Genomic DNA, 72089 nt, shown 5'->3' with positions numbered 1-72089 from the left:
GAATGACTACAATGGCTAAGAAAAGATGCTCAGCTTTATTACTCATTGGAAACATGTCAAAATTACAGTAAGACTTCATTTCAAACCCACTTATAGCACCGCAGTGAAAATGATAGTTAATATAAAGAAAAGAAGAATTAGGAAAGATGTGGAAAATTGGAAAGTTCCTATTATGATGGTGGGAGAACCAAATGATGATACTTCGAAAACCCTGTACCATGCATGCTATTCATGTATGTTAAAGAGAGTTCTAACATATACTTTAATAAATACAAGAAATGTGAGCACACTAAAGCTTTCACACAAATGTCCATAACAGCATCTTTCATAATAGTCCAGTGGGGAAAGAACCTATATGTCCAATTACAAAAAGATAAACAAAATGTAGTATACATAGGGAATAAAATATTTTTCAGCCCTAAAATGGATTATGTCTCCAAGTACTGGTCGCTCATTCATGTAAACCTAGCTACTCGGGAAGCTGAGATTCAGATCATATTTCACAACCAGCTGTTCTCAAAATCCCTTTTCAAATGGGCCCAGTGGCCCATCCTTACTGTTCTACCTACAGTAGGGAGTATAATATAGACAGATGGAGCCTAGGAGCATGTGGAAGCTTGAATTGAAACCCTATCTAAAAATAATCAGCTAAAAATAAGGACTACATGTATGTCCTACTGGTAAGAATCTGCCTCACAAATGCTAGTCTTGAATTGAAATCTTAGTACTGCAAAAAAAAAAAAAAAAAAAGTAAAAAACAGACCAACCCAAAATTGATTTAGGGGCAGGGAATGTGGCTTAATGGTACAGTGCTTGCCTAGCATGCAAAAAGGTCTGGGTTCAATTCCTCAGCACCACATTAGTGGAAAAAGCTAGAATTCACGCTGTGGATCAAGTGGTAGAGTGTTAACCTTGAGCAAAAGAAGATCGGCCCAGTACCCAGACCCTGAGTTCAAGCCGCCAGAATGGCATTCAAAAATCGATTGTGTCACTTGTAGGAAAAATTGATGGAAGTAGAAAGCCTCAAGTTAAGCAAAATAAATCAAATTCAGAAAAACACATAATCCATATTGTGTTTCATGTGTGGATTCTAGATGCATAAACACATACAAACAAGCAAAAAAAAAGACAAATCTAAGAGGAATGATTCTTCAGGGAGGACTGACTAGGTAAGGGGATCAATGAGGCTAATCAGGGATGTGTGAAGAAGATTGAATACAGTTAAATGCATGTTTGGAAATGACACAATGAAACCTATCATTTTGTACAAGAAATTAATAAAAATGATCAAATAATGCCCCATTTTACAATATAGCTAAACCTTGAAAATACTGTGTTAAGTAAACAAGGGCACACAAACAAGGCCATTCATTGTATAATTCAATTTATACAAGGTATCACTAATAGGCAAATCCATAGGGAACAAAAGAGAATTACCCGTCACCAGGGTGAGATGAAAAGCAGGGAAAGTGAGAATGGCAATTGCATTGGCTGTCTGTTTTCAGCACTTCTTTTTAGGATACTGAAATGTTTACAAATTAGATTGTGACTATTGTCTCCTATCTCAGTATATGAGAAATTATTGAGCTCTGCACTTTAATTGTCTGAATTTAATGGTATGTAAATTATCTCTCAATAAAACTATAAAAACAAATTGTGAATCTCTTGAATCAGTACAGTATTAAATTACAAATTAAGGAAAAGAAAGAATAGGAAAGCCAAGCTGAGCTGTATATTCAAAACAATTAATTTTGTTACTGGATGTTTGGCTCAGCAGTAGAATGCTAGCCTTGCAAAATGTTTGACTTTGTAATTAAATACCTTCCTACTAGGAAAACTCCTTCCTCAGAAGACTTTATTTGTCAATTATATGAAACATTTAAAAAATTAATAATAATTTGTAAACTTACTCAGAAAGTAAAAGACTAAAATCTTTTTCAAGATTTTATGATTCGATTCCCCAACTAAGAAAATAATAATAACAACAACAAGAAAAATAAAATGATACAAATTAAGATAGAATAGTATGGAGATGCAGAGTATGTATGTAAATGTAAACATGAAAAAATAATTTAATCAAATATAGGAGCATATACTTGTAAAAGTACAATAGTATTGGAGGACTTTGCAATTTAAATTTGTCTAAGTCCAAATCTATAGTGAACAAAATAATGTGCAATAGCATAAATGGAACACATTACAATACAAAATTTTTGAACATGTCTACAAAAAATTATTTAAGCTAAGGCCAGTGAAACAAATTTGCCAGGAAAAAATATATTTAGTAAATGGCACTGAGATAACTTTCTATCTACATTAATAGAAATTTTGACTCTTATCAATCTGGGATTAGTAAAAGTTATTTCCAGATGATGCATATATTTAGTTATAAAAGCAAACATTATAAAATTCTTAATACAAAAAATAGAGAACTACCTCCATGAGAGTTTGACATAGAATTTAAAATGGGTTGAACAAATCTTTATACTTATGATACAAAAGTTCAAGTCTTTTCAGATACACAAATGCATTTTCATTGAAAAGGTCTGAAAGTATTCACAAATTGTATGTGACAATGATCTTGTGTTTAGTTCACATGGAAAAAACCTCCACAAGTCAATAGTAAACAAAAACAAATATCAAAGTATGTGCCAAATACATAGAGGGATAATTCACAAAGGATAATATGCAAATTTCTAAGAAGCTTATGAAAATTTTTAGCACAATTTACTATCATGGAAATTAAAATTGACATTACAAGGAGACACTACTACATCCCCAATACAATGATCTGAATTTGAAAGATGGCAACACCCCATGCTGACAAAATATATTGAAAGTTTAATATTTTCTTACAATGCTAGTGGGATGCAAAATTATAAAATCACTTAAGAAAAACTCTTGGAATTTTCTTATATAAAATTAAAATTCTGCCTGGCTTCAGTTAAGCCACTTAACAATTTCCAAGACAAATTAGAACATTTAAGAGCAATTTTGGAGGAAAAAAGCACTGTGTGTTTAATTAACAACAACTCAAAATTGGAAACAATTCAAGTGTCTATCAGCAAGGAATGGACATATAGCTTGTAATATTGTCTTACTATATGATAATACTAAGTAGTATTAAGATAATTCTAAGTAGAAGAGGCATGAACTATGGTTTCAATTAACGACATAAATAAATACACTATGTGTAACCCTGAATGTGAAACTCTAACCTCCAAATAATAAAATAAGTGAATTTATTCAAAACTCTAGGACAAGGTGAAAAATTTCAAAATATAGTTTCTCTTGAGTGCATTGGTATTGACTTGTAAGCTTCATGAGATAGAGTCCATCCACTTGAAACAAATTTTCAGTTGCATTTTGTATATTTCATTACAAGTAAATTTTTCATAGATAGCAACTGTAAAACATAAGAAAAGTAGGGTATAAAGGCTCCATGGTAATATATGCAAGATAACAGTACTAGTTATTATTGAGAGTAGGTAATGAAATTACTGGTTATAGACTTTACTAGGGCTTATTTTAAACACTCCATACCTTTTTCTGATTTACCATGCTTAACTCCTTATTGTACAAATATAGGAAAGAATATTACTTTAAATAGTCACATTTACAAAATTCCTAGTATTTTTACTCCTGCATTTTAGACACTAGACAGGAAATTTTAACTTTATTTCTTTATTTTTAAACTGTATTCGTTTACTAATTTTCTGCAGTGTTAGGAACAGGAGATAAATTTTCAAATGGAAATTAAGATTCAGTAGAAATAATATGGCACTCATATATAATGAAATAGACAGCTAAATGTGAAGAGATAATATTTTCACCCCATTATACTACAAGAGCTCACCATGCTGTTCCTATGTTTAGCTCTAAACATTACTGTAGCAACTACAGTAGCTCTAGTTCAGGGAGATATTCTGGAAGAGAACTGAAAATCTATCATGGAAAGAATTATTGAAAGAATTCTCCAAAAAGGGATAAATCTGTTATGACATGATATGAGTTGTATTCTACTAATCAAATGATAAATGACTTGTTAAGGGATTACATATACATTTTTCTAATTAGGGCCTGTGAGTGGAGGGGATAGGCATGAAAATAAAGATGGAAAATTTATAATGAACAGGTTAATAAAATGAATGCTAGGAAGCTGAAACAAGATTGGTCAGGGGGAGTAAGGTGAGGGGCTGCAGATGAATAGGCAGAGGAAGGGTGTGCAAATGTATTCATTACCCATTATATATACACATATTTGGAAATGGAACCAAGTAACGAGGAACCTTGTAAGTTTCTTTTTTTTCTTTTTTTTCAAATTTTTATTATCAAACTGATGTACAGAGAGGTTACAGTTTCATACATTAGGCATTGGATACATTTCTTGTACTGTTTGTTACCTTCTTTTAAGGAGAAAATGATGAAAATATATGTGAAGATTGGTTAGACAAGACCCAGGAAATGGAAAGAATATATATCAATTACTATAAAATAGAAGATACACACACACACACACACACACACACACACACACACACACATCATTAGGACCCTGGGAAAATATAAATATGATGGGAAGAAAGCTCTATAAGAAATATAGTTAAGGCATAGCCCAAGAGAAATGTACCACCTTCTTTCCTTCTTTTCATTCACTGGGTTACTGTGCATGCAGGCTGATCTGACACAGGATTTTATATCATGGATCTTTTAAAAATTACATGTTATGGCTCTAATTTTCTTACAAGACTGCTGTATTAAGTGGTTCTGTTTTTTGTTTCAACACTATGGTCACTGATAAAAATGTTATATTGCCGTAGAGCAAATGCAAGGCCTTAGAACTGAAGAACAGACTTATTCTGTTTATTATGTAGATCAGTAAGTAGTCACGTGAATTTGTTCACGATACTTACTAAGGAGGTTAATTCATCATCAATCCTGTAATCTTATTATTACAAAAAAGTTTCTAATTTTGGCATTGGAAAAAAGAAATATATCCCCTTTCCCCCAAATAGAGAGACAAAGGATAAAAAGACAAACGACTCCAAAAGCAATACTTGCAAAACCATTTGGTGTAAACCAACTGAACAACTCTTGGGGGGAGAGGGAGAGGGGGAGGGGGGAGGGGGGAATGAAGGAGGAGGTAACAAACAGTACAAGAAATGTACCCACTGCCTTATGTATGAAACTGTAACCCCTCTGTACATCACTTTGACAATAAATAATTATTCAAAAAAATCAGCCCCCCGAAAAGAATTATAACTGTTGTATTTTGTCTTATCAATGAAGACCTATGTGTTATATATGCATGTGTACATACATGAATAAATCAAAATCCAAAATTTTATATCCATTTTCTGGCTAAATCTCTGCTGCATATTCAACTTGCTGTTCTAAGGGAAAAGAAATGTTGATATACATTTTTGACCTGGCAATAACTAGCACTGGAAACCCTTAGAGAAAAATCATGAGAACAGGTGAGGTTGGCTCCTTTCCTTCATTTATCAACCACTTTGATCCTTTGCTACTTAGAGAACACTAATCACCATAGTCCCTCTTGGCAACAAAACTTCTCTTGATGTAATTGAAGGTCCATTCTTGCATGGAGCTTTCCTCATATTCTCCAACTGTTTTCATGAACCTTGTAAGTGGTTTTCACTATCCTTCCTCTGCAGGTATGACTGCATAAGGTGACTTTTGCAGGACAGCAGCCAGGTTTCAAAGCAAGGCTGATATTGTGAGCATATTGTTTTGCTAGTCTAAATTAAAGTGTACTTTTCCACTCTGAATATTATAAAAGTTTACCATTTTTCTTTTATACAACATCTTTTATACAACACTTACTATCTTGATACATTTTATTCAATATCCTATGTGATACATTTCTCTCTTCCACAGTCTCTAGAAGTGCACTGTGCTCTGGTTGTAAGGGATTATAAAAACCAATACTCAAAACTGAATCCTCAACAGGATTCTACATTGCCTTGGGAATTAGAAAAAATGTTATGATTTATCAAATGCTATGTATCTTTAGGAATGAATGTAGGAAATTGAGAAAGAATACCAGAAAGGTTAAGAAGAAAATCTGGTGAAAAAAGTCACAGATGTCAAGGAAGGAATATGTGTTGGAAAGAAGATAAATAATAGTGTCAGGAACTCAGGAAGCTACTTGTCAGAAGATCGCCTTTGAAATTCAAATTTGGATCATGGGCAACGGCATAACTAGAAATCTGGGCTTGTGTGTATTAGGAGGGGAGAATGGGGATCTATTCTAGTTTATCTAATACAATGGTGTTGTGAGATAGGTCATAAGAATTTAATGCTTAGATATAATACCTAGCTTTCTTACATATTTAAAGATATTTAAAGGGAAATGAAATGTTTAAATCATTTAATACTTCTCAGAAAGCTTTGATGAACTTCTCTAACTCTTTACTTTTAGAAATGATACCAAGTGAAAGTGCAAACACTTAAAAATATTCATTCCTCTCAGAATGCAAATATTCTCTCCATCACCATTTTCCTCATTAAGGGAAGATTACACCAGTGGGGTCAACTAATTTTTAATAGGTTTAATACATAAATTCTGAAGAAATTTAGCTACATAGATATGGCCACGAGAAGCCCAATTTCTTTCTGTAGCTTGCGAATGAATGAGGTCAGAGTAACTTAAGAATTTTTTAAGATTCAGTAGCAAACATGAATTTTCTATAGTCATGGGTGCATCCTATTGTCCATATAAGAAAAAGAAACTGATGGAAAAGCTGTGACTAAACTATATTAGTGCAGTCCTTGAAAAGAGAATGAAAAAATACCTTGGAAAGTGTATATTTTTCAAAGTTTCTGTAATGATTATATATTCATTTATCATCAGGAAGAGTCAAGCAATAATAAAAGTGAATCTACTGAGAGTACTATCTGCAGAAATGAAGGGGACCAGAGTCTAGGAGCACAAGTGTGAGTAAAGTGGGTACAGATGATCCAAGTATATTTATATAAATGTATAAAATATTAACATGGAATTCATTGTTTTGTGCAATTTATCTATCCTGAAATGGCATTTGATAATATAACGAATATTGAAGAGCAACACCTTTGGTACTTAGTAATTAAGTGTTTAGAGGGCTCTTAAATTAAAAAAGCTTGAAAATATTGGATCTTTACTGTATTATGCTCTTCATGACTGTTGAAAAATATGGAGTGTGGAGAGTTTCTTACTGCTGGCTCTTTATACAACTTTTTACAACTTTCTCAATAAGTAAGGAACAATGTGATTTTTGTGAAGAAGTTGAAGAAATCTACCTTCAACTCCATTTTAAAAGACTAAGAATCTTTAAAATATCCACAACAGGTTTTGAATTAAAATATACATAACAGGATTTGAATACAGATGTCTGATTCCCAAATCTAAAAGTTTCTGTCCATTGTGCATTTATCCTGATTCTCCAGTACAGAATATATTTCCTTCACTTTGTTGGGGATTACATTGTTATAATAAAGACAACTTCACAAATTTCATTTTCTTGCTACATTTTTCTTTTCCTGGTGTCATAGAGGAAAGAAGAGCAGTTTACCTCTGAGGCAAGCACAAAATCACCAAAGAAAATTAGATGGAATGTTGACAATTTTCTGGACTGGTTCACCATGAGATAAATGCAAATCCACCTATGTTTTCTCACAATATGCAAATGCAATGGCAATACCTAGTACATATGGAATTACCAAGGGGTAATTGTGTTAGTTTCCTATTGTTTCTCTCACAAATTGCCAAAAGTCTAATAGTTATTCTAGATATCAGATATAAACAACAGCTGTCAGTGGAAGAAAATAAATTGCTGGTGGACTTTGTTCTTTCTGGAAACTAGAAGAGTATCCATTATTTTGTCATTCCTAGTTTCTAGGCAAGGCTGGCGACTATCCCACTAGATATGGTCTAGAAATGATGAAGATATTCAAATGGACCTAGGTAGATAAAATGTTCCCTTTTAGAATCCGATGCTGCCCACATTCCTTGGTTCAATCCCCTTGATATTTTCAAAACTACAAATCACATATTTTTAAACCTCCTATTATCATTTATTTTCAGACTCTCCTATCTCCATGTTTCAGTTATAAGAACATATCTTATGATTACATGTAGTCTGCATTTGTATAACTTCCCCACTAGTAGTCTTAATTAGATCTACAGCCTTAAATTATTTCTTAACATATGTCACATAATATTCTAGATCTGGATATTAGAATGTGGCATAATGAAGGGCAAAATATGAAAAAGATCAGACTTTGGGGATTAAAATGGATGAAGTGAACTTGTGTAAGGCACAGTGTATAGAGTATATGGGAATGTCACAAAAAATGACCTTGTACAATTAATTTAAACTAATTAAAAACATGGACATTCTTGGGGCTGGTATTCTGTTGATTACAGAATGTTTCTTCCTGGCATACTCAAGTTAGTGAAATAAATCATCAATAGATCATTTCCCTAATTTTATATGTGACATATGTACAATTCTAAAGTTTTAGTGTTTCACTTTTCAATGCTATGTAGATGTCACTCCAAATTTATGTGTTCTTTCCCCTCTCATTGACCTACTTCTATGTAGAAAAGTATATTTAGATGATAAGAAATTGACTATCTTAAATCTTTTTGTGAGTGAGTTATTGGGAACTGGTTCTTGGGACAGACAGAATAAGGAGAGTTTCAGTTTGCAATCCAGCAGGATAAATTTTGTGAGAAAATACCATAAAATTGTTTGTAGTGCTGGCTCAATTCAGTATATGGTTACTTCATTAGGTTAGCAAGGGAGAAGGTAGACCAGAGAATGGCTCTTAGAAATGTAGCTTGGAAGGTTCTTTGATCTTATCTGTAAATGAAACAAATTATTTCTGAGCAAATCTAAAATATAAGAGCAGTTCTGGTTCAGACTCCATATTTATTCATATTCAATCTATATTTACTCCTTATTAATTGCTAGATATTATCCACTTTCTTTGCATTTAGAATTTTTGAAACATTAAACACCTTGGAATTTTAAATATGTACATAATAGTCCCTGGAGTACACAAATACATGTTTACATCATCGGTCTCAAACCACTAGATACCAATGGCAACCTTCACAGTTCTGACAAGCAAAATTATTTTCAGATATTGCCAAATATCTCCTGGGGGCAATATTGCCTTTAGCTGAGTATCACTGCCTTAGAATAGATTCTTTCTTTGAGCTAGATTATGTCTTGGTGACAGATTTCCACTAGCAGAATTTATGGGCCAAATACAAGTTTTGTATGGTTCTAAATGTATTGCCAAGTTACTTTCCAAATGGGGTACCGACTTTCCCTGTCCACCAGTAAAATCTGAAAGACCCAATTCATCAGTAATTGCAAGAGATTCATTCCGTTAATAGCATTCTATTCTTAATTACAGATACACCCCATTATGTCATGATTACTATTTTATTTAAATGTGCCTTTTTTGAATACAATCAAGAATGAAATACTGTATATACTGGTTTACTATTTTTATTTTATTTTGTGAAATGTCATTTCGAGTCTTAGCCCATTCATATTATAGGGTTTCCAGAAGTAATAAAAGTAGTAAAAATGTAGCAGAAGAATGCTTTATAGAGGCAGAGTAGACTTTTTTGAATGAGGGTTAATTCCTAGTTTAACAAAACATATTTATGTGTTATATTTCTAAAGATTTTATTTTTCACAAAATGCAATATCTATGATTATTAAGTTTTATTTTATGATATCCCGTTATTCTTGGGCATGATTTGTGCATCACTTTCTCAGAATTACCAAAGTGGCATTTTTAGAATGTGCTCCACAAAATATTGGATGAAAGAAAGATAGCCTCCTCAACAAATGGTGCTGGCATAATTGGCTACACTTGTGTAGAAAACTAAAGTTCGATCCTTATATATCACACTGCACCAGAATCAGTTCCAAATGGATCAAAAACCTCAAGATAAAATTATATACCCTGAAAATATTATAGGAAGGAACAGGCAAAACACTAGGACTACTTGGTACAGGTCAAAACTTTCTCAATAAAGACTTAGAAACACAGCCAATCAAAGAAAGTCTGGACAAATAGGATTGCATCAAACTTAAGAGTTTCTGCATGGCAAAGAACACAGCTTGCAAGATACAAAAAAAACCCATGGACCCATGGAGAGGACCTTCAATAGCCTTAAAACAGACAAGGGCCTCATATCTAAAATATACCTAGTTCAAGAAATCAAATAAACCCAAAGCAAAACTCCATTAACAATTGGGCTAAAGACTTAAACAGAGACTTCTCTGAAGAGGAAATACAAATAGCCAAGAGATACATGAAGAAATGCTCAACATCTCTGGTCATAAAAGAAATGCAAATCAAAACATCATTGAGATTCCACCTCACTCTAGTGAGAATGGCCAGTATCAAGAAATCTAACAACAGATGCTGGTGGGATTTGGCCAAAAAAAAGAATGCTACTCCATTGCTGTTGGGAATGCAAACCGATGCAACCACTCTGGAAAGCAGTATGGAGGTTTATCAGAAGACTAAACATAGAGCTACCCTATGATCCACAATCCCACTTCTGGGCATTTACCCAAATGTCCACAAACAATGCTATACTAAAGTTACCAGCACAACCATGTTCATTGCAGCACTATTTACCATAGTGAAGATGTGGAACCAACCCAGATGCCGCTCAGTAGATGAATGGATCAAGAAGTGGTATATACACACAATGAAGTTCTAGGCCTGTATCAGAGAGAATGGCTTTGTCCCATTCACAAGGAAATGGAAAGACTTGGAAAAAATATATTAAGTGAAGTAGGCCAAACCCAAGGAAAAGTAGGTTGCCTGATTTCCCTCATATGTAAGAACTAGAATATGTTTATGATATTCTTAACAGGGGATTTCAACAACACAGTTGCTTAATACATAGGATCATATGTAATGAAATTTACCAACATGAACTGCAAGATATGGAAAAAAGAGTTTCTTATTATGTACTCTATATAGTAATTTATTTTTTATTTTTAGTCTTTTTTCTTTCATCTCTCTTAAATTTCTGTACCTTGTGTCTTGTATATAAGATTTTTTGACCAGGAAAAGAGAAAGGGAATCAAAGAAACAGCAGGTCAAAGGACAATCTAATACAACAATGATACTCACTTTACAATAGGTTGGACATCAACCTTAGAACTTGGTGGGGGAGGGGAATAGAGATGGTTAAGTGGGAGAAAATGAAAGATGGGATACCATTGTCTAAAAACAAATGTGATCATGAGCTTATGTACATAACTCCTCACTTATCACCTTTTAAATAAGACAAAAATTAAAAATTGTGCTCCAATATTTGATTCAGATGTTTAAATGCATGTTATTATAGATTAAGATCTTTTTAAAGTATTGAATATTTTTCATTCATTGAGTTTGTAGGTCACTCAACTGTAAAATTTAAAATAATGTCTCTTATTACTGTATTTTTTTATTTTTTTATTTTTACCAGTCCTGGAGCTTGGACTCAGGGCCTGAGCACTGTCCCAGGCTTCCTTTTTGCTCAAGGATAGCACTCTACCACTTAATCCATAGCACCACATCTGGCCATTTTCTATATATGTGGTGATGGGGAATTGAACCCAGGGCTTCATGTATGCCACTAGGCCATATTCCCAGCCCTATTACTGTGTATTTGATTTTTTAATTTGTTTTGTTTTTGTTGCCAGTCCTGGTGTGTGGACTCAGGTCCTGAGCACTGTCCCTGGCTTCTTTTTGCTCAAGGCTAGCACTCTGCCTCTTGAGCCACAGTGCCACTTCCGGCTTTTTTTCTATGTATGTGGTGCTGAGGAATCGAACCCAGGGCTTCATGTATATGAGGCGAGCACTTTATCACTAGACCATGTATTCCCAGCCCCCAGTAACTGTGTATTTGATAAAAAGATTTGTCATATATACATCCATATGTGTGTGTATAATTACCAGTAATGACTTTAAGATAAAGGATATCCTATCTTGCCTGCTTACTTTCTTAGAACATCCCTCTTCTCCTCCTTTAATGTGTCATAGCAGTACCTGCTTTTCTTCACTTCACTTCCTATAAAAAAACAATAATATTCATCTACTAATAGGGTACGTGAGCTCAGTCTTCAGTCTATATAGTGTTGAGATTAGGGATAAAAAACGGCATTGGCTCTATCCTACTCTGAGACTCACTTTCTTTATCTCTATTTTGAGAGATATTGAAATTAGGTTTATCTTCATAATGGACTTGATGTGAACAATGGCATAGGAATACATAGCTCGTGGAGTTTTTCACAGATGTGGACTGTTTCTACTGAAAAACCATAAGGCTGCTCTGTAGAAGCCAAGATTAACTTTAATAATAATATAAATACCCATTTCTTCATAATCTGAAAAGAAGGAATCATTTAGACATTCATCCCCTTATATAATAGCCACTGGACCAGACAACATTTATTAGGTTATGTGAAATTCTTTCTTAGTACCCATAACAACGACAATCCATCTATCGATTGTTTACATATTTCATCTGTTCTGTAAATTTCCTTTATGGTAAACTTTTTCACTAGGGAAGAATTAATGCTGTTCTATATGAAATTTTATGATTGTTTACTTAATATTCAGTTCCCAAAGACTAATTTATTTCAGGTATGGAATGCTTCTTTAACACAACTCTAAATTACAGCTAAATCGATTTTTGAACCGTACTATTTCATTTTAGAAGAAAAATACACAATGTAATAACTAGGCAATCATGTTGAATCTTCTGATGTGATGTTATTTCTGCTCTGAAATGATTACTTGTCTTGATTTTGCTAAGTTTATTACTCCAAAGGATACCAAAATGCCAAAATTGGTACCTGCAACAAATGTTCTAGTAGACTTAATATCTCCACTAAGCTTCAACACTGGCTTAGGGTTGTTACTCTAAGGAAAAACACTTCAATTTCATTTGCCTTTCATTTTTCTAATGCTAAGTCAAGCAGATAATCAAACAACCTATAGTCTTTTACTAACAAATCAGAAGCTGATACCTGAGACCAATGATCCATACAACTAACCATTACCAACCTATGAAATGCTTGTGGCTAGGTCTTGCATCACACCATTGCACAGTAAAGCAGAAAGTAATTACAAGCTACAGGCATTTATGCAAGTGAAAATGTACATAGGAGGTAAAGGACAGTATTCCCAGGAAATTCTCTGCCAGTGGATGATGTTAGAAGATTGTTTCCTCGGATGGTCTGAATTCTGGCCTGCAGGTGCAGAGAAGCATGAGGGTTATTTAAGAGCCTCCCAATTATATGGAACACCAGACTCTGGTAAGAGAGATTAGCAGCAATTTCCCTTATCTTCTAGAAGCTGAAAACATATGGTAAAAACTAAAAATATCTGCAGTATATTTCAAATGATTATACTGGACAAATGCTTGGGCAACTAGAAATGTTAAGTCTCTGTTTATTGTTGATAAACAAAGATCAACTTGGTTGATTCTCTCTCTTTCTCTCTCTCTCTCTCAGTTTTGTAACAAGGTTTATAGACAGGCAAACTTCTTCCTTGAAAATAATCTTTTCTTTGGAATTTGTTTTAAATGTTTGCTGTTTTCATGCTTCAAAAGACTTTTTTTCATAATTGTTAATACTCTAACAGTGCAACCCTCACATTAGGTGGTAGGCATCTAGGGTTATGTCATTTTATGCATTCTGAGCTTCCAAATTAACATTTTTGTAAGATTGTATTTGTAAAAAATGTATTATTTCTATAAAATTCAGCAAGAAATTAAGAAAAATTTAAAAATACTGGAAAGCCAGAGGCTTTTGCGCATGCAATTTAAGGATGCCTTTTTCTATTCAATTTATTTGAAGCATTTTCAAGGGAAGATATCAGCTATTATTTTCTGTAAAAATTGAATGATGTTATTTCTTATGGGGATTTCCAGTTGTAGCAATTTAGTTACTTAGCACATATTTATTTTTCCCTGGATTAAGTCTACTACCCATCTGGATACAATTTATCCAGGTAGCTCTAGTTTTGAAGCAAACGGACCTAGATTTATTTTTTGTGTCTGTTCAGCTGAAATGTAATGATAAACTTTAAAACTTTGAGCACAGAATGGGAATAATATTCTCCATTAACCTTCTAGGAGACTTATGAAGGTTATTATCATACAAAAATCTAATGCATCAGCAAAATTTCTAACATTTAACAGGAAATCCAGTAATATCACTTGGATATATAAATGCGAGAATGATTAAAAGACAACTGTTTGATACTTCACAATTTATAGACTAGAGAACAAAGTCAGAAATGCTGTGTTTGTCCTATATCATATAGTTGCCCTGGACATTCACTAAAGTTATTATTGAATTCTTGTTTCCTTTTAATTTTGCCTGCTTTAAATATACTATCCTTAAATTTCCGCCCAAATTCTGCAATTTATCATTGTATCTGCAACCACTCACTATACAGGACTAAGACATACAATTTATCTCTCTCTTAGTCTATTTTAATAGCATCTTCATGGTACTTCTACCTCGATTTTAACTCTCACTTGACAAAGCAGATATTGTGGTATTTTAAAACCTCAAACTAAATCATTTCCCAGAATGATACAGGCAATGAAAATGATCAAAATAAATTATATGCATATATGGAAATTCCACAGTGAAAGCATTATTTGTACAATTAAAAATAAATCTGTATAAAATATAATTGTTAAACCCATTCACTATTAAACTATCAATTACTTTCCTAGTTAAAGAAAGGGCATATTTGCAAAGCATTGAAACCCTCCAGGTACAATTAAATAAAGCAACAATTATCCCACTTTCAAGACTCAAGAGTAAGAATATCATGGGTGATTTCTTTCCAGTGCAGCCATTAATTTTAAACTTTCCACCAAGTATTTTTCCAAATTATTCATATGGAGCTAAGTTGATTAATTTGATCATCATCTTTTCTTTACATGAGTGAACTATACATACCAGAGGAGTTAATGAAAACAAAGTCGGTTAATGGACAATCACAAAAAGGCAAGGGAGGAGCAGAGCAGAAACTCCTGGACCTCTTTTTTTTTTTTTTTTTTTTTTTTTTTTTTTTTTTTTTTTTTTTTTTGGCCAGTCCCGGGCCTTGGACTCAGGGCCTGAGCACTGTCCCTGGCTTCTTCCCGCTCAAGGCTAGCACTCTGCCACTTGAGCCACAGCGCCGCTTCTGGCCGTTTTCTGTATATGTGGTGCTGGGGAATCGAACCTAGGGCCTCGTGTATACGAGGCAGGCACTCTTGCCACTAGGCTATATCCCCAGCCCTCCTGGACTTCTTAGGCAATATGATTTATACATTTAATTCAAATTGTTGGCTCAGAATGTAAGGCCAATATTTGAATATCTGAAAATACAGGGGAGTGGCTCAGAGCCAGCCCAGCATCCTTTACAATAAAATAAAGTAGATTGTCCAAGTTTAAGGTCAACACTTCACACATAAGTAGCTCAGGGCTTCACCTATACCTTGATCATAGAACACTGAATTTCTTATTAATCCTCTAGTGAAAAAAGGTGTCTATTATTGGATTATATACACATATATGTGCATATATATACATATACTTCTTAGTAAATGCTATAATTTCTTTTAGAGTAATGTGTTTGCTTAACTCTGAACGTGAATATGATGGATCTAAATACTGAAGCCATTCTTTGAAGTAGGTATGTTACTGGCACAACAATGACAAGAAGGTCTGTGGATGCATTGGTTTTCACTTACTCCTGTATGTGTTTTACTTAATGGTCACTGTATCTGGGAAAAGATGAATTTAGGTGACTTCAGCTTATATGATAGGAATTACATCATGGAAAATTCATATCATGGAACATTTTTTTTGAAGAATCCATATGGTAATCTAGCCAGATGTTACAAAGGCCTGCAGCCTGCAAATACCCTTAACACTGTCAGGAAACAGGCCAGAGAAGAAAGAAAGAAGAAAAACAATACCAACAAACCAATTCAGCTCCAATGGAGAGCTGAATAGGGACAACAGGGTGACTGGAGACAGGACACAGGAAGAGAACATGGAGCGATGTGGCATGGCATCATGGAAAAAAAATTTGAGATACAATTGGCTATATATCTGCAAACATGTTCAAAACAATTTCTACAATTTTCTTATCAATAGTATTGTCCCAGATCAAAGAGAAAATTGACCTAGCTTATTTATTTATGAATTCTATACTGTTTGACTTAATGTACCTATCAATTATAATAAATGAAATAAAACATTGATGACCATGTAACTTATTTGGAGCTCTGAGTTCTCCAATTTGATCACATAAAATGAGCAAGAATTCTAATAATAGGTCACAGCACTGTTGGCAAGAGAGCTGAGTCCTAGCTTTCACTCCCATTCTAAGATTTATAGTGCTCAGCAGCCATAGAAAAGTACCTCTTCTTGGATTTCTATTTAACCAAATGCTTGGATAAATGATCTGATGTCACTTCTCAGAATAAAGACTGCTGCACAAACCAACTGCAAAGATATGTTTAATATTCTGTGCACGTACCACTGCAAACCCAGCACATTTCTGAAGTCACTTTAGAACATAAACTTTCATTGCAATCAGCTGTCTTTGGAGTATTTCCTTTCTGAATACTTATTTGCATGTGATAGAGATAGCGCACTATGTCTTCCTTCTCATGTCATTTTACTAATCTCTTCGATGATGTTTGTTTCTCTAGTAAGCAGTACTTTTATTCTGTAGTGAGAGAACAGTCATCTTCCAGTGAAACCATAATTGACTAAAAATATCTTGTAACATTTTATTAATCTAGGATATATATACATATATGTATATATAATATTGGGGTGCTCCTCTCCTATGCTGCTGGATAAACTTATCTGCAAAATTCATGATACCCAGTGTGAAATGAAAACATGGAATCTATTAAAATTAAGAATGTCAAGCTGGGCACTGGTAGCTCTTGCCTGTAACCCTAGCTACTTAGGAGGCTATGATCTGAGGATCGCAGTTCAAAGCCAACCCAGCAGGAAAGTCCATGAGGCTCTTATTTCCAATTAACCACCGGAAAACTAGAAGTGGAGCTATGGCTCAAAGTGGTAGAAAACTAGCCTTGAGCAAAACAACTCAGGGACAGTTTCCAGGCCACAAGTTCAAGCCTCACAGCAGACAAAAGAAAAGAAAAAAGTATTTTAAGGTGGTAATACTGGCTTGTCCTTCTAATAGAGAGCTGTGTGTGATTGCACAAGTCATATGATCAAAAGGCAGCCCTGCTAAGAACTAGTTTATTTGTGCTGTTGGTCCTTGGAGAAGCAATAATTGCTTTATTTCTGAAAGGCAAAAACAAAAGCTTAGTGAATAGAGTAAAAGAATACATAAACAATCACAGGTAGAGAGTCATAGAACTGAGTATATTAGACTAAAAATAATACCTTGTTTCACTTACTGTAGAAGTTGAAAAACCATAATCAACAGGCCAATCTGAAATGTCAGTTGAACATGTTTGATACAGGGCTGGAAACCTGCCTCACAGGGAGAATATTTGCCTAGAATATGATGTTCTATGTTCAGTTCCTAGACCATAACAATAAATAAAAAGTAAAATGTATAGAGTGAATAAATATAGCTTTTACATCTTTAATTGGTTGAAAAAACTTAAAATAGTATAATACAAATTTTAAATTGAAAGTACAGTGGTTTGAATTCAGGGCCTTGTGCTTATTAGACCAGAGTCAAGAAATATGTCCTATTACTTGAGAAATGTCTCTAGCCTACTTGAAAATTACATAAAATTCAAAGCATAGTGTCCATAAGTAAAGCTTTATTGGAAGACAGACATGTCCATTCATTTTTTAATTATTTGTAACTAGTTTTGTATTATAGGAGCAGAGTTAAATAGTTATGACTGAATGTTGTGGACTATAACATCTAAAAGACTTATTAATTTCAGAAAATATCCTAAAACAGGAAAACAGTGACAGTGCCCTGATTTTTAACAAAAATACATACATACGTATATTTAATGCAGTATTTCCTATCCTTAGCATGTAACTTCCAGCAAGTCTCATAGCAGATGTGTTAAGTCAATAAATGTTTTTGATTACTAAGTTTTGGAGGGGTGACATTGATCAGGAAGCATTGTAGTCATATACTGTTTTGTAAATTGTCAGTAAAAAATTTAAAGTACAAATACAATTTGGAGGCTAGAAATATGAAATCGAGGTGTTGCTATGGTTAGATACTTCTAAGAATGACGTGAAAATCTATTATATGTCTCTAGGTTTGGATGTTTGCCTGTCAGTATTCAGCATCCTGGGACTTGGAGAAGCATCACACTCATATTTGCCTTCTCAATCACATGATGCCTTCCCTATGTGTGCTTCCATCTCAATGTATGAGTGACATTTTGGTAAGACTATTGGCCATGGCCATCAGTCTTAACATGATTATTTGTAAAGATACTATTTCCTCGTAAAGTAGGAAAGGTTAGACCTTTTGCATGTTGCCACATATTTTGAGGAGTGAGCACAAGTCAGCCCATAACCCTTACTAAAATAAATCATTAATAAACAAATATATGAATGAGCAATCTATAAATTTGTATCCTTCAGCGTGCTTTGCTACTTCCTTTCCAGACAATAAGTCATTCAGGAAATATTTATAATACTGCAAATCAATATTCCCATCCTTCAAACTTAATTCCTCAGATCCTGGAAGTATCTTTGATATACAGTAGATTCTGCCTCCAAATTACTTTGAGTATTTATAACTCAAGACCAAGTAACTTAGTGGGTGATTATGAACTTGCTAACATTTTGAATATTCAGATATGCGCCAAGATGGAGTTTCTTTTATCATCTTAAATCTTATTTCTATTTCAAATGTACTTTTATATTTCTGTTAGATGCTATGCACTTCATGATAGGGTAATATTGTATTCAAAATTCAAGGCTATCAAGCTATTCATTGCTTCACTTGAATGTTCTGCAAAGATCTTTTCTAGTTGGAAAGCACTGTGAGCATTATGGTGTACCTTCCATTTCTGGCACAGTATTGCATACTGTATCACCATTACAACTTCTGAGATACTTATCTAGCACTTTAGCATTTAGCAAAACTTTTCATCTTCAAAGCACCACTTCTTTATTTAATTAATCTTTCTAATTTTCTGTGGATTTAAAAGTGCTATTCTTCTTGATTTGTATTAAGGAAGAGTGAACTAAAATGAGGAAATTATTTGTAGAGCTTTCCTTCTTATTTTTTTTTTTTGGCCAGTCCTGGGCCTTGGACTCAGGGCCTGAGCACTGTCCCTGGCTTCTTCCCGCTCAAGGCTAGCACTCTGCCACTTGAGCCACAGTGCCCCTTCTGGCCGTTTTCTGTATATGTGGTGCTGGGGAATCGAACCTAGGGCCTCGTGTATCCGAGGCAGGCACTCTTGCCACTAGGCTATATCCCCAGCCCCTCCTTCTTATTTTTTAAACTTACATTCTTAATGATTCAAGAGCTAGGGAAGGCAATCTAAGTTTTAGGAGAGCAAATAGAGTCTTGATCTCAAGGAGTCAATTTCTAACTACTTAGTGCTAGACCAGTTACTTGTTATACACCAGTCCCCCATAAAGGAGACTGCTTCATAAATGAACAAAACATAATTTACCATCTAAGTTATATCAGCCAGTAGGATCACAGGGCCACTTTTTGGTCCAAATCCCAGGTAAAAAAAATTCAAGAGAATAAATATTTAGTAAGTAGGAAATACCTGAGCTGGAGACATGGCTCCAGTAGTAGAGTGCCAGCTGAATATGTAAGCCAAGAAAGCAACTGAAGGAGCAAGCTGAGTGAGCAAGAAAAGTAAGTGTAATGCTCTGTGTTCAAACCACAGTACCAATAAAAATGTATAGTTCGTAGATACACATGTATACATGTATGTTATTTTACATATATCCAGTGTTTCACTTATTCACATGGCAGTATACTTATGCTGGGGATTTGTACAATGACTCACCCATACTATAGCACTTCTTCTCTGCTGTTACACTACCTCAATCACTGTTAGCCATTTATGCACAAATTTAATCATGCTACATGAGTAAAGTGCTTTCAAAGTCTTAGCATGTAAGGGAAACCATATATTCCTTTTCTCTGAGATTGATTACAATGAGAAGTTATATTCTCTTTATTCTTTCTCTGTCATTCCTTATTAAGCCCCTAGTAAAATTTATTAAATCAAAAAATGCAATACTACCAAAATGTAATATGGCCTGCCACACAGGGAAAAAATGCCTACCAAAGCAGATCGACTCTGCTCCTTGTTCTTAAGAGTTTATACTGAAAAATTGTAGAAATAAGGCCATTCTCAAGAACTAAATCTGAATGTCTTTACAGGGAATCCACAAACAGATGAAATTTATGAAGGTTATTAGAAAGAAAAATTTAGAGAAGGATCACAAAACAGAAACTACATGGATTGAAATCTTTTCCATTTCATTTATTCAGTGATTTCCATTTTAGCACTTGAAACCCTATGTTACCTTCAAGCCACATGCTTGTCTTTAGTTTGGCAACTTGATATCTTTATAGATGGTCTTTCTACATCCTTCACATGTAATTCTGTGAAAATTCATGACTAGAATTTTAGTGGCCTTGGACTCCACCCCACTATGAAACTCAGTTTGTGATAATGCCATTTATTTTGTCAGCTCTATGACTGCTTGACTGTAAGGACTGCACTGACACTGACAAAGTGGCCAGCTTGGAATATTATAAGAGTTAAGGTTCAATATGATGATTACTATTAGTAAGCCACAAGTATAACTCATTTTAGGAGTGATGAATTTTAATAAATTTTAAAACTTCAGTTATGTTCTATGATTTTGAATACATTTTTTATGTTAGACCCAATGGGAATAGCTGATACATGGGGTGGAGATAGAGGTGAGAAGAGTAATAAAGGATGGAAATATATTTTTCTTGATTATCTGCTTAAAGCAGTTCTAGGGGAAAAGTCAGAATTCGCTTCTGCACAAGAAGAAATGTCAGTGAGGCAATAATGCTTAAAGTATGAAGTTCAAAAAGAGTGGTCAACTTGGAAGGCATATAAAAGCTAGTTAAATTTATGAACCTAAAATCACTGAGCGTGTGAGTGTAGAGAGCAAAGACGAAAGAATGAGACATCATTATCTAGGGAACTTGAACTTTCAGTATTTCAGAAGAGGAAAAAAAAAACAGCAGAGGATACTAATAAAGGTCTTACGATTTGGGAGAATCTTAAGGCATAAATCACAGGACATAGAAAGTATAAGCCTGTCCACAAAAAAATGCATTCCAATGTACACACTTCAGACGCGATCACCACAAATGTATTCTTGCCATCTTGGGGAGAGCTCAGTTAGACCCCAGCTATGCCACTGCATGTTCCTATCTTTCGTGGGTTTGGTTTGTTAAAATGAATGTTTAATAGCAAACTAAAAAATAGCTATACCCTTATGAACACATAAGATGATGCTAAGTGAAAGGAACTCCATGTTATGGAAATGATGGTTATATCACTGTTGTAACTACTTTCAACATGCCATGTGAAACCGTAGCTTCTATTGTTGATGATCTTCTTGTATCCCCTTCCTGTGGTTGTACCTGCACGATATCTGTATCTTATCTGAGTACATTGGAAACCGTGTATACTGGTATTAGAACTAGGAAACTGAAAGGGAATACCAAAATTGAGAGACACAGGGTAAAAAGACAAACGACTACAAAAGCAATACTTGCAAAACTGTTTGGTGTAAGTGAACTGAACACCTCATGGGGGGAAAGGGAAAGGGGGAGGAGGGAATGAGGGAGGAGGTATCAAACAGTACAAGAAATGTATTCAATATCTTATGTATGAAACTGTAACCTCTCTGTGCATCTGTTTGACAATAAATTTTTTTAAAAAATAAATGCAACAATAATATAATTGATGGCATCAGTTTTGCTGATAATGTCTCCTTTCAAATACTTTCAAATGGGAGAATATTTATAACTACTTTGAAAGAAAATATCAAATTTCTAATACACTTTATTTTCTCTAGACCCCAGCTCCTGTTCAATCTAGTTCATATTAACATTGTTTCTTCTGTTTGTCTTTATGGACACTTTAGATTCTATTTTGATGAAGAGCTTGCTTCTCCCTCCAGTTTATAAGGTTAACATCTCAAAAATAGGTTATGCGTATCTGCATACTTACAGTTTTTAGCTTACTGCCTGGATTAATGCATCATTTATTATGCAAACATGTGAAATACTATCCCTGTCTTTAGGAAATTCTTTTGTCTTCAGATTTTCCTTCAGAAAAAGCTTAGGGGAATACCTCAAATTATTTCTCAAATGGAATACTATGTTAGTCCATCTGGCTATGAAGAAAGCAAAGTAGGGAACAACTTTATGAGAAAATGGAGAGGGGTTGAGGAATCCTGTCATCAATTTCACCATAACTTAAAATGATGGAATGATGTAGAGCGAAATACATCTCCAAATTGAAGAAAATAGATTAAAATGGTATGGTTACTTTTAGTAATCCAACTTTGCCTGCATACGAACTGTGACTTCTAATCCTTTATGGCTCTAGTAGAATAAAATAAGGAGGATTTTCATTATATGCAATTACCAGAACTGTAGAAAATCTTTCTGGAACAGCAGGCATCCAAGTATATTCAGGAACTGCACTTCCCTTTGGCCGACTGTAGGAGGCAAAGTGTCTAGCAACAGTCCTTCTGACGTTATAAGTCCTCATTTATAGGTTAGTTTTTCAGAGAGACAGACTCTTTCATCTTAACTTTTCTAGCTGCAATTTATTCTATCAATACAGTAAGATAAAAAGCAGAAACAGCAAGCCTTTAATATTATGGAAACGTCCTTCATATTTCCTGCTTTTACCTGCTTTTATGTTCAAAAGGAAATTTTGTATATCAGCTCTCTTCTATAGAGTGTGCCTCATTTCATACAGCTAATTAGATTAAAATGCTGGATTGTAATACATACCCAAAATTTTCAGAGTCCTCATTTTTACATTTCACATACACATATATGAAATTAAACAATGGCTAACTAAAATGTGCATACTTGATTTTAGTCAGTCAACTAATTATTTAAAATCCTTTTTTTCACCCATACTAATGCAACTAATGCAATGACTGCTTTGGAGTTTCTCCCTTTCTTATATAAGTGCCATTGTGAATTAAAAAAAACAACAACAAGGAAGGGATTTTCTTAGGCAATTTTGAAAGCACAAAGAAAAATTGAAGTAAAAGTAGATACCATGTCTTATTTATCATTGGGAAAAAAGCAACAAAAATGTTCACATTTTTCTTCTTTCACCCATAAAATGCTTCATTGATGTTAAGAGAGAAACTAAGGAGGAACTGTCTTTCTCAGTGCACAGATAGTCATTAGCAAACTAACTACTATTTCGACATGTCATATGTCATTTCTCAGGGCCATGTTGATTTCTTCTATTGTACCTATGCATCGGTGCTCAGTGAAGTTATTGGAAATATTCTTTTATTTGAAAACCTTCACAGCCTAATAAGTATCACAAAAGGCGACTAGGGCTATATTCTTCACATAAATAGTTATAATTACTTTCTGCTTTGATTGGTCAGCTACTTGAACTGCTAAGAAGTATTCAATATTGAATCTTCTGAAATTATACACTGGTAGTCATTGTTACGTTACTTACGTTCCTAGTAAGTACATGAATTACATGTAAAGTAGCTTCTGAGTTTGTTCTTAATTGAGTTCTTGTAAAAGTCATTTTAAATTTGTAATGATGACCGGCCTCCAGAGAATGCAACTGTCAAGACACAATGAAGTTTGTTCAGGCACTGAGAGGAAAACAAGCCTTCATTATGCAAATATTGTGTTTTTTAGTAGAGATATTCAGCTTTTTCCTTTTTTCTGAAAAAATACACAAATATTCTAATACAGCATTTATGCAGGAGATACCCAAGTTTTTATCTTTTGTTGGGTAAGAGATTCCTGGGGCATACTAAGTAGAGAGATGCATATGAAGAAATTACACATATACATATATAACATGTATTCATATCTATATCTATATCTATATCTATCTATCTATTTATCTATCTATCTATCTATCTAATTAGACAAGGATTTTTCAGACTGTGAGTCTCAAGGTAGTACTTATGACCAAGAAAGCTGACAATAGTACCTGTGAACCTAAGGAAACTCATAACCAGAACCTAGTTTCCTGTTTTATTAAGATATTTATGTATCTGGTAACCTATTCTGAATGTTATGAATGGACAGATATTTTGTTCCTGTTTATATATGTTTGGGATTAAAAAAATTTCTTGGGAATGACTCTGCACTTACCCAGAGGCTTGAGATAATGCTAGAATGGAATCTGCACTGAATTGTAGTATTCAAGCATAAAGAAATGTACAGGAAAGTGAAATAGCAATTAGTACTGACAAAAGAGTAAGGAGTATTCATTTGCGTCCAAATACCTCACTTCCAACTGGTTACTATAGGATCAAATTTTGGACTCAGAGTGTGTTGGACTCCAATCCTCAACATTTATTAATTTGAGCAAATTACTTATACTTAAGCTCCTGTTTTATATCTATAAAATTTTGTAAACTATGCAACACAACAACATCTGTATGTCCGTGTCCTAATTTCAAAAGCATGTGAATATAGCATTCCACAAACTAGCAATGACATTGCATATAGGATTAATCTAAAGAAACTAAGAAATGGGGAGACTAGTTTGGATTCTTTGGGTGGGCCCTGTGAAATTCACAATTCTTTAAAATTAGAGCTGACGGTGGTCAGAGAGAGAACCAGAGAGGACATCATGAGAAAGACTCAGTCTAACATTGCTGGCTATGAAGACAGAGGTGGGTCTTTAGGAGAGATAAATGCAAAGAATCATTGTCCCCTAAAGCCTCCATGAAAAGGAATGTCTTCCTGCTGGTACCTTCATTTAACCCAAAAGAGATCTGTTTCAGCATTCTGACTTTCAGAAATGTAAAGTAATAAATGCGTATTCTTTTCAGTTGTGGTAATTTTGTTAGTGATAATTTCCTACAAAGACAGTAGTAGACAGTACTACTTCATGCGGGCCCTTATGAGAATTACGTTAAGTTATATGTAACATTCCAGGACTGGTATGCGATACCTTGTGTGTATAATACAGTGCTAACAATCACTGTTATGACTCTTTTAAGCAGATTATGGCTTGAACTTTTAGGGAAGGGCAATGGATATGACTACACTAATGACAACATATCAAATAAGATTAGATGTGGCATTAAAGTGCTGTGAAGGATGAAATGTAGGAATGGTAAACTTATAGGGACCACATTTAAAGGAAGCCTTAGATGCTGTGTTGAATTTGCTCACATTTAAAGGAAGCCTTAGATGCAGTGTTGAATTTGCTCAGATTATGGGAAGATAGCTCAAGCAGAGCAGGCAATACATGTGAAATTACAACAGCCAGGATATGAGTGCGGTTTCCCTTTTATGCCCTATGCCTTTCACCATGACTTTAACCTTCTTTATATAGAGATATATGGGAATGCCAGCATAGGTAATATCACACAATGAAAATTAGTACAGTTCCAGAGGACAACTGAAATTTATCCAGGTTCCTCCAATACTATCATGGGTACATTTTCTCTTGTCTTTTTGATTTGTGTTCTTCTATTGTAATTAACTATGAATGTGAATATACTGGCTTCAGAGTTCTATGAGTTCTATGATATCATCATACCTGAAGGTGGTTTGGCGTACCTCAACCGTTTTCCTCAATCCTTAAAGTTATAAACAAGTAATGAAAAGCAATGTCCTGATTATTAATGTGTCAGAGGACCCTTACATGCTGAAATAATGGGTTCTTTCAAGAAAATGTAAGACCATGTTATGAAATCCATTTCCCATTGACCAAATTCCTGAGTTTATTTGTATCCTTTTCCTCTCTGGCTACTTCATGTATGCTTCTTTATCTTCTCCAGAAAGCAGAAAGTTATTCTTTAGTCTTAGAAATTCAAATAGCTGCTATAGTTCCTGTTGCTTTAAATGATAATGGCATTGGAAGTTGGAACAGTGAAGCATGTGGTAGTATTAACTTGACCTTGATTATATTTGTTAACCTAAATGTCGTTCAATGTTGGTAACTCTAAAGTTGGCTTGTCAAGCATAGTAACTGATAGATTTCCATAGTAAGTAGTATTACAGACTTTAAACCATTATATTAATTTTGATGTTCTTCCCATCACATTTTCTATGCTTTATTGAAATGAATACATATTATGGCGGCCTCATGGTTTATAAGCTATAACATTGAAAATGCTACCTAAAAGCTTAACTTTAAAAAATGGAAGAATATAGTAAATATGCATTCATCAATGTGGATTGTGGGGCGCACCGACTGGCCCCGCCTGTCTGCGCCCTGGAGGTGTGTGGCTGTTGCACCTCAGGAGTGAGGCCCTGAAGAGCCCCGCCTGCCTCAGTCCCTGGGCGCGTGCTTGTTTGCACCACCTCTCTCCCGGAAGAGGGATCCCGGTTAGCCCCGCCTGTCTTCCTGTCCGGAACTGGAAAGGCGGCTCTAACTGGCCACGCCTCCCAGCCTTAAGACCATGTGCAGCAAGATGGCTGCCGGCAGTAACCTGGGGGTGGTCCTGCTAGTACTTAGGCCGCCCCTTAGGAAGGTCCCATGGCCTTCCGCCCTTGACTGACAGCTCGGACCGCCAATCACAACCCCTGGCTAGGTATGTTACACCCTCCTCTTCCTGCCATTGCCCATACTTAAGATCCGGTCCACACCACTAAACTGAGCCGTCTTGAACTTCTCCGAGTCGTCTGATTGTCCAACTGCTGGCGAAAGGTTGGGTTGGGCTGAGTGTGGGCGACTTGCGGCTCGTTACCTATTCTGGGTTCACCTTCGGCGGGGTGCGCTTCCTTGCCTCTCCCGCTGGTTGGGAGAGCACCCGGGGTGCAGAGACCCCTGCAGTGTATTGAATCAATAGAAACAGCTTCATAAAAACTGAGAATTTTCTTCAGGATACATTTAGATAGCAGGTCAGTGATCAATACAAAATATGCACCTACCTGAGGCTCTTCATTCTGTAATCTAAGCAGTTTCCTTCATATTGCCCTTCTTTAATGTCTGTTTTTCCTAGAATTTCAGTCCACGGATAATCTTTGGCTTCTTTCCAGTCCAAAGAAAAAGTGAGCAAAAATACCTACAAGGAATATAATTGCCTTTATTCCATCTGGAAGACAAAAGAGGAATTTGGAGAGTAAACTACATTGTATATCTCCCATTACATGTTGTACTTATTTATCTTATCCTACCTCCTCTAGGGAACTCTTCTTAGATATTTAAAGCTAGACTTCAGCTTTCCTCTCCGGAGGCTCTGTTGTATGTCTTGCATAGCACCAAATCTATTTTTTCTTACACTGGCATTGATGTCAGTGTCTTTGTTTCCCTCTATTAATTATGATCTTGAGGATAGAGCCACATATCTTACCTATATCTCTGTTCAGTCAAGTGCAGAAATGTTTCTGAAGTGATGTATTGAGTCTTTGTAAAATCAAGCACAATTTAAATGACTCATAATGGAATATCAACATTTCACAACTCGGTTCTGTTTGATATACCTCCATGTATGCATATGTATTTTTTCTCACTTATATATGTATATATTCTCAGTTATGGAATATATTCAAATAGGCAACCATTCACTCATTCAATTAGCAAGTATCTTTTAAGCAGCTACTACAAATCAGGCACTATTCCAGACATATAAAACACATCAATAAACAAAAAAACTTTTCTCTACTTGTTTTAATGACTAGTGGCATCATACAGACAATCAACGAGAGACATAGTAAATAAATCAATTATATGATAGCTTGAAGAGTTATGATTGCTATAGAATAAATATAAGGGGTAGGGTAAGGAAAAATGTGTGTGCCTTGAAAATAGAGGCAGCTTTCAGTTTACAAAGGGTGGCCAGGGCAAATTTGCATGAAAAAGTAGCATGGAAATGAAGAAGCACAAGGGATTGGCAATGAGGATGCAGAGGGAGAAAACAAGCATTTAGAATGAAGAAACAGCCAGTACAAATATTATAGTTACGGAATGTGACTTCATGGCCAAAGAAAAGAGGACACTAATGTGGCGGAAGCAGACATGAGTAACTGTAACTGGACCCACTTGTCCAGGCACGCAACATGTATAGCAACACAACACACTGTTCCCCTCCCTGTATTTCTCCAAGTGTACCTCAGCTATGTTTTCCCTTGACATACTGTTGCTTCTCACTCAGGAGACTTGGAAAACTAATCTCCCAGCTTCAAGGAGACACTTTCTGCCTCACCTCATCTACCAATTCTTCTAAGCTTGTGTCTCCAAATGATGACCAACTCAAATCATGTACTCCCGTGTGTAAGACTCTACAGTCACCTGACTGGCTATGATATAGGCAGAAGGATTTCAGTCTGGCCATAGGAAGCAAACTAGGGAATAACTAGGTCCTAGATATTAGGAGGTCAGGAAAGGTGCACAGACTCAGGGGCTTTGGGTTATAGTCTTTAATTAAGACACGGAGGAGACAAAGGTTTATGTCACCAGTCACCCAGTTCCTCAGCTGGTTGTATCAGGGAGATAAATCTATGGACTTACCAGACAAGTCAAGGTTACGGACCTTCAGGGGAGCTCCCATGCTCATACACTTGTGAGGCTTAGAGCTGGCATTTGCACATGGCTCCCATTCCCATGCTCATAACTTGAAGGCAGCACTGGCTTCAGCCCATGTCTTCCATGGGTAAAATAAGACTGGAGGACTAGACATTTCTTATAGCTCTGCCTAACTCTTAAAGGCTGTGAATCTGGACAAAAGAATCTATAAAAGAACTCTTCTGCCACTCTTTTCCAGTTTGTTTTTTTTAGTAGCTCAGATTGCTTGCAGGTGAGATGCTTGTATTCCATCATAAAGGTGACCTTTCTTGGCATGTAAGGTTCCAAGCCTGTCATGTGAAATGTAGAAAGACATCAGGTATGTTTATTTGTGAATCTAGCAATTCAATACTTTCACCACCTTCTATACAGAGACCTCCTAGCAATGTATTGAATGCTCTTTCCAATATAAAAACTGCCATTTCCCCTAGACTTTGTATTGACACTGTGAGTCATCCTTCCCAGGCGTATATGTCTCTACTCAGCAACTCTAAGTTCAACTTCCAAAATGAATTCTGAAATTGGTGTTTTGCAATTTATATCCTTAGATAATAGTATTAGTTCTCCCAGGTTAATAGAGCTGCCTGCTATCCAAAGAAGAGTGTATCTTAGCTAGAAGAAGAAACACCCATTTCTCAGGAATCATCTCTAAGCCTCACATATTACTAAAGGTTTCAAATGCAAGACTCTGAACCAGGTAGAAGCTTGAGGTTGGATATTATATTTTTGCTTTATTCTTCAACTAGCACAGACAACAGAAAGCATACACTAAGTGCATATTTAAAATAACTCCATGCAATGGCTCCACACATTCCTCAAGGGATACTTTAATACATAATCTCTCATGAACTGCTGTTCCATCAGATCAGTGTTCATGCTTTTCTGCCACAATTCTGTTCAATTACCCTGGAAATGGTAGTTATTTCCTCTTCTCCTATGCTTTGAACATATGAATTCATTCCTCTAAGGATGTGTTTGTTCACTTTCTCTTGGCCCTGACTTATTCCTTAATCTCAGTTAATAGGCAGATAAAAACCACTTTCCAGAGGAGTGAATGACTTTCTGCTGTGTATTATGATAATGACTTTTCCTGCATTCATAGCAGTATCAACTGAAATGAAATATCCAGGAAAAAAAGGGTTTGGCAGCCCTTAGTTTCCTCCCAGTTTCTAAACTTGGACTACAGTTGCTCCAATCAATTCCTACCACTGAAACTGAGGCTACTTTGTATTCTTTCGTGTTACCTGAAATTATCTCACTTTGTATACGCATCCTGGACTGATAGCACTCAGAATGTGTATTTCTTAAGAAAGATGTTCACTCCATTTAACCATACAACCCCAAAAGAATTTATCTCTGCCTTCTTCCACCATTTTCTCACATGGCACATAAGCCAATGATCTGCAGATATTAGGAAAGCATACACCTCAAGGATCACTGGTGACTCATATTTTAAGCTATTTGTTGGCTTAATAAAGTGTATTAAGTAAGTGGGTATATGTTATGGTTTGAATAAGTGTACCCAAAATATGAAAGGACTCTACTGGGAAACAGTGGGATCTTTGGTAAGTTCAGCCTAGAGAGAGGTCCATGGGACAATGCCACTAAAGGGCTAATGAGATTTCAGCTATTTTCTCTTTCTCTTTACCTTCCTGATGAGAAGGTAAGAAGTTGGCTCTGCCATGTATTCTCCATCACTTTTACTCAGCACATTCAAACAGAAGCCCAAAGCAATAAGTCCTTATGATCTTGGATTTGAACCAGTAGGAGTGCGGGCAAATATTTTCTCATCACAAGTAATTATTTTATATAAATTTTATAGTGACAGCTGATTAACATAAAAAGTGAAAAATAGTAAAGGTTATAGAAGCTAAGTAAATGTCATGGGCATTCCAGCTACACATTCCATCTAAGATTTGAATGTAAATCTGAGTGACCATTAAAGTGGTATCCTCTGCTACTATGCTATACTTTCTCTCTGTAAGTATTGGAATACAAATGGTCAGCTTGTAATCTGAGCTATGATGACATATTTGTGTTACATGACTAACAGATTAAAATACTAGTGCTAGTTCTATATATCATGTGGATTTAAATCCACTCCTTTTATATTGAAACATTGAATATCTCCATAAACATCCCAGAAAGACATCAGTGTACTTGAGTCACAAGTCTGAAAAAAAGAGAAACTAGTACATTAAATAACTGTCATAATTATATGGTGAAACTAGGCATTGCCTTGCTTAGTTTTACAAAGTCCACCATTTTAAAATGAAGGGAAATATGGTAATTGCTTCTGAATGAACTCTTCTATGTCATGGGGACTCATATTATTGGAAGAAAATCTTCAGAAAATAATGAGAACTAATATTTCTTGAATTTATACCATTTATGAGATAATGTAAAGTTGAGTTTGAATGTAGAAAAACATTAACAAACATTTTATGCTTATTAATTTAAAACAGGAATTACTCAATGTCATGTGATCTCCTGTTAGACTTTATGGACATTTTACTTCATTTTCTCGTTACGTCTCTAATAACTATTTTCTCGTGTACCTGTTATATAATGAGTACTCACTAAAAAAAACAATCCTGAAATGAGAAATTTAAGAAGCATATAGAATTAAATCTTCTTTTGTAGACATAATGGAATGTATTTAAACTTAAGAACTGATAAAATAAAGGAAAATGAACGAATGCCTAGGTAGAAATGATTCAGTATTGATAAACATATTGCTAGATTAATAGAAATGAGAATGACTCTTCTGAACAAAAGATCTAGCACAAGGAATTTTCTCTATACTCAGTAAATAATCATTTTTTTTTCTTTATTGTCAAAGTGAAGTACAGCGGGGTTACAGTTTCATATGTAAGGTAGTGAGTACATTTCTTACCCAACTTGTTACCTCCTCCCTCATTTTCCCCCGCCTTCCCTCCTCATTTCCCTCTCCCCGCCAGGAGTTGTATGGTTGGGTTACACCAAATGGTTGTAAGTATTGCTGTTGCAATGGTTTGTCTTTTTATCCTTTGTCTCTCAATTTTAGTATTCCCTTTCGCTTCCCTAGTTCCAATACACCTATATAAAGTATCCAGGATACTATGATCAGTTATAGTAGGGGGGAATATGAGAGAGAAAAAAAGGTACAGTTTCACATGGCATGTTGAAAATAACAGCAATGATATACCGCTTGTTTCCATAACTTGGAGTTCCTTTGGCTTAGCACCATCTTATGTGTTCATACAGGCATAGCTATTGGGGTATTGTATCTTCTGCTAGGACTATCCTAGCCATGTACTAATTATTCCCTGTGAAGGAAACCATAGAGTCCATGTATTTTTGGGTCTGGCTCACTTCACTTAGTATGATTTTTTCCAAGTCCTTCTATTTCCTTATGAATTGGGCAGTGTCATTATTTCTGATAGAATAATAGAATTCCAATATGAATAATCGTTTTATAAACTAAACATATGGGTTAAATTGTGTTGAAGTATTTTCCTACATTCATACATAGGCATATTCCCCATACAAGATATGGGATCCTATAGTTAGTAAACAGCAACTCCTGGATAAAGTTTTACAGAGGTGATTCAAAAGCCTATTTTCTTTCCATTATGGTCTTCAAGAAAAGCTGGCATACATTGAGTAAATATGAGAGGCAGAGTTATTTTGCCTGAAAAGGTTAGCTTAATCTCTAAATACAAAGTATCATTTGAGTTACCTTGCAAAGATTAAAGTGACATTTGCTAAGAAAGTAGGGAAGGGAAGTATATTTAAAATATTTGTGCTTGAAATGTAAGTTTCGAATACACATACATGTGTAAAGGCAATAGGACATAAAATCGATTGTGTTCATATATATTATAAAATATCATAGATAATGAGATTCATTGACAGGCTTTATCAGGGAAGTGAAGATTTATAACTTGGAGATATTTAATATCTGAGCAGAATACTAAAAGAAGCCGGGTGTGGGTGGCTCATGCCTGTAATCCTAACTACTCAGGAGGCTGAGATCTGAGGATTGCAGTTCAAAGCCAGCCCAGGTCAGAAAGTGTATGAGACTCTTATCTCCAGTTAACCACCAGAAAACCAGAAGTGGAGTTGTGACTCAAGTATAGAGGGCTAGCTTAGAGCAGAAGAACTCAGGGACAGTGCCCAGGCCCAGAGTTCAAGCCCCATGAATGACAATAATAAAAGAAAGAAAATTAAAAATGAGAATGAGCCAGGCGCCAGTGGTTCACATATGTAATCCTAGCTACTTAGGAGGCTGAGGTCTGAGGATAGTGGTTCAAAGCCAGCCCATCCAGGAAAGCCTGTGAGACTCTTATCTACAGGTAAAGAAGTGCCACAACTTGCTCTGTGGGTCAAGTGGTACAGTGCTAGCCTATTTCACTAGTCTAGACAAGAGAACAGTAAAAAATGAACACAGAAGCAGAGGTCAGGAAAATAATGGTAGCAAGACAACAGAGGAGAGATTTTTAAAAATTTGAACAGAATTGAGATCTGGTGACTAATTAGATAGGGGTGATATAAAGGAGAGAAGGAACTGAGGGTGAATAAATTTTAGGCTTAGTTGTCAGGCTTACTATTGGCATAATTAGTTAAGAGAGAAAATACATAAAGAAAAATCACCCTAGAGATAATATAATGGCAATTCTGAGGGCAGAATTGAATCATATCGACGATCTGATGTTTTTTTCATTCCCACTTTTACTATATACTATTTACTCAACTTATTTAATCACATTCAGCTTCTGCTTGGCTTTTGTTCAGTTTGTGATTTTTCATCATACCCTGTGTATAGAGCAATAGCTGTATACTACTGATAGAAAGTTTAGGGGAGAATGCCTATTGTATGCTTTGCCTAACAATTGACTTCTTTAGTGGAAGGTATGAAAAAAAAATACATTGGGCATCTTGAGAGTTTGGAATTTGGTGATATTTAGACCAGAACTTCTGTTTAAAAAAAATCAGGATTCCTTGAAAAGATGTCCAAGATGGCAAAATAGAACAACTCAATAGTTATCTTCATAAAGAAGAGTCAAATCAACAACTAAATAACAGCATATTGAGGTGAATAAATGAGAGAGAACACTGGTAGTCAGCAAACGAGAAACTCTCTTAAATATAAAGCCATGGATCTGAGTTATAGTGGCTTACACCTGTAATCTTAGCTACTCAGGAGGTTAAGAGCTGAGGACTGTGATTTGAAGCAAGAGAAAGCAAGAAAGTCCATGAGACTCTACCTCCAATTAATACCAACAACAGCAACAACCAAAACCCTGAAAGTGGAGCTGTGGTTCAGGTGGTAGAGTTTTAGCCTTCAGCATACAACCTCAGAGGCAATTCCAGACTCTGATTTCATGCTCCAGTACCAGCACAAATATATACTTACAGATATAGATATAGATATAGATATAGATAAAGAGAGATATAAAGAGACAGACAGACATTGAGATGTCATCCTCCAGAGAAACAGAGCAGGGAGGGAGAATAATGGGGTGAATGATGGAGGGGTAAGGTGCACTGAACTCATAACCTGACTTATAGAATTGTTAAGCTCTTTGGAAACTTCTAAGTAATAATACTTTTAAAAATCAAAACATATGTGTAGGCAGGAGGGGAGGCTGGAGCTTGAACTCAGGGTCTAGGTGCTACTTTTGCTCAAGGTTGGCACTCTACCACTTGATCACACCCCTACTTTCAGCTTTTTAGTAGGTTATGGTACATAAAGAGTCTCAGAGTCTTTCCTGCATGGGTTGGCTCTGAATGGTGATCCCCAGATCTCAGCCTTCTAATTAGCTAGTATTACATGAGTAAACCACTGGTGCCTGGCAAGAAAAAAATTTCTGGTAAGCTGAGTGAAATGAACTCTATGTTATGGAAATGAGCGTATATCACTGTTGTAATTACTTTCAACATGTGATGTGAAACCTTAGCTTCTATTATTGATGATCCTCTTGTATCCCTTTCCTGTGGTTGTAACTGCACTATCTCTGTATCTTATCTGAGCACATTGGAAACCATGTATACTGGTATTAGAACTAGGAAACTGAAAGGGAATACCAAAATCGAGAGACACAGGGTAAAAAGACAAATGACTACAAAAGCAATACTTGCAAAACTGTTTGGTTTAAATGAACTGAACAACTCATGGGGGGGGGGGAAAGGAAAAGGGGGAATGGGGAGGGGGGAATAAGGGAGGAGGTAATAAACAGTACAAGAAATGTATCCAATGCTGAACATATGAAAATGTATCTTCTCTGTACATCAGTTTGACAAAAAAATTTAAATAAATAATTAAACGTTCCCACATTAAAAAATTTGGGGGTGATGTAACTAGAACTCAGGGTCACATCCTTTCTAGGCAAGGTTTCTACAACTAGGCTACAACTAAAGCCCTTAAAATTTGATCATTTGTGGCCTATGCGTAAATGAGAGGAGTCATGTGATTAGAAATTAGCCTTATGAACACAATTTTCTGTGGAGCACTTAAAGGTCTAAATATCTTGTTAGCTAGTATTGTGAATCAAATCCTTTTGACCTCCAGTATATACCAGTTGTGATTTCTAAGACAACATAAAAGGGCTGCAAGCTAGAAAGGTTATTTATTTACATAATATAGTATGCTTATAAAAATCTTGTTGAAGAATTATATGTAATGATAAATGGCTATCAAACTTCAAACACTAATAGAAGTCTATGTTAATACTCCAGTCTATACTTGGAAAAAATTTCAACATTTTTCTTAAAATTTAAGAGTTTCTGATGGAAGAAGTATTAAGGATTTTACTACAAAATTAAAGAAACTGAGAAGGGTTGGGTTGAGAAGAAAGTGGAAAGTGATTTCACAGTAGATGTTGATCATGATGCATTATATTCACAAACTGGCTTGTTGAACGGTAAGCTCGTTGAACAACTGTTTAAAAATTATAAAAATAGAATGAAAAAGGAATTTAAAAGAGTTACAAGTCATAACATAAAACAAATATATCAGCTTTCCTCACAAATATCCAAATGCAGCTTTGGGTCAGTAGCTTATACCTCTCACTCTACCTACTCAGGAAGGTGAGATACAGAGGATTATGGTTTGAAGGAAACCCAGGCAAACTAGCTTAATAATTATGAGACTATGAGTTCAAGACCTACAGCAGAAATAGAGACAAAATGAGAGAGAGAGAGACAGAGAGAGAGAGAGAGAGAGAGAGAGAGAGAGAGAGAGAGAGAGAGAGAGAGAGACTAATGGCAGGATAGATAGGAAACAAATCCAGCCATTCCTATCTCTATTCATGAATCTCTTCAGTTTCATTGGACATATGATGATGATGTCCAGAAGGAAGACATATATATGTAGATTCAGACTGAAATATTACCAGAATGGGGCACAATTCACTCATAAAAAGAACCAAAAATGAAGAAATTAATTCAGTAATTTACAGAGCAAAGATTATGTAAGGAAGATTGTAATCCAGTTAACATACAAGCTTGCAATAACAACATAGATAGTAAGTTGGTAAAAATTTACAGTAAACAGTACAACACAAAATATCAAAACTTTTTATAATATCAATATAATTTCAATGTAGTTTCATGCAAGTCTAGGAACTTATTAAGGAATAATAACTAGAAGCCATTGTTGGTGACTCATTCCTATAATCATAATTATTCAATCCAGAAGATGATAGCTGGAAATTACTCTGGGCAGAAACGTCTGAAAGACTCCATTTCCAAAATACTAATCTAAAAAATAGGACTGGAAAGTTGTCTCAAGTCATAGACACCAATGGAGCAAGAAAGACAAGGAAATTTGACACCTGACGTTTAAAAAGAAAAGAAAAATTTAAGAAGAAATAATTATATGGAAACAAAAGCTTACAAAAGTCGGTTATTATAGTATTGGTTATGAAACAAAACCAGGAAGCAATGAAATGCTAAACATAAGCAAATTATCATATATATTAAACTCAGGATTAACATGAGATTTTCATAAAGATGTTGAGACCATGGAAAATCCGTGTGTAATTATATTACGTAAAATATAGAAGACACCAAATTATGAAGAGTCTGACCTTGCGTGTGACATAAAATATAGCAGCACAACTATTTTTATTAAATAAGTTATTAAAATTAGACACTGCTATATAATGGATTGTTTGATTATTGTTTTAATATTTGTAAATTTCAGCAACTAAAATAATCTAAACTTTGCTAAGATGACAGAATAATTACACATGAAAAAACTTAAAAGCCATCATAACATCAAAAGAGATTATCTTCAAAGAGACATCATTCAGACAGATAGCAGACTTCTCATCAACAACAATAAATGTCAGAAAATAGTCACATAATTTCTTCAGACTCTTGAAGAGTAGCAATTTATACAATAGAATTGTGTATTCAGCTAAACTGTCATTCAAAAATGCAGGATTAATAAAAAAGTTTTCAGCAGATATACATGACCAAGAAACATTCACCAGGAAAAACACATAAAAGCAAAAAAAAAGTAATGGTCTTACTCCAATATGAATAAAAAACTTGGAAAGAATAATTGAGCTATAAGAAACAAAGATAAATAATCATAAGAAAAACAAAACAAGATACAAAAATACCTTTTTAAATTGACAATAAAAGTACACTACTAAATATAACATAGTTTCCTTACTTATTCAACTACTTGATTTAATATTTCTTATCCTTATTGTAAAATCTAATATTTTTTCCTAAAGCAAACACAGAATGGTTATTTGAAATAAAAAAATAGTACAGACTTCGTAGATAGAGGACACAGAACTGGTAGTACATTATAGTGTTCATTAATATTCAGAGAGAATACACACTTGTGCATCTCCAATGCTAGTATCTACTTTGTGTGTTTTAGTTTGCTGCTATCCAAAGTCAAATGTGATATTTTGAGTTTTTTTTAAATTATAATTGTGAACATTGATTCCTTGGTTTTGTCAAAGGGGTTGTTTCTGTGGAAAAAAATCAATAGAATCCTTTGGAAAATCTTGATCAAAATGAGTTATTTTAAGGAAAAGGTACAAAATTTGTCTGCATTTGATTCAGGACTAAATGTTAGGGAAAATAATGTAGATTTCACATTGATATTGCTTCGTTTGTATTCTTAGTCTGCTTAGTAGTGCACAATGAAAGTTGAAGAGGAATAAGACAATATGAGGGTGATTTACATCTTAATCTTTTGTAATTCAGAATATTCCAGAATTCATTTCCTTGCTCTTCTGACAGCAAGAGGAGTACTTTGGGTACAGGTGCTGTTTTTGCAGGGATGAAATAGCAAAATACTGTTGTGCATTGTTGAACAGCTGAACTAAATTATCTCCAGATAGTCATTTTAGGAAATGCTTGTGATCTGAAAGAGGTAGGAAGGAGTCCCTATGATGTCCTCCCATTAGCACCTGTGCCAGACAGATTGTTGCCAGTTTTTTCCATACTGTGTTACAAGAAGGTGTCCCTGTACAAAGTGCCCAACGACTATGAGAGGGATGACAGAGTGGAGTCAGGAAACTATGTGTCTCTCTCCTGCTTCAGCCAGAGAAAGACTTCTTTTAAACTTTTTATATACTCATTTACAGCAAAAGGTGTTTACCTGTTTTCTGTCTGTTACAGAATGGTTGGAAGAGTAAATATGTCTGAAATCCATAGCCTTTACCCCATAGACTATGAAACACAGAACACTAATATTTCTTAAGGCAATATGAACTTAACCCAAGTACAGTAAGAAAAATCCTCAGAAGATTGGGCACATGCTAGCAGAAAGAGGGTTGAAGTAGTGATCTAGGGCGTGTTTGTTTGTGAATGCTGGGATAGTGTTGGGTGGTTTAGAGTGACATAGGAAAAGCTTCTGGATTTTAAAAGAAATAGGTTAGTAGGAGAGTAAACTATTACTTAGCATCTTGCTATCACCCCTTTCCTTTTTAAGGCTATCCTTGTCACTATTGCCCCCATTTTCCCTTCATTCATGGAGAGGAAATATGCTACCCCCCACTCTGGAAAACTGAAAAAGGATTATGAAAGAAATTACCATCATAACACCATAAAAATCTCATTCTAAATAAGATTAAGTGATATTCTTCTGTTCTCAGCATTATGAATTTATTCCATCATTTTGATTCAGGAAAACATTAAGAGAAACTAGGTGATTGAAGGATTTTTATGATACTTTTAATCCAGAAACATTGAAATGTATCCAGAATGGGGCTGAGCCTGTTGCTCAGTGGTAGAGCATTTGCATAGCATGTATGAAACTATAAGTTCCATAATTATCACTGCAGAATAAAAGAGTACTTTGTTCCATTTCATTTCTTTTTAGACATTCTTGGTAATTCCTTACATTTCACATATGGCCTATGCCAAAAAGTTTAACATTAAGACAGATGGATCATCTCAAGATGAGATGAATTAGGAATCCCTTTCCTTATAATAAATAAATTCCCTATTCTTCCTAGTCTCTCTACAAGACTTTGGCTGAAAAGTATTAGTTCACTGGGGGTAATTTGACTTCCAATTTTATACTTTATGTATTTTGTAACATCTACTTTAAAGGAAGAGCTGAAAAACTGAGCAAAGAGATCTTGGATGTACTTCACCCAGCATCTTGTAAAGTTACTATCATGAGCAATTATAGTAAATTTAGTTATAAATGGCAGGAAATTAATCTTCACAGCAGAGCATTAATTACAATATAAACCTTTCTCAGGTTTCATCAGTTGCCCTTCAACGGCCTTGTTTGTTTTGATCCAATATCACACAGTAAATTTACTTTGTATATCCACAGTGTTCTCTTCTACTTCATGTCAAATTTCCTTGATGTTTATTTCTTTGCAGCAGTGCCAGTTTTTTCAATGGTATTGGACAGTCATCATTTTACAATTGTATGTTTTCTTTTAAGTTGCCTGAAATAATTCAATTTTAACAAAAATGCTACCGAATGAGGTGTTCATATTAGTAGGTAAAAGATATCAATCCTTGTATCAATAGTTATTTTAACCTCGATCACTTAAGTTAGTGTCTTTTGTGTTCCTCTGTTGTAGAGTTTCTATCGTTCTACAATTTTATCTTTTATTTTGAAAGGAATACTCTGAATTCTACCTGGAGAACAGATTGTTAAAGAGCAAGATAGAAGTTAGAGACATTAGAGACTAGTAAGTTAGACTATATCAGAGACATAACTCAGACTTGATATACAATGTTACAAAACTGAAAATGAACATTTTCTATACATTTTGCAGGAAAAAATATAAGATTTGGTGATGCATACAATACATGTGGTAAGGAAGTATAAGTATAAATTCACATTCTGAGTATTCTACCATGTACAACTAAATTTATAATCTTTACAGACATCGAGATGAGGGATAGTTGCTATTTTTAGAAGACATATGGGTAGAGTTAAAGAGTTACCAGCTTGAAAGGAAAAACTAGTTGGGAAACTATTGCATTAGTGCTAATGGACAACTATGATTTCTGAAATTAGAAGAGATGCTCTGAATGGAGAGAAGTATTTTATTTGGGAGATAGTTTGTGAATTATAATCATTTGTTATTACCTCTCAGTAGATTAAGGAGAATTGGTGAAGAAGAGAGAATTGACAAGCTTATCTCCTAGATTTCATTCTTGAACAACTGAATAAATTGTGGTTCTTTACCGAGACAGATAGCAGTGAGAGGGATATAAGTTTAGGATAATGCATCACTTTCTCCTTTCCTAATAATACCAGAGTAAGCAGCTGTAGAAGCTAGAGGAAGGAGATTTCTGATTTCTCCTGACAGAGCTTTAGGCATGTCCTCTTACAATAGAGATTTCCAGCAGTATATTGTCAAATCTGGCACAACAACACTTTCTATCTGGCTTTTAAAAGCAACAGTCAAAGAAATTTGCCAAGAGATATTGTTCCTGTTCAACTATGTCATTGATTCTTTCATCTTGCAGTAAGATTTGTGATGTTGCTTTGGCTAGCACTACTGAATTGCTGCTGCCTCTCTTCTTCAGCATGAGAAAATCTCAAAAAAAAAGTCACAAACTCATATGTCAAAATTAAAAAAAAATCAATCAACATAATAGGTGTTATACCATCTGTACTTAATCCAGGTGCAAAATCAAGCAGACAGAACTCCCCTTTGAACAGAAAACACTATGCAACCACCTGACAGCTTCAACAGTGTGAGGGAAAGAATGCAAAAGCCAATAACAAGAGGAAAGACTGGAATGGACTTGAATATACTTACGACTACAAATGGAACTATGCCAACCCTGATCTACATAATCAGTGATCAACAAAATATGTATCGATTTAAGGAGAAATGGCCAATAATCATTTCCTGAGGAGAAACAAAAGAGACACATCAGAGCTCAGGGAAATATAAGTTAATGAAGACATCAAACCATATTAAGTATATGCTAATGTTTCCTTTTTCTTTGGTAACAATGAATAGTACTTATGTCATTTACTTCTCTTGCTTTATTTCAATAATAGTAATAATTTCAGTAATATAGAGGGAGCTCCTGAAATATTAACTTTGTTCCCATTATGACATATGGCAAATTGTATGAGGTTTCGATCTAAAATTATAGCATATGTATCAGGTGAAAGATCTATAACTTCCTGTCATTATAGCAGCAGGCAAGCGATACTGTGAAGCACATTGGAAAATAAGAACAGAAAGGCAGTCCAGGAATAGACATTTTCAGCTAATCTCATGTTTCTTTAGATTATGTGCATTAATTTATTATGGCAAAATGAAATGGCACACTAATTACTAATGACAGATCATTGCATTTTAAGTAGGGAAACATTTCATTTCTAGCCAACAACACAAGAGCTCAAATGATTTTAGAGTTTTCATCTAAAGTCCAAATGATTAGTTAATTCAGTAAGACTAATTTCCATTCCCTAATCTCTACATTAACTATTTGATCAAATGGACGTTTTAGCCATAGCAGTTTATTTTTAACAACTCATTGAAATGTGCTTATTGAACAGAAACCAAAAATTTAACTCAGATTAAGCAATCATTTTTGTTTCAAAAGCCAGAATATTTCATATATATATATACATATATATATATATTTTCTGATGTATCTAGAGTCAATAATTCTTTAACATTTCATTCACCGAAACAAATTATATGGTATTATAAAATCCTCACTAAATATCCCACACTAATATATAGATCCCAGATATATACATTATATAATCAAGAATGCTTGGGGCTGGGGATATAGCCTAGTGGCAAGAGTGCCTGCCTCGGATACACGAGGCCCTAGGTTCGATTCCCCAGCACCACATATACAGAAAACGGCCAGAAGCGGCGCTGTGGCTCAAGTGGCAGAGTGCTAGCCTTGAGCAAAAGGAAGCCAGGGACAGTGCTCAGGCCCTGAGTCCAAGGCCCAGGACTGGCCAAAAAAAAAAAAAAAAAAAAAAAAAAAAAAGAATGCTTTTTTTCTTTTTACAAATTTAGAAATCTAAGCCTTCTGATTTCTATTCATTGTTCCAGATGCATTATGTTAAAATTTTCTGTGGTGAGATAGTGTAATTTTTCAGCGGAGCAACTCTCAAACTACCTTGTGCTATTAAGTAATAAATAGTAAATATAAGTGACAAGAAAGTCTGTAATAAGTAAAGTGGGTTTTTGTCTACTGATTGTGCTAGTAAACCCCAAGTAATCTAGATTACTTCCCAGGTAGAGGTTCTGGTTTTTGGTGGCCTTTAAGATTAGTAAAGAATTTAAAAACTACTGTATTCTCCAAGGCTATGAAAACTACTAATATTAAACTGCTTCTCAAGTAAGAAATTAAAGTAATATTCAGAAAATTTCACATTTATAGAAAAACAATTATTACAAAATATATCTACACTAGATACTGATTAAAAGAATAGTGTGATGAGATAGATAATTTATTTAAGATAAGCTTTCTGATATTTTCTGATTCTGTTTTGGTGAGAAACACTAAGAGAATGCAGTCATAATAGTCAATGCCTATTCTATGAAATTGAGAAATTTGAGGGAATAGATTGGGTTAAAGGAATTGGATTGAAAAGAAAAATTGTGAAAGCTTTAGCATAGATAGAGATATGTTGTATTCATAAACTGATTTGATGAATGGTAACACCTAAAGACAACAAAATATAATTTTTAAAATTCAAATGAATATTCACCGTTTCTTCATTTATCTTTTGGAAATTTACCAACATGTCCACTTTGTTCTTCTCCACATAGTATAAAATGCAGAAATATTCTTCTAGGCTACGTGGTTTTCAAAAAGTGATCTGTTTCAAGTATGTATAGTGATTTGGTTAATTCAATTGCTTCTAAAGAAATGAAACACATGATCCTTTCTTATTCTTTTTTTTTTTTTTTTGTCTTTCCTTTTTTCGTACTGGGGATCGAACACAGGACATTGCACTTGCTAGGCAAACACAATGTCTACAGGGGATTAACCAAAGGGAAAAAGAAAAACAAAAGAAAGAAAGAATTTCACACATTACATTAAAAACATCATCAGCAACAACAACAACAAAAACTCCTCTTGTTCCATATCTTGGAGTTCGTGTTGGTTAGCATCATTTCTTATGAACATATGTATATAGCTATTGAGCTATTGTGATCCTCTGCTGTGGCTTTCCTAGATATATACTAGTTATTATAAATGAGAGAAAGTATGGAGCCTATGTTTCTTTGGGTCTGGCTCACTTCACTTAATATGATTTTTTTTCACTTCTTTCAATTTCCTTACAAATGGGGTGGTGTCATTCTTTCTGATGAATGCGTAGAACTGTAACCTCTCTGTATACCACCTTTATAACAAAATCAAAGTAATTTTTTAAAGGTATCTACAAAAACTGATCTGCCTAAGAACTTAGAAGGAGAGAATGTACTGCCCCCAAATCAGCCTAGCTGAGAAAAGGGCTTAATTTCTGAACGTGAGCCTAGTGGAGGCCCATCTCCATTCTCTCTCTCAGTCAACTTTCATGTTACATTGGTGAAATCCTAAGAAGGGATAAGGGTTAGTTCTCATACTGGTAATAAATGTAGCTTCATTTGCATAGGCAATGCAGAATTAGGAATAGAAACTAAGAAAATAGACACAGTATAATGAACACAAATGTTTTTCTTGGATGGAAAAGTATTCAGTACTTAGTGATAATCAAACCAATTAAAACTGAAATCACAATGACATGTCACTTTTCATTTGTCAAATCAGCAAATCCCGAAAACACCATTATTCTTTGATGATAAAGGAATGATGGAGGCATTGTTTTGTAGTGCTTATAAAAAAGCTAACAAAATTGAGTTCCTGGAGAAAATGACAATACTTATCAACAGTCTTCAAATTCTCAAATTCTTTGTTATTTGCATTTAAAAAAAGCAGTAAAAGCTGTCCACAACAGCTGACCAACAGAGTGACTGACACCACTCTCCTGTTGATACAGCTCCAGCAAACTGCTGCAGGGTGCTTGAACAAGTTCAAGCCTATTGTGATTGCACTTGCATCCTATGGCATTTTTGCCTTTGAATTATCATTTGAAAATCTACAAATGCAATGGAAAAAGTAATGCACAGACAAATAGTTCTTTAAGTAAAGGCCACTGGAAATGCTTAAACTTGCTATGTTACCTCACGGGAAGCAAATTCATTTAATTGGAGTAAATCTCGAAAGACCAGATCTGTAAGAGGTACTTTATATCAAGTCAAAAGAGAAGCTATTTTCTTCACAAATAGCATAGGACATATTAGAATAAACTGAACTCCTTTTAGTCAAAGAATCAACCTTGAGAAAATGAATTCTTATAAGCAGCCTTAGAAATGTCAATAATGAAAATTCTTACTAAGAAATGCATTCACACATTCTCCTGCTTGGCATTTGTAGTTGATGTGAATGTTCTTCATCTTGTTTCACTGAATATCTACAATTATATTACACTTTTGACTCCCTACAGGTCGTGGATTTATAAAGATAGACCCTAAACAGAGCTAGTATGATCACAATCGAGTTGATAATCATCCTTTAAAACATACAAATTGTAGCACAGACCTTACAGAAGAATGAATCACATTTCTGTCCTTGATTTAAAACAAAACAAAAACCTGCACTAAGCCACAATGTAAAACTCAAACACACTGTTGTATCTTCACTTCTGATGAACACTAAATAATGGCTGGGGAAGAATGACATGAGGATAAAAATGTCACGATGCATTGCTACAAGAAAGGATCAAGTAGCCCTGGTAATTAGGAGGCTGTCACTTTGATGTGAAAAAAAAATAACAAGAAGTACCAAATATCTGGGAAAGATGTGCGCTTGTCATTTCAATACAGAAGGAAGGAAAAACCAGCTTGATTAGAAGAGGGTGTTTTGGAAAAGAAGGGCACTTTGTGCCTTTGATAGCTTGAACTCCTGTGAGCACATTTTAAAAGAAAAATAGTAAAAGCTGCCCATTAACAGTTTCTGAAAAAGTGTTTAGACAAGAAATAGTATTTAATAAGAACTGTAGTTCAGGTCAATCCCTGCATTTGTGCTATTAGGTAGTATCTTGAGTCGATTATATGTCAATGATGCAACCTCTCATGTTCAACTTAAATGTAATATGGTCCCATGGAGGTGCAGCTATTTTCATGACATACTTTCAGATTTGGAAACTGGCTATGATAAGGTGGCCACAGAAATGTAGTTTGTTGTTCCGTTACATGACCACATTATCTTGCAGTTCTTTTAAGGTTTTTATTTCTTTTAATATTCAAGTCCTTTAAATGTGCTATGTAATTCAACAGGGTCCAATTTAAGGATATGAAAACTAGCTCTCTGAACTAGCCCAAGGGGAAAAGGCAAAGTGTGTGTGTGTGTGAATGAATATATGTGTGTGTATAAATTGTAAGAATACTTTATATACATATATAAAAGTAGAAAGGTGAAACCTAGTTAAGTTGTTTTTTGAAAGCACGAGAGGATGTAACTGAGAGATATGGGGTTATTTTTATTGAAATACAGCACATGTAATCATGTTACTACCGCAATGTTAACCCCCTTGTCCAACTAATATATGCAATTAGAAATGGAAAAATAACTATTCATCTGAGAGGTAAACAGCATAAATTCACACAGTATAGAACAACAAAGAAATTTCCCATTTTGTTGGGCATTCACTGCACCTATATAACCTTTCCCTTATACTATTTTATTATACAAGACAGGGTACAGGTAGAAAAACAAACAGTATATCTGGGATCTGATGTCACGTCAATGTATCATCTTAAGAAAACTAGCCCTTAATAGTTCGTCTTCTGTCCACTAGTCATTTTATATGTCATATACATTTATTGCCTCTCATGGTTTTCATTGGCTGTGTTTTTCTCATTTTATCAGCATGATCATTTAATGAATACTTTTGGAATCAGACTGCATAGGAGGTTGAATGAGCTCCCACAGGCTTCTAGGATAATTACACAAAGTCCCTTAGAGAGTTATTTCAAGCAGGGCAAGAAGAAAACATCAGAATTCACTACCACTAGTCTTTCCTCCTCATAGGCATTGGTTTGATTCTCTGAACTTGCCATCATTAGTGAGGTGTCTGGAACTTAGCTAGTCGAATATTCTACTAGCAGAAAGCCTTAAACAGATTATTTCATTAATTGTGTTATCTGTTAATAGTCTCTTGCCTTAGCTGGGATAATTGAAACTTCACTGCAATAACAATGAGTTTTTTTTTTTTTTTGAAACTTGGTGGTGTCAGTCTCACAAAGCAGAATTGACAAAAATAGCAAATATATCAAGTTACCTTTTATTTTTTTCTGTAAAAAAAGAAAGATACTTGGTCAAATATTAATGAAGAACAACTGTATAGGAGAATATCGACGATACTGAAAATGTTATCTATTTTTGCTGAAATTTATATATGAAGTTGTTAACATAGAATTAACAATTACTATCAATATGCTGGTAATGATAATGAAATTCTGAAGTTCATTGTTTGAGTTAAAAGTTTATTTATTATAGTCTGAATATTTGGAAGCCCAAGATCAAGATGCGAGATGTTTCATTTTTCCTGGCTTGTAGATTTTTGGCTTCTCACATGGTGGACAGTTATGTCCAAGTCTCCCTCATTCTATGAATATGAATTCTATCATAGGGACCTTTCCTTTAAGAGTAAGACACATTAATGAAGGGTTATTTAGAGTATGAAATGAAGAGCAGGACAGAAGCACATGCCTCCTCAGATAAAAAGGGAGTCTCCACAATACTATTCATATAGTTTACCTGATTTAAATTGAGAACTAGTGGGCGTTGAGGGGCTTCATTTTGCAGGTAAAGTAAGTAAAGATCCCGCAGCTGATCATGACATGATTTTGGAAGACGTTGCTCTTTTCGCTGCACAATGCTAAAACATCTGGGCTTCCTTGGATGCTCCTTTGCCTTCATGATTGAAGAAACACATTTAACAGATGAGGAAGGATGCAGTTTGTGGCTTTATAACAGAAGGCATTATTCCTCTAGCATTATTCCTCTACGTAAAAGCAACTTTTCATGTCCCTCATTATCACTAGGATCCAACCAACTGAGCAAACTAGCCCAGACTTAGATTCAGAGAAAATACAGTGCTGCCTAGATACTGGGATGAGCTGGTTTAACATCTAGTTAACTCTGGAAGTGCCCCTTTGTACAAGAGATTTCATTATTAGTCTATTGACAGATAAAGAAAACTGAGCCAAGAAAGTTGAGATGACTGTTCTGGAAAGTGGAGAGGAAGGGTGGAAATGAGGGAGGAGGTAACAATTTGAACAAGAAATATACTCACTGTCTTACCTATGAAACTGTAACCCCTCTGTACTTCACTTTGACAATAAAGGGAAAAAAGAAACCATCTAAAGAGCTGGAAAGAGCTTTGTTGCCTTTGAACTCTTCTTTCATCTTATTAGGAAGAATATTCCATATGAAACACAAACACATAATCCAATTATTCCTGAAAATTATAGATTGTAGAAATACATTATCACACAATAAAAATAGTGGCTTACTTTCTATGACAGCCAAAGGAAATTTGGAAAAACTACTAACAGATAAATATGGACTTGAACTTTCATGTAACAAATTAATTAGTTGTTTCTACACAGGATTCCATCAAGATGTCCCCAACTGTTTTTCAGCAGTTGGAAAGGCATGTGTCCAGAGTAAATATTCTGTTTATTCGGATCCCAAGTGTGATTAATAAATAAAGCCTCTTTATAGAAATCCAGGTACAGGACCAAGCTCCATGTTCTCTATGCTCCTCAAAATAATGAGTCTGAAAAGATTCCATCCATAGCTCTTTTTTTTTACTTTACTTTTTTTTTCCCTTTATCATCAAAGTGAAGTACAGAGGGTTACAGGTTCATATGTAAGGCAAGTACATTTCTTATCCAACTTGCTACATCCTCCCTCATTTTCCCCCATTTCCTCCCTTGGGCCCTGGTCACTCCCCCCGCCCCTCTCCCGAGTTGTAGAGTTGGTTTACACCAATTGGTTTGTAAGTGTTGCTATTGCATTGGTTTTGTCTTTTTATTCTTTGTCTCTTGATTTTGGTATTTCCTTTTCCTTCCCTAGTTCCAATACACATATATACAGTATCTGGGGTACTAAGATCATAGCTCTTTTTTTTTAAGCCCAATATTGGCAGGCACATAGGCCTTATTTTATGTTACCTCGCTCACTACCAATAATCTTTTTGTTTCGCTATAAACAAAATCAGAATGAATTCCAGTGCTGAACACTTGAGTAGCACTCAAAACTCATAGTTTACTTACAGAAAAAGGATGGTTTTAGTTGAGAATATTAACATTATGATGCATATTATCATAAGCTCTTATAAATTGAGCACATGATTATGTATTGATTGGTATGCATTATTTTGTTTATTCCTTACAAGAGAGCTTGGAGGTAGATACTGTTTGTTTGTTTGTTTTATTCACATTTTATATGTATAGATACTGGGGCCTAGTACATTGACATAACTCATAAGGCTTTGAGAGTCAGAGAATGTATTTAAATTTAACCTTACCATTTTTGTGCCTCAGCTCTTAAGCAATGTTCAACATAAATCTTCTGCCAGGAAAACTATACAGAGATACAGAGCCAATGAGTCTGCTGAATAAGTTGGTCCAAATTCCCAAGTGAAGTTCAGCCTGGGCTTTTAGCCAGTGTACAGCATTATGCCTCATACTTCGCAATAAGGACTGTGAAGCATTCACTATCAAATCATTAGGCATTTTTGCAGACTTCTATTGCATGGAGTGTTCCAGACAAGGAAATGTTAAGGTAGGAAGACGAGACGGGAGCATCAAAGCAACACTAAAAATCACAATTTGTATCATACGAGTCGGGAGCATCAAAGCAACACTAAAAATCACAATTTGTATCATTTGACTTTCTGAAAGGAAGGAGAGTCCTAAAGTGACACTATACAAGGCTGACAAGGTCAACAATCAGCATTTATGTCTTTTGTTTAGAAAGTTTTACATAGTACCATTCAAATATACCTATTGTTAGATTAAAATGAGTGCAAAAATTCCTTTGAGGCATGATGAGTTCATTTTTCTCCTTTGTGTCATTGCGTTTACCAGTACATACAGATCACAAAACAGACCACACACACACACACACACACACACACACACACACACACTCACAATAGTACTGAAAGTTCTCCATAAAATAAATCTCATATCGTTGATATGATCTCTGAAGTGACTTTTTTATTTAATTCTTCCACTCAATTTGAGCTAATAGTACCTCCCTTTTGGGGTTTACACCAAACAGTTTTGCAAGTACTGCTTTTGGAGCCCTTTGTCTTTTTATCCTTTGTCTCTCAATTTTGATATTCCCTTTCACTTTCCTATTTCTAATACCCGTATATACAGTTTCCAATGTACTCGGATGAGATTCAGTGATAACGCAGGTACAACCACAGGAAGGGGATGTAAGAGGATCAACAACAAAAGAAGCTACTGTTTCACATGGCATGCTGAAAGTAATTACAACAGTGATATAACACTCATTTCCACAACATGGAGTTCATTTCACTTAGCATCATCTTATGTGTTCATAGGGTCATAGCTATTAGGCTCTTGTGATCCTCTGCTGTGACTAACCTAAACCTGTGCTAATTATTCCCTATGAGGGAGACCATAGAGTCCATGTTGCTTTGGGTCTGGCTCACTTCACTTAGTGTAATTTTTTTCAACGCTTTTTAATAATACTACTGATGCTTTTAAATGAATCTACATTGTTTTTTTTTAATACCAATATCTGGACACTACACCACAGATTAGGACTGAATTGGCCTAGGGTGAGACATGAGCATGGACATGAGCATGGACATTTTTCTCTCTTTGGCTTCCCAAGTGGTTTTAAGTGTTCATCAAGTTATGATGCAGGGAAAACAGAACTTTTGAGTAGCCAGTAATAATATTGCTTCTTCCATTATGTGTGTGTGTGTGTGTGTGTGTGTGTGTGTGTGTGTGTGATATCATTACAAATGGTATGACAGAGGAAGGAGCAAGGCTCCTACATTTCCTTTCTTGCATAATTAGTGAATATGTAAGAGGTTCTTTATACTTTTCCCTTCATTTTCCAGATGAGAACACAAAAAAAATCAAGATTTCTGCTGAGATAGCATTATTTACAAAAGTATTGTAATTTGTAAAATATTAACATTTAAAAATTCTTTAGCTGGCACAAAAGCCATTGGACAAGGCAATTTCAAATTTGCAGAAGTGTTCACCAGACCTTGTCTGTGAAAGTATATGAATGCTTATTGTACTGCAGATACTGAGGCAGTATCAAAGTAAGAAATAATACTTCTGTTACATATTATTTGTAAGTACATATAAATTGAAGCGGATAGATAATATCAATTTATATCAAAATTAAAATTCTATAAATAATTTATAGCAAATTATTAGATATTAGAGGGAATAAAATATTTGTAAAGTTTTAGAGAAAGCCATTTGAATGCCAAGTACGGTAGCAGACATCCTTTTTTTATTTTTTAAAATAATTTTATTGTTATTATTTTTGTTTATGTGGTACTGGGGAATTGAATCCAGGACCTCATGCATGCTAGGCAAGCATGCTACCATTAAGCCACATTCACAGCCCAAACATTACTTCCTTTTTTTTCTTCAAACATACTTCTTGATACAATTTAAAAAAAATAAAAAATAAAGGAAAAAAATAAATGTCATACAGGTAGCACACATCTTTAAGCCCACTACTTGGAAGGGAGAAGCATTAGGACTACAAATTTGAGTTCAACCTGGCTTACATAGCACAATCTCCTAAAAATGTAAAAGAGGAGAGAAAGGAAGGCATTAGAAGGAAATATAAGTACAACAGTGGTGTGGGAAAAGATTTTCCCCCAAAGGGCATACTCAACATAAAGACTATCACAGAAAATATTTATTGGCATCATCATCATATTGCACAAGTGAGTATGAACATGTACTATTTAGGTCTTTGTTCTTGACTTGCTTTCTTGAAAATTATGGTATCCAGTGCTATCCATTTTCCTGCAAATGACACAATTTCAGCCTTTTCTTTGGGCCTGAGTAGTATTCCTTATTTTCTTCTTTATCCATCCATTGGTTGTTGCCATGTTAGCTGATTTGTCCATTTGGTTATTGTGAAGCTTTCTTAAATCGGGTGTGGGTAAATAAGTTTCTACCATGAGACCATGAGCAGGATGTAGATGTAGCGAGAGATGAAAAATAAATTCAGTTTCCAACAAAATGGAAATGAATTGGGAATTGATTCTAGTTGTAATGGTATTGGAAATTTTTTTTCTTTCCAGAATATTCTCCATTGGAATAACATGAGGTGATTAGTATATGAAAACTACTATTCTTAATTTACATTTAAGATTGACATATCAAACTATTCATGGAAATATAAAGAAGAAAATGTCACTCTTATTTCCTTTGATAATAACCCCTTTCTATATGTTTGTGTACATACATATGCACATACACATATATGTATAATATACTTCTGTATCTAGAACGTATTTATCTTACATGGACTATATATTCTTAAATATACTTAAAGGACATACTTTATAGTTTATAGCTATAGATTTAACACATTTTAGAAAATTAAACCTGCATGAAGACACAGAAAATTTATTTAATTTGAAATCTTTTGTAGTTGTTTTGTTATTGTGTGGCTACTACAAATAAGACACTTAGAAATAGCCATTTACTTCATCCTTTATGTCTGTGTGATGGATAGAAAGGAAAATGCTAAGTCAAAAAAGATATGAAATTTGGTATTTAAATAGATCTTGCTAGATTCTCTCTAAAATAATTGTAATAGTTTACATTCTCTCTAGAAGGAATCACCTCTTCTCAGGATTCCTAGTAAATGTCTCATTCTGATATGTTACCTGTGAGGGTGAGCTGGCACTCATTTCCTCACCAGCACTATCATTCCAAATCATTGTCCTAATGAGCTCTGCTTATGTGAAGCAGAGAAAAATGTTATTTGAATGAGCTAAGGCTTTCTACTGTTGGCTAATCATTGTTTTATTAGTTTTGCAATCTCCATAGAATTGCAGGCCCAAGGTATTGCATCAAAGGACAGGCTGAGTCCAGGTCAGTGTGTCCAAATGTAACAAATGTTCCCAAATTTACACTTTAGGGATTAAATCTAATTATTTGCAGATAGCTAGGGAGCTACATAATAATACTAAATCCAAGTGAGAATTGAACTGAGAGCTAAATTAGGGCACTTCCATCTCCAGAAAATAGCATTCAATAGAAAAGATATGGAACAATTGTACTTACTGAGCAATTTCAGGAAAAATACGTTTATTTGCTATTGTGTAGTCATAGTCTGATATGGAATTTTAAGCCTTCTCAAAATTGCCTGCATCTTGAAATGAAGTCATTCAGTAAACCATAAATTTAGCTTCCCTCCTCCATGTTTTGCCAATACAGTAATAACAATGTTGCCAATAACACATGTTAAAGGAAAGTTTATAGACAATGGCAGTCCTTATTGAGATATCTCTATTATTTATATGCCTCACAAGGAGAAATTTAAATGTACCGTGAAATCAATAGAATAAAAAGAAATCAATGTTACTTTATTCTTAAAGTACCAGACTAGAGAATAATTTCAAAGTATATATGTACCAGTGACTAGGGTAGTTAAAAATTCTGAGTGTCTTATACCCATGCAGTCACAGTAAGTGTAATATTAATTTTTAAAAATAAGACTTAAAAGTGTATATGTTTGTACATGCATCACTGTATGAACATTTAAAACGATTTTCTTATAGCACAAGTTTGAGTTTGCTAAGGTTGCCATGTATGGCTGCTCTGTTGGTAGACATCTTTGGAAGAGAGTATTTTTAATAACAACAAATTATGATTAAAAAAAACATTTTTTCCTCTGCAATTAACTTGTACTGCAAACGTAGTTCCTAGTTAGGAAATTAGAAAGTTGGAATAGCAAAAACATTTATCAACTGTGCTTAAAACCATTCTATATGCAACTTTGTCCATCACACTCTAATCCAAAAGACCTTGTAAGAGGAAACTAGGAAAATATTCCAGTGTATATGAATAGACATCCTAACACTAGATATTATTCAGTGTGATATGTTGAAAGTACACTGGTTGTCATGTACAAAAATTCAACCACAGGCAACTATGACAAAACAAATGACTATGGATTAAAATTACTCTTGTGATTTTGCATTTAATCTCTTCCCTTTCTGAAGTTCCTATGAGTTACTTACTCACTTTTTGGATACTTTCGCTGTTTTATTTTGTTGATTTTTAAGTGAGATATGGAAAAGCAGAAAATATTTAAGCTTCATTACAACCCCTACAACCAAAGATTGAATCTTGTAGTTGTCATTTTCTTGTCATTTGCAACACCTTGATTAACTTTACCATTGCTGCTAGACATAGTAGGTTATGCCAATAATTCTAGCTACTCTGGAGTCAAAGCTGAGGAGATTGATGCAAAATGTCATGAGACACAAAGTCAAACAATAAAAAGTTGGGTCTACTGGCACAGGTCTGTCATCCCAGAGAATCATAAATAGGAATATCATTGTTCAGGCCAACACAGACATAAATGTAAAACAATATTTAAAAAATAACTAAAGCAAGGGGCTGGGGATATAGCCTAGTGGCAAGAGTGCCTGCCTCGGATACACGAGGCCCTAGGTTCGATTCCCCAGCACCACATATACAGAAAACGGCCAGAAGCGGCGCTGTGGCTCAAGTGGCAGAGTGCTAGCCTTGAGCGGGAAGAAGCCAGGGGCAGTGCTCAGGCCCTGAGTCCAAGGCCCAGGACTGGCCAAAAAATAACTAAAGCAAAAAGGAGTCAAGTGGTAGATTCTTAGATGTCAAGTGAAAAAAACTCGAGTTCAAAAAATTTCTTTCATAAAAATCCCAAACACTACATCATTTATTCACCTAACAACTTGAATAATAATAGAGCCTAATGTAGTTAATAGTAGTTGAGTAGTTGAGATCATGAATATAAGTATATAGTATTGTTTGCTATATCACATTATCACTTAGATTAACTACTACTACTACTACTAACACTGTCACCACTATTAGCAAATAACTCAACACACTGTGGCAATAGGCATCTGGCTACTCAGAAGAAATAACAGCATGTTTAAAGGAAATATGACAAAGTAACAATGATAATGCAATAAAATGGGATTATACTTTGTAAGAGGATACTATGAAAGAAACAAGGGATAATATTTGCTTATTTTACAAATTATATTAGCTGCTTTTCCAACTGGTATATGGTTAAATGTCACATTTACACTAGTATTTGGGAAGATGTCTAATAATTATTTGACATTATATCAGTAGGGAAAGTGCCTGGCCTATACTATCAATTACTTTTTACAGCCCCCTATTGTACAGACAAAACAACAAACTTTCCATAAGAAATGTTACCATAAGAAAAGCAGAACTCAATTTGTTCCATATAATAAATGTCATATTTTAGTCATGTATTCAAGACTACACAAGTTCCTGAGGTTAAATCTTCACAACCAAATCCTTTCCCCCTTTCCTCTGCTAATTGTTAATCCCTTCTGTTGCCTATAATTGACCTCTTTCTGAAACAATCTGATTTAAATAGTATGTGTCATTTTCACTTGGCATAATGTTTATAAGGATCATTCATCATTGTGTGCATCAATAATTCTCTTGTTTCTCAGTGGGTGGTATTTCACTAACATTGTTTTGGTCAATCTTTTCCAGATTTAGTAGTTTTGAATAGATCAACTGTCATGTTTGTGCATAGGTTTTAATGTGAGTATAAGTTTTCATATTTAAGATAAATTTCTAAACATGAGATATAGAATCATGAAGTAATTGTGTGCTTATTTTTGAGTGCTTATTTTTGTGAGAAAACTTTCTGATTGTTTTCCACAATAGCTATATCATTGCCTTTCCATCAACAATGTTTGATTGATGTAGTTTCTCCACAATCTAATGAACACTGTGTCCTATCTGAAGAGACATTCTCTCTTCAAAGATTCTTAGAATTTAATAAAGCTAACATGTCAGTCTTCTCAAAGTGATATATAGATGCACACAATTTTAAAACAAAGTTCTAACAGGGATTTGCTCTGCACAAAGAGAAAATCTGATTCTAAAATGCATCTGAAAAAAATAAATGAACAAAAATGACCAAGTTTAACTATAGTGGTCTTAAAACACAAAAATAGAAATAAAAATACATTTTCTTTAACTTTTGGGAGTAACGGAATTTGTAGACATTAATTAGGTCATGCTAAGGAGATGCTCAAGCACTTGACTTCCCCTTCCACCATTTTCACTTAAGTTATTATTTAGATAGATTCTTTTATGCACATTCACCAATTTGAGAAATAATCTTCCTATTTTGGCCTCCTGTATAGCTGATATTACAGGCATATCACAACATATGGCTTATTTCCTGAGGTGATAGACTAACTACTTACTTGGGCTAAACAAGGATTGTAGTTCTCTAAATCTCTATCTGCTGGTATAGCGGGATTTATGGATATGAGCTACTGACAAAAGTAAGATAACTTCTATATTTGTTAAGCCTATTCAACCTATCAATTATGAATGGATAAAGAAAAACATTTACATATATATATTACATACATATATTACATATATATGTACATATATATGTATTACATATATATGCTTATACAAATACAGAATACAGTAGTATTATATATTAAGAAAAATAATATTGTGCTATTTGCAGAAAATGAATGGAACTGCCAGTCATGTTAAGTGCAATAAGATAGGCTGAGAAAAGCAGACAAGGTACGTTTTATGTAGAAGAAAGGTCTTAAAGAATGTGTGATGGAAGTAAAATGAGGCCCGTTCGTGGTGGAAACCAATGTAATCAAAGAGAGCATGAGTAGTAGTGGATCTGCATGTATACTTCACATACATGTACAAAAGTACAACAACGAAATCCATTGAAAGTGTTCAAAAAGGAGAAAAAAGGGAATAAAAAATAACAGAGGGGTTGAATTGGATCAAAGTATACTATATGTATGTTCGAAAACATTGCTGCCATGAATTCCTTTATAAAATTAATATATAATATAAAAACACTTAGTGCAGGATGTTTTGTAATGTTTTTATTAATTCATAGCTTTCATGTTACTTATATGAAGTCCAAGAACAGAAGAACAAATTAATTATAAACAATAATGGCAGTCCCTTTGGAAACATGCAGGAGTTGACTAGAAACAGAGACAAAGATTTTTTTTATACATTACAAAGCATTTAGGTTTTGATATGATTGGTGGTTGGCTTAGTGTATACACCCTTAAAAGTTATCTATATGTATATCTAGCACCCGTACATTTACATTTTTTATTTTTAAAAGTTATTATTTAGGTAGTTGAACAAAGGAATTGCCATTTAACAATGTAGTTTATGAATAAAATATATCAATATCTATGTTACCCCTTTCAACATTCCCACCCATCACTCCCCTACCCACCCTTTCCCTCACTCTTCTTAATTTTGTAGGGTACACATTGAATCCTTGTCTGCATTTTCCTCTTCTCGTCAGGCAGAGACTGTGTAATGTGGGAAGGTAGGTATGCTGCATAGTACAAAGAAAATGAAGATAAGGACATCTTCATGTAAATGTAAAGTATGTGGGCTGGTTAATTTTCTTCTGCTTATAACACAATAGCACTGACTAGATCTTAGAGATTTTCGTTTGTTTTATCAGAAGGTAGTTCTGGAAAATCAAAGCCACCAGCCACCCATTGGAGATGCCATGGCCTTCCTGCAGGGCCATGCAGTATGTTGTATGGCAGGAAACAAGAGCTCCAGCTTACGACTGTTTTCCTGTTTGGTGTCTCCTTCTCCTTATAAAGGCTCTGGGATTCCATGCAGCTCCATCCTCATTAGATTTTCTGATCCTAATCGGTTCCTAAAGGACACATCTCTATATATCAGAGTCAATTAAAATTTCCACTTCTTAATACCTTACATAGAGGACTAAATCTCAACACATAAGGCCTAGTAGGGAGGACAATAAACCACAAAACAATTCTCATAATTCAACTTTAAAATTAGGATTTTAAAGTGTATTTATCTCAATATCTGTTTTGCTTATTTACATTTTGAAGTTTTTCTTCAATTAAGTCCACAGAAAAGTCCCACAACAATAATATATGATTGTTTCATGTCCATATAATATCTCATGATGCTTTCTGCCTTGGAGATTACATTGCCAGGTATAAAATATGGAGATTATATTTTTATCTTCAATTATTTTAAATTCATTACTTGCCTTTTTGAACAAGGAATTCTTTAAAATTTGATAACAATGCCATTTTCTTTGCTTAACAAATATTTTATTTACTGTTCACCTGAAAGTTTTATTTTCTGTTTACCAGAATACCTTATTCATTTTTAACATTTAGATGATTTTCTTATATATATATATATATATATATATATATATATATATCATAGATTCCTTTAGTGTTAAGTTCATATTATCATTTAATTTTGAACAGCTTTCTTGATTTAAAATATTTATTGAGTGGTTGCACAAGTTTTCACTCCCAGCAACAGTGCAGTAGCATTCCCTTTTGGCCACATCTTCGTCAGCATCTATTGTGATTAGATTTCTTGGACATTCTTACTGGCATGAATTTTACATTTCTTATTTTACTTTTGAGTACTTTGTGCAGTTAGTGTAAGACATTTTGCTTATCTGCTTTAACCTCTGTAGGAGTTTGCTCGTCTTTCCTCATATGACTTAAGTACCCTTAGCAAACCAGATGCTGGTGGCTCACACCTGTAATCCTAGCTAATCAGATGGCTGAGATCTGAAGATTAGATTCTCACTCATTGCCTGGCTAGCTTCAAAACAGGATCCTTAGATCTCAGCTCCTGGGTAGCTAGGATTACAGGCATGAACCATTGAAGCCTGGCTAACTAATTTTTGAAGTATGTTGATAGAAGAAAGTATACTGCACTCACCTTCCTTGAGGAAGCACATTCAATTGACTTGATAAGGAATATTCGGGGGAGGGGGTTCTGGGCCATTTTATGTATCTATTCTTTACTTAAAAATTAATTATTTGTATTAAGTAATTAATTTGTATTGCTAATGTAAAGGTAATGTACACGGGTGGTGTTACCATTGAATATGTCATGTAATGAGTACATTCCTTTTTGAACAGTGTCACCTCTTCTCTCTTTATCTCCCAGTTTTTCCCTGACTCTTCCCTCCCCCACTAGTTGTATAGTTGATTCTGAACGAAGTATCTAGTGAATATCACTGCTTCATTTCTTCATCCTTTTCCTACCATTTCTGTGCTCCAGCATACCCTCCCCCAAATAGATAAACTTACATCCAGTACAGAATATACAAAAATCAAAAACAATTACAAAGGCGAACAAAATGAAAGAAAACTGACAAAATACCTCTTGTTTCCATTTCTTCAAGTTCTTTTGAAAAATATAATTTTATGTGATTATGGGCACATATCTATTGAGCCTCTCTCATCATCTCCTAAGAATATACTGTATTGGTTTCACTGTGTGATATCTAGGTTCCTGTGTAATTTACTATATCCATGCATATTTTTTGTCTTTTACCATTGAATGTTTATAGGCACATTCTAGTTGCAACAAAGTAGGGAACCCATGCAACCTATGTTTCTTTGGGCCTAGTTTACTTTGCTTAATAGAATTTTTCCAAGTCTTTCCATTTTCTCACAAATGGGACATTATCATTTTTTCTAATGGAAGCATAAAATTCTATTGTGTACATAGATCATATTTTTGATCCATTCATCTGCTGAAGGTCATCTGAGTTGATTACATATCTTGGTTATGGTAAATAATATTGCAATGAGTGTGGCTCTGCTGGTAGATTTAATGCAGCCTTGTTTGTGGTCTACTGGATAAATATCCAGGAATGGAAATGGGAAATTTTTCCATGTTCGTGAATTGGAAGGAATGACATAGTGAAAATTACAGTACTGCCCCAAACTATTTATAAATTTAATGCAATACCCATGAAAATCCCAACAACATTTTTCAATGATATAGAGAAAACAATCCAAAACTTTATATGGAATAATAAAAGACCCTAAATAGCAAAAATAATTCTTAGTAGAAAGAATAGTGTTGGAGCAATATAAATGCTATTCAAACTGTACTATAAAGCCATAGTAACAAAAACAGCTTGTTACTGGCACAAAAATAGGCTCGAGGACTAATAGATCAGAATAGAAGATCCAGAAATGAACCCACATACCTGTAACCACCTAATGTTTGATAAGAAAGCCAAAAACACAGGGTAGAAGAAAGACAGTCACTTCAAAAAACAGTGCTTGAAGAACTGACTATACATAGCAGAAAACTGAAGCTAGATCCTTATATACCACCCTGCAACAGAATCATTTCTAAATGGATCAAATTCTAAATGAATCAATATAAGGCCAGATACCATGAAAATATTACAGAAATGGGTATGCAAAATACTAGGACTCCTAGACTCAGGTAGAGACTTCCTAAAAAAGATCCAGACTCACAACAAATTAAAGAAAGACTGGATAAAAGGGATTACATCAAATTGAAGAGTTTTTGCATGGCAAAGGACAAAGCTAACAAGATAAATACAGAGACCACTGCTTGAGACAAGATTTTGTTTTACCAGCTATGCATTAGACATGGGCCTCTTATCCAAAACATACTTAGAGCTCAAAAAATTAACACTCCCCAAATATAGCCTCAAAGAAACAACAAACCATTTAATAAATGGGCTAAATGCTTAGACACTTTTCAGAAGAAGTAACAATTTCTAATAGTCACATGAAGAAACGTTCACTATCTCTGACCATAATATAAGTGCAAATCAAAAGGACATTGAGATTCCCCTGTTAGAATGTCCATAATCAAGAATACTAATTGTGGGCTGGGGATATAGCCTAGTGGCAAGAGTGCCTGCCTCGGATACACGAGGCCCTAGGTTCGATCCCCCAGCACCACATATACAGAAAACGGCCAGAAGCGGCGCTGTGGCTCAAGTGGCAGAGTGCTAGCCTTGAGCGGGAAGAAGCCAGGGACAGTGCTCAGGCCCTGAGTCCAAGGCCCAGGACTGGCCAAAAAAAAAAAAAAAAAAAAAAGAAAACTAATTGATAAAGAATTTTTAATATTCTATTACCTTTAGTTGTAATTTAACAAAGCCATTTATGAATGCTATGCATCTTGATTAATAACAGCCATTCCATCATTCTCAATCATCTCTCCCAATCCATTCTTTCCCTCACTTTCCTCAATTTAGTAGGCTATACATTGAACTTCGGACTGTAGCATTCCAGCTTCCTCTCTACCCCCTGCCCTTAATCACTTCTACCTCTTTCAAAAGCCATTTCTTGGTGATCATTTTGTTGAACATTAATTTAGCCTTTCTAAGTAATTATACTTTTTGAGTTCTCCTACAAATCTATTGTATTTCAATTAATATATTTTTGCACACTTGCATACCACTCAAAATATTTACTTGTATTTTTATAAACTAATTCTAGCTTTCACATATGAGAGAAATATGCAGCCCTTTCTTATCTGGGCCTGATTTACTTCACCTATTTTTTTCATGTCCTGATAATCCTTTGAAAATGAAGCAGTGATATTGATTCTCATGGATGAGCAAAATTCCAATGTGTATAAATGCCACATTTTCTTTATCCATTCATCAACTGAGGGGTATCTGGGCTGGTTTTATATCATATCTTGTCTAGAATGAATAGTGTAGCAGTGAACATAGTTGGATTTATGGCTTTACTGTATTCTTATTTGTAATCTTTTTGATAAATGTGGAAGAATTGCTGGATCATAGTATACTTATGTGTATCTTTTCTTTTCTTTATTTTTTCTTTCTTTATTGTCAAAGTGTGATACAGAGGGGTTATAGGTTCATATGAAAGGCAGTGAATACATTTCTCATTCTACTTTTTTCCTCCTCCCTCATTTCCCCCTCCCCCCTCCCCAATCCCTTCTCCCCTCAAGAGTTGTACAGATGGTTTACACCAAATGGTTTCTAAGTGTCGCTTTTTGAATGGTTTGTCTTTTTGTTCTTTGTCTCTCAATTTTGGTATTCCCTCTCCCTTCCTCAGTTCTAGTACCTGTATCTGACAATATCCAGGGTACTTGGATGTAGTACAGTGGTAGCAAGGGTACAGCCACAGGAAGGGACTACAAGAGAAACAAAACTACACAAACCACTCAGTCAAACAAACAGACAAGGAAAAAGAAAAAAGTAGTATGAGTTCACATTGCATGTTGAGAATAAGTACAACAGTGTTATAATTTGTTTCTATAACAGGGAGTTCATTTCACTTGGCATCTTCTTATGTTGTCATATGGGTGTAGTTATTGGGGTATTTGGTCTTCTATCATGACTAGCCTATTCCTGTACTAGCTATTCCCTATGAGGGACACCATAGGGTTTATGTTTCTTTGGGTCTGGGTCACTTCACTTAGTATAATTTTTTTCCAAGTGCTTTCATTTCCTTAAGAATAGGGCAGTGTCATCCCTTCTGATAGAGGCTTATAATTCCATTGTGTATATGTACCACATTCTCCTGATCCACTTGTCTACTGAGGGGCATCTAGGTTGGTTCCATGTGTCGGGGTCTCTAGCCCCCCAAGCTCCCCCGACCAGCGGGAGAGACCAGGAAGTCAAGCCCAGATGCGAACGAGCCAAGAAAGGCAAAGGGTCAGCAGGCCACCTGCACCAAGCCCTCCCTCACTGGAGGACAATCAGATGGCCTGGGAGTCTAGTTGGAGCAAGATCTTGTTTATTGGGGAAGTACGTGCCACTAATATAAGGCACAGGAGCCAATCAGATCTAAGATTGGCAGGAAGGCGAGGCATGAGCTCTCCATCAAGGGCGGAAGAGCTGGGATGTCACAGCCCACAGAACTGCCTCCGGGTTATAACTAAAGACACTTGTAGTAGCTGTGCGTTGTTGTTAGGCGCCGCCATCTTAGCCACACATGCCCCAAGACAGAGAAACAGGTAGGGCCAGCTAGTTGACTTCCAGGTGTGCCCCACACCATGCTTTAGCAATGCCAAATTGTGCTGCGATGAACATAGTTGTGCTGGTGGCTTTAGTGTGGTCTTGCTTGAAGTCTTTTGGGTAGATGCCCAAAAGTGGGGCTGCTGGGTCATAGGGGAGCTCTATATTTAGCCTTCTTAGGAACCTCCACACTGCTTTCCAGATGGGTTGAACAAGTTTGCCTTCCCACCAACAATGTAGTAGAGTTCCCTTTTGGCCTCATCCTCTCCAGCATGTGTTATTATTAGATTTCCTGATAATAGACATTCTTACTGGGGTGAGGTGGTATCTCAATGTTGTTATGATTTGCATTTCTTTTATGACCAGTGATATAGAGCATTTTTTCATGTGACTCTTGGCCATTCAGCCCATTTGTTGGTTCTTTGTTTGTTTTGGAGGAATTTAACTTTTTGAGTTCTGGCTGTATTTTAGATATCAGGCCTTTGTCCGTTGTATGGCTAGTGAAGATCTTTTCCCAATCTGTGGGCTTTCTTTTTATCTTGGAAGCTAAGTTCTTTGCCCTACAGAAGCTCTGCAGTTTGATACAGTCCCACTTGTCCAGCCTTTGATTTGTTGTATTTCTGCTCCATTGTTGAGGAAGTTTCTTCCAGTGCCAAGGAGTCCTAGAGTTTCTCCTATTTGTTCTTGCATAGTTTTCAGGGTGTCTGATTTTATTTCCAGGTCTTTGACCCATTTGGACTTGATTTTGCTCCAGGGTGATATATGATAAGGGTCTAGTTTTAGTTTGTTACAGGTGTTGACCCAGTTTTACCAGCACCATTTGTTGAAGAGGCTGTCTTTGTTACAATGTATATTTTTAGCTTCTTTGTCAAAGATTAGGTAGCCGTAGATCTGTGGGTTCATTTGTCGGTCTTCAGTTCTGTTCCATTGGTACTCAGGCCTGTTCTTGTGCCAGTACCAAGCTGTTTTTATTACTATAGCTTTGTAGTACAATTTAAAGTTTGGTATTGATATTCCTCCTGCACTCTTCTTTCTACTTAGGATTATTTTTGCTATTTGGGTTTTTTTTTCCATATGAATTTCTGAATTGCTTTCTCTATTTCATTGAAGAATGATGTTGGGAATATTGATGGGTATTGCATTGAATTTGTAGATAGCTTTTGGTAATATTGCCATTTTCACGATGTTAATCCTCCCAATCCAGGAGCATGGGAGGTTTTTCCATTTCCTTAGTATGGCCTTAATTTTCATTTTTTGGTTTTTAAAGTTTTCATCATAGAGTTATTTCACTTCTTTGGTTAAGGTTGTTCCTAGATATTTTATGTTAATTGAGGCTATTGCAAAAGGCTGATTTCAGCCTTGCTCTTCAGGTTGTTAGCATATAGAAAAGCCATTGATTTTTGAGGATTTATTTTTATATCCTACTACTTTGCCGAAGTTTTGAATCAGCTCTAGTAGCTTGGGGGTAGAGTCTGTGGGATTCTTTAGGTATAGGATCATGTCATCTGCGAAGAGAGAAAGTTTAACTTCATCTTTTCCTATTTGGATCCCCTTTATGTTTTCTTCTTGCCTCATTGCTCTGGCGAGGAATTCTAGTACTATGTTGAAGAGCAGGGGAGAGAGTGGACATCCCTGTCTTGTTCCTGATTTTAAAGGGAATGCCTTTAGCTTTTCACCGTTTAGAATTATGCTTGCTGTTGGTTTGTCATAGACTGCCTTTATTATATTCAGGAATGTTCCCTGGAACCCCAGTTTTTCCAGGGCTTTTATCATAAATGGGTGCTGGATTTTGTCAAACAGCTTTTCTGCATCTAGTGATATAACCATGTGATTCTTTATCTTGCTCCTGTAAATAATTAAAATCAGAACAGAATTAAATGACTTGGAATCCAGAAAAACTATAGAAAGAATCAACAAAACAAAGAGTTGGTTCTTTGAAAAAATTAACAAGATAGACAAACCCCTAGCAAACCTGACCAAAAACGTATACAGCACACCCAAATAAACAAGATCAGAGACAATACAGGTAACATCACCACAGAAACAGCAAAGATCAAGAATATAATAAGGTACTATTTTGAAAACCTATATGCTAAAATATTTGAGAACCTGGAAGAAATTGACAAATTCCTAACAAAAATTGATATGCCCAAACTTAATCAAGAGGATATAAACCTACTGAACAGACCCATATCCAACAATGAAATAGAAACGGCAATACGTAAACTACCTTCTAAGAAAAGCCCAGGTCCAGATAGTTTCACAGCGGAATTCTCCAAGGCTTTCAAAACAGATCTCACACCTACACTCCTCAAACTCTTCAATGAGTGAAGAGTAAAAAGCTCACTACCAAATTCATTCTATGATGCTAGCATAACGCTAATCCCAAAACCAGAGAGGGACACCTCAAGGAAAGAGAACTACAGACCCATCTCCTTGATGAACATCAATGCAAAGCTCCTCAACAAAATTCTGGCCAAACGACTTCAACAAGTCATCAAAAAAAATCATACACCATGATCAAACTGGATGCATCCTAGGGATGCAAAGTTGGTTCAATATACGCAAGTCAATTAATGTAATCTTTTTTTTTTGAGTAATCTGCATACTGCTTTCCAGAGTGGTTAAACAATTTCACATTTTTACAAACAGTGACCTTTGGTTTGCATTTCCTTTGTGGCTAGAGATGTTGTATATTTATTTATTCATGTGTCTGTTGGCCATTTTAACTTCGGAGAAGACTATCTCATTAGCCCATTTATTAATTGGTTATTATTTTATTGCTTATCTATTCATTAATTGATTAATTGTTGATTCTTGGTGGGTAAAATTTTAAGCTTTCTTTATATTCTGGATATTAAGCCCTTGATTTATGGGGGGAAAATCTCCCATTCTATAGGTTGGTTTTTCTTTAGGTATTTATAAAAATGAGTTGCCATTCAATAAACTAGTATGTGAGTACAGTGTTTCTTTTAAAATTTTTTTCCCTTGATTGTCAATGTGAAATACAGAGGGGTTACAGTTTCATATGTAAAGCAGTGAGTACATTTCTTGTTCAACTTGTTACCTCCTCCATTACCCCCCTCCCCCTTCCCTTTTCCTCCTGATGAGTTGTACAGTTGGTCTATACCAAATGGTTTTGTAAGTACTGCTTTTGGAATCGTTTGTCTTTTTATCCTTTGTCGCTCAATTTTGGTATAGTACAGTGTTTCTTGATCAATGTCATCCCTTTCTTTATTCTCCCCCATCCTTCCCAACTCCACCCCACCCCTTCCCTTGTTATTTTTTTTGCCTTTTCTTCTTTTTAAAATATGTCATTGAAAAGGTTATGTACAGAGGGGTTACAGTTACACAAGTAAGTTTAACAGTACAGTTATTTTGGACAATATCACCCTTCTCTTTCCAAGTTTTTTCCTCCTTTACCTACCCACATTTGTATAGTTCATTATACCATAGTGTCTAGTGAGTACCACAGTTGCATTTGTTCAACATTTGTCCCACCATTTCTGTTCCCACCTTGTCCTTCCAAACACAGATAAATTAACAAAGAAGACAGAAAGAACTAAAAACAAACAAAATGAGGCCAAAGAAGGATATTCTATTCTAAGATAGAATCACATAGATGCAATAGCTATGTGCATCTGACCATATAAAATAATATATATTCATTGAAATGAATTTCAGTTTTCTTAATTGAGTAAAACATGCATTCAAATTTATGTGTGCATTCACTCCTTCTTCTTTACATTTTACTTGCAAAGATAAGTCTTTCACCCTTTTGAATACCTGTTTTACATGGCATTTATTTATTTTTGGACTGTGAGTTAGTTGTTCTAAGGAATTATACCATTTGAGTTTCCTCCAAATCTATCATATTTTGAGTAATATATTTGCATATTAATTAATTCTAATTCCACATAGGAAAGGAAACATATATCCATTGTGTCTCTGGGCTTGACTTATTTCTCTTAACATGACTTTTTTCAAAGACCTTCCATTACATTGTAAATAGCAACTTTTTAAATCAGTTGTACTAAATATGCTCAATGATTGAAAGCAAACGATCAACAAAGAGCTAAATGGATTCACTAGAAAAATAGCTTGTGAATGAATAAGGAATTTCAATAATGGCTATTTTCTGAACCAGTCAAAGAAAGATTTTAGAGTTTAGCACTATTACAATTGAGGTAAAAAAAAACACACAATAGAGAGTTACCAAAGAGATTTAATTAAGCAAATAGTTTAGTGAATTGATGATTAAGCAATTGGATTTGTGTGTTATAAGGATCAAATGGAATAAAAAGAAAATGGAGAAAACTAAATTGAAGTTGATGGACCTGTGAAAAACTATCATGTACACAATATGTAACAACTGCGAATCAGAGAAGTAAAAGGAAAATTCAAAAGAACAAACAAATTTGAAAATACAGTGACTAACATCTCCCAAAGTTCAATAAAACGTGTGAATCTGAACATTCTGGAAAAATGATGATTTCTAACGAAGAGAAACACAAAGATATCCACAGCAATACATATTATAATCAAACTGTCAAACTCATGGCCTTAAAGAGAATCTTGGTATCTGCAAAACAGAAACACTTTAGTACTTGCAAAGTAACCCCAGAAGGACTGATAGCAGAGTTTTCATAAAATCAATACAGGCCATACACAGGAGAAAGATTTTTTTTAAGTTATACAAGGATAAATCTGTGAATAAAAGGTGCCATCTTTGTATATCTGAAGGCATTTCAAGGTTAAAAACAATAAGAAAATAGTTGCTTGTAGATCTGTACCACAAATGCAATGGTAAAATATCTTTTTGGCCAAAACAGAACAAAAACTTAAAGCCAAATGGAGGTAAATTATATATCTGGTAAAAGTAACTAACACATTGGATAATTTCAAACAATTTTCTAAGTTTGGTTTATAACTCCTCTTTATATTTGCTACATGATTTGAAGCACAATATACAAAATAATAATTCTAATTATGTTAGAGTTAGTGAGTGTCACTACCTTTAAAAATACCATAACATGTTACTTAGGCAATCTAATGTGAAGGAGAAGGGAGCATAGAGTTTTATAGACTGAGATACAAATGAAAAATATATCTGGAATTTCATGAGAAAGCAACATCTCCAAGTAAATACAAAATATGTAAAAATATACATGAAAGAAACGAGAAGATAATATGGTATGCCTTAAGAATCACTTAAATAGAAAACATGACAGTGGTAGTGAGAATGAGAATCAAGAGACGTACAGAGCCCAAATGGGAATAAAATGTTTGAAGTCCACTTTTTTTTTCCTGGTATCTATTATGTCTGTTTCCATTTCCCTCCTTGGTTTTAACTGTTTGACACTTAATGATCTCTGCCACTAGAATCTCTATGGCTTAATTTGAATTCTGCTTCCAGATGTTTATCTGCCCTGTGTTTTCTTATCATTTTGGACCATTATTTTGGTTATTTATTTTATAGATTTCTTAGAGCCCTGGTCTCACTAGCACTATGAACTATTCTACTTTCATCTAAGCATTGGAGTCACAAAAGCTCCTAGTTAGTGTCTGTTCCTGATCTAATTTATTAGTCCATTGATCAATCAAATGACTATGAATATCCCCATACACACATATTTGAATTTCATAATTTTCTTGTAGATTTACTCATGGTTTGGTCATGTTTCTGATAATTTTGCTTTGTGTCATCGATAAATTGTTGAACACACACCCCCCCCACACACACACATACACACACACATTCTTTCTCTCCATCAAAGCAGCCAATCTCCAAGGATACTCTATCTTTAATTTTACCCCATCCACGATTTCTTGCTAAAGCAATAGCTATATTAAGCCACTAATGAAAGAAAAGTGATAGATTATCATATGAACAGGCTTAATCTAAGAAGTCTTTAACAGAACTACATTTTTCATTATTAGGCAGACATCTTTCAGTTTCCTTCACTTCTCTGTCTCTCAGTTTTGTGTAGATTTGCATAAAGGGATTTTAGCCAATGTCTATACTTGGAAATAATGTTGAAATCTCAGTTAGGCATTCAGTTGTTGTACATTGAAATTTCCCATTGGTAGCTTATTCATGCTCCAATAGTTTATTTAACATTTTTCGTTCTTAAAACACAATGTCATCTGTTTGAAACTATTGTTTTAGTTGTTCAGTGAGTTCTTGCCTGAATAATTTGACATACTCAGCAGCTCTGTTTAAAGAAAGGACACTGTTTAAGGTCTTTTCTTCTTTACAGGCATAATGTGTGTCAGAGGGGAATAAGGAAGGAATTACCATTGTTTAATGAATACTAAAGTAAAAAAGGATTAAACATCTCTACAAATAGCCAAATCTCATGGGCCTCTTGACTTTAAAGATAGTAGAAGTTAATTATATAGAGTAATTAAATTATTTTAATTCAATTTCAAACTTTTTTTTATGAATAGAAAATATCCCCTGCTATGAATAGGGAATACCTTTCAGCCAATCCTCTTTGGGAATAGAAGAGTATTTGTCTTTTACATTTGAACAACAAAGGAGAAAGTAAATTTCAAATAGAAACTAGATATTACCTGCTCCAAACTCTCTTATTGTGTAAAGTTTTGGATTAAAATTCATATTTGTAAGTCATATTATTGGCATCAGTATGAATTAAGCCTTTTTGAATTTAGCTCTCTATAAAATATTTAATCATTTATTCATTTTATGATAGTACTAGGGCTTGGGCTCAGAGCTTCACATTCTCATTCTGCTTTGTTGTTCATGATGGATGCTCTACAACTTTAACTGTGCATGTACTTCATCTTTGCTTGTTATTTTGGAGAATGAATCTCATGTACTTTTCTGTTTGAATCCTCTTCTTTAGATCTCAGTTTACTGAGTAGCCAAACTTAAAGGGGTGAGCCACCAGTGCCCAGGCACACTTAATCATTCAAAATATTGTATTTTATAATATTTATATTAGTTACTCATTTATCTCTATGGGATATCTCAATGATGTGCTTGTCATGCTAGATATAAGAATAAATTATACTTATCATTCTTCCATGGTTCCCCAAAACAAATACATACATAGAAACACATTAAATATTTTCTGGCAATAATTTGAGTAATATTGTGGCTGTTATTGTAAACTAAGCAGATTTTTCTTACCCTAGACTTGAGGTGTGGGTGATAGGGAGGAAAGTAACTATGTCATGGGAATATGTGTGGACATGGATTACAACACATGCTGGATACCATCGACAAGCATAAAATATTTCATTGCTCATGTAAACTAGTGAAATGAATTTTGTCTCTTGTATTGTGCCAAGATGATTTTCAATTTGCTTTAAAGAACTACATGACTGACAAAACCTGCCAGCTTAATTATCTGAAATTCTTTTGAGCAAGATTTATCTGTGTGGATGTCACTCAAATTCTTTGGGTTGAGTATATTTCATCTTAAATATAAAGTCGAAGAAATACCAAAATGCTTCAAGTTATGAAAATGGCAAAATTAACAGTGGCTACAAAATCATGCGCCCATCTCCTGTCCTTGCTATATCTTTTCCTTGTTTATTTGAAAGGCAAAGTAGTAATAAGAACTTCCCAGTAAAAAGTGAAAACCTTGGGGCATAGTAAACAGTTGACAAAAGACTCCTGTGCATATTCAAGGAAACCCAAGTGAGTAGAAACAAAATAGGTGACATTTTAAGTTAAAGTTTGCTTATTTTTTGAAGAAAGAAAAGGCAAATATTAGTTTGGTATGAACCCAAACTCTCTGGTTTATCATCTCAGATTTGGGAGAACTGGAAGATGACTAAACTTTTTCTTTCATGAGTATATATTGTGCTAGTAATTGATACTTTCTTAGTATAATTTAATTGAAGAATTTTATTTTGATATTTTTGTACAAATAATGTAATCTGGCCACATCCTTCACTTCTACTATTCCAGTATTCTTCCCACACTTTCATTATTTTTCAGTGGGTTTTATTGGGACACTCAATGTGCTTCAGTCCTACTCATACCTCATTGCTGTCTTATTATTCTGTCTCATTGTACATTGATTCCCTACCAAAGGCTCAGGACCTGACCTCTGCTACACATGCCACTACCTCTACCTCACAAAAGACCTAGAATAAAATTAAAGGAGCTTTTGCAAGTTTATTTATTATGTTTTAATCAGCAATGCCAAAGAAGTCTTGTTGGGATAAGATTTGGTTTCAGTAAACATGAGACAAGTCCTCTAGAGCTATGACATAGTGTTTTTTGTTTGTTTGTTTTGTTTGTTTGTTTTTTCTTCTAGCTGTTATCACAATGAAACTTTTTGTGGGAGGTATATTTTTCTCCCTCTCTTTATTTAAATATAAATTTCATTTTTTATTTTATTCATCAAATAGTAAATTATGAAAAACGGATCGCTGGCTTTAAAAAAAAACATTCTTAGCTTTTTCTGAATGTGTTTGAAGTATTTCATTCAATTTCCTCAATAAAAAGCTATCCTATTAAGAAAGCAAACCAGTTTTATATCATTAAAGTTTCCAATTTATTTATCTCTACTTGATCCAGAATCCATAGATTTCTGTGGAGGCTCATTCACATTGAAACAACAGTAGCGACATAACTTCAGGATTCCTGACTACACTTCACAAACTTCAGACAAACGGAAGCAACCTCTTTCAATTTTGATTGGCCAGCAAGAAAGACATTCAGCCAATGGCAGTTCTAAGGTGACTTAGATATCACAAACCTAACTTGTGTCACAATTCCAAGTGTGGGGAGGGGAGATTGAAAGGAAGAACAATTTTAAGCAGGCACTTTGTCACTAAGCCATGTTCCCAGCCCTGGAAGAACAATTTTTAAATATGCTATGTAGAGAAAGATTCCGTAGTAACAACAAATCATCTACATAGTCTCATATTCTATATTATCAGTGGGTGGTATGGTAATTTCTCCCAATTCACTCTTCATAGCCTCCCTATTCATTGGGTCATATACCAATTCTCAGAAATACCTTGTTAGGATCAGCCAATGGACAGACTCCTACACCACAGGCCCCTGTCTAGGGCAGAAGGAGCTTAGCTCTTGATCAAAACTATATATAGGAGGAGCTGGGAATATGGCCTAGTACATTTATGGATTCATTGAGGAAGGTTTCATTTTTTTCTAAGATAAACAATGTGTCTGTCCTGCCCAAGTCTTCCCTCCTAGGCCCCAAAATAGCTTGACTTAGAGAACTAGTGTATATACAGTCTAACTCTGTGTCCAATGACCTCCAGATGAGAACAATTAGCTAGGGCCTAACAGAACTCCTATCTCTATGCTGCACTCTTACTAATGGAATGATAAAACAGAATGATTTTATACACAATGATCCCATTGAGAAAACTCCCATAGATTTTTATTTCTGCAGATGATTTTATATTTAAGCTCAAAAATAATCACATTGAAAGCATCCCGAAGCTCCTATTGAAAGCTACTACTACTACTGAGCATCCAGCCTCCCATTCCCCTCAGTAGAAAGTATCAAGAAGCAGAGGTACTGAATATGGAACTCTCCCCTGACATTACAAATTGGGAATTCAGCCAAAAACCCATTATGCTGTTTATAAAACAGTTACACTAGCAGACCAATATTGCTGTTCTGATTTACTGCTGTTTATTAATCTATGAAATATGCTGAGCCTAATTGAGTGGAGTAGCAAAATATAGTGACAGGGA

At 34.8% G+C, this 72089-nt stretch overlaps 1 long non-coding RNA gene across 1 annotated transcript; it reads left to right on the top strand.

Moving 5' to 3' along the window:
• Window positions 1–31738: 31738 nt before the first annotated feature.
• LOC125344200 lies at window positions 31739–61562 on the top strand. The gene is made up of 3 exons (XR_007209433.1): window positions 31739–31885; window positions 39626–39627; window positions 61520–61562. It is a non-coding gene; the product is annotated as an uncharacterized LOC125344200 (long non-coding RNA).
• Window positions 61563–72089: the final 10527 nt, after the last annotated feature.

This window comes from Perognathus longimembris, chromosome 28, assembly GCF_023159225.1.
Source record: "Perognathus longimembris pacificus isolate PPM17 chromosome 28, ASM2315922v1, whole genome shotgun sequence".
Classification (NCBI taxonomy): Eukaryota; Metazoa; Chordata; class Mammalia; order Rodentia; family Heteromyidae; genus Perognathus; species Perognathus longimembris.
Note: the sequence above shows the minus strand (reverse complement) of the source record. Positions and strands in the feature narration are given on the sequence as shown.